Raw genomic sequence first — 72,089 nt, 5'->3', positions numbered from 1 at the left:
ATTATACTATTATTCTAGCAGATGTATATAGTTTTCATTAGACTGTTCTACCCATATCTTAAGCATTTGGTTCCATGATCCTCAACTGGGGGCAAGACTTGTTGCAAACAAATATCCCCTTTTTAATAAATTAATGCTAAGCCCTCTTTGCTCTTTGGGAATGTAGTTTTGTTCAGAAAGGAAATTGACCTTGTTTATTGCTTTCTTTCTTTTGCTGCCCCGAGTGGATTTTCATGCTTGTGAAAATGAGATACTGGCAGGGGCCAGATTAAAAGGAGGAGGATATTGGGCCCATTTCCTCCTCTGACTCTGCCAAACCAACTGCACTCTTATAAGTAACCGTCCTGCTCTTCCAGGCTTGAGCCTCTCCTGTGCAGAAAATTAAGACAGCATCTGAGGAGGTCTAGGACAAGGACAACCGTCCACCAGGGACCAAGCTAAGATTGGCAGACCAATTTTCACTTGTGAACAATGCCAGAATTCAACCCATACTTCTCCCATGGTGAAGCACTGTAGCATGTCATTAACCCACTGAGCCACTTAGCAGCTTCTCTCTGCTTGCTGTCTTGTGAATTAACATCTCAGCTGCCACCACACAAGACCCCGGGTTGATTTCTTTTAGGAGTGTGGCTGAATGAATAGCAGTTCTCTGTAACAAGTGATCAGGGCATAGCACTTTCAAATTTTCAACTGAAAGCAATAGCAATTTGCCATTCAGTCCTATCTTGTCATCATCATTAGGTTGGGAAATCGCAATCCTAAGGCTCCTTGCAATGTGCTGTCAACCTGATATCTTGTAATTTTAATATGTCTCTGGTTAATAATTAATTACTTTAACTCAGTAGGTGGGATCTGAATTTGGCTTCGAAAAAGAAATCCCTCTGAGCTGAAATATTCTTTGAGACTCCAACATCTTATGAAGTTCCCCCTCAATCAGCCTCCTTGCCTTCTTATTTAAATGATCTGCCATATAATAAAATCTGCATCAAAAGCTCCAAGCTTAAAATATACAACAAAAAGCTGCTTCTGGGTGAAGAGTTTGGATCTAAATCAAAACGTTTCTGTGTGCTGGCCATTATCACATGCAGTTAACTGCTGGGAAATACTGATGTTCAAAAGATATGGGGGGAAAAGGCATCTGCTTTCTCACGCTGGTGTATATTTGTCGTCTTGATAAAAACGCAAGGCAGCATATGCAGAACTTGTGCGGAAACGCCATTCACAGGTCATTCCTTTGTATTTGAATAATTTCTTTCCAGGTGCTGGAATGAATAGCAGACTCGGGGAGGGTTTGAGCACCTCCCTGTCTTAAGTTCTTCCATGACCATATTTTAGTGTCTCATTCATTTTTTGATCAAAGTAAACCACTTTGTCAGGTCTTCAGAATGAAGGTACTGTCCCTTGACTTTCCTGGATCATAAGCTATAATGTAGAAAGGTTTCTCACATTTTTGTCTGATGAATTACTGAAAATATAGCCAAGGTAAGAACTTACTAACTCTTTCTCTCAGCCCAGATATTTGGTCTACTACATTTAACAAGTGGAAGGATATGTGGGTAAATTAAACGATGCCTACCATAAATCAAGCCTGTGATAAATCTGAGTGATATTTCCACTTGCAGGTTCCAACTGTGCTCTGCATTCCCATAATATTAGGTGCACTGGCTGCTTGCTCTCATATATACCTGCCCAATGTTGAAATTCAGGAACTCTGAGCATTATTTTATTTCTATCAAGAAAAGCTTAAGACTTTTCAAAAGTTATTCTGGAACGATACAAAATCCTTAAAAAGTCTACAGCATATTGAAAACAGAAAAAAAGTCTATATGTAAATGCCTATGTGATATTATACCCAGAGATGGTCCCAAGGCTTAATCTCATATTCAGTTACAATTAAGTACTAGTGATGTGCTTGAGGATCCACGTTGAGGCGGACAGGCTATGACCAGCCTCTGAAAGTGCAAGTTCATTGGTAAACCAATGGTGTTTGTTATTTAGTAGAAGGTGGAACTATAGCTCATACCCCACAGCCTTCACTCGGACCCTAGGAAACTGCTTGTGATAGACCTGTGGTGAAGTGCATATGGTAACCAGCTGGCAAAAAGAGAATTTCAAAGTCTCAATACATATTTTTTTTCTTAAATTCGTCAATACCTCCCCTCAACCAAGTCTTCTCAAATCTCAAAGACCCTTCAGAGGTAGCCAAATTGTTCTTTTTCTGCAAGAGGCACTTTTATGACTACGTATATTCTTTTTTTTTTTTTTAATAAAGATATATTAAACATTAAAATATCTACATTAAACATTACATTAAAGTATCTTATGAACTCTGGTAAGAAACATGATTCATCATCATCCTAAAAATGCTGACATAAATATGACAGTAGTGATGATAAAAAAGATTAAGATGAAATTTCTTCTATAGAATTCCTTTACATATTTGATCTGTTGAGAAAAGATTAGAGATCAATTAGAATTACTCTGAGATTTAATTTATGACAATTTAACATTTTAATATCTTTGAACTTTAATTTTGTGAACAAAGTTTTAATTATACTGTTTGATCAATTTGCATTTATTGAACATCTACTATATAGCAAGTACTATACCAGGCTCCCACAAAAAGCTTAAAAGAAATGACCCCTGAAATCTTAACTCACATTAAAACATCCCACAAAGTAATTGACAAAGGCATAATATGGGGGGAAAAGTTTTCTACAATGGAATATTACTCAGCCATAAAAATAATGAAATAATGCCATTTTCAGTAACATGGACGGACTAGAATTTGTCACACGAAGTGAGGTAAGCCAGACAGACAAAGACAAAAAGTCATGTGATATTGCTTATATGTGGGGTCTAAAAAGAAGTGATACAAATGAACTAACTTACAAAACGGAAGTAGAACCACAGGCATAGACAACAAACTTTTGGTTACCACAGGAGAAAGTCGGGGGATAACTTAGGAGTTTGGGATTAACATATACACACTACTATTTAAAAAAAAATACTGCTAAGCATCTTTTGCAGCACAAATACTGCCAAGATAATAACAAGAGGATATAACACAAGAAAATTAAATGCCTTTTTAAGTGGAAAAATTCAGAGAACTCACAGTAGCATATAAACTCTACACAGGGCTATTATGTTTTCTCCTGCAACGTATAATTTTTACAATGTGTACAAACCCACAAGTGATAGTTTAAGGCAGAGAAGCTGCTTCCAAAATGAGAATAGTAAACTGAACTGAGATTTACTACTTTGGTAGTCATAATGCTGAGGTTAATGCTGCCTGGGATGAAAGGAGTGTGCTCAGTGAACCTTCCAGGATACCCAGGATGCAACGCGGCTTTTTACAAGAATGTGCACAGTGCCTCTGATGCTAGGAAAAGACAGACTCACACCACGTGCTTTACCTATTGGCGCTGACACATTTACTGTTTTCCCAAGCACTCCATATTTATAAATACAAATGGTTTACAAGAAGACTCTCAATTAAATAAAACATTTCCTATCTGGAAGAGTAAATACTACAAACAATCTGAAGCCTTAACTCAAATGGGGACAAGCAGAGGTTACTTGCTGCAGTAGCAGCTAGAATTCTGGGGAGAGGCTCCAGAGCAAAACAGGAATACATGAAGAAGGCAGGAAATAGTAGGAAGGCAAAGAAAGGGATGTGGAGAGGTACTGAAATTCCATGGATGAGGCTGTACTGTTAGCTCTTCCTACTTCCCTGTTCTCTGACAAAGCCCTGCATGTGATGCAAGGCCCAGCAGAGATTTGGTGCTGCCAGGCTGCTCCAGCCACTGTGGCCTCATCTTTTCTCTGCCATCACTGTGGCCCTCACCCAGATTCCTTTCTTGTCAAACTTGTATCCAATCACCCAAGCCCTGTGAGTCTATGACCTCTTGGTCAAACTGTCTGTTACCCAGGACACAAATAGATTGACGGTGTCAGATAACATGGTAATTTGGTGAGGGAGAAGACAGTTGGAGCACAGTAATGCCCCTTTCCCCCACCATATGCATCCTTTAAAGTATCAATAAATGTCCTTTATCCATCTATGTTTCTCTGTATCTCCAAGTCACCAGAGGGCAATTGAGTGTGATTCCTATCTTTTAAAAAATTCATTTCCTTTGATCTGTTCATTCTCTCTGGGAAGCTAATGGCTAGAACATTTGAGTCAATTCTCTTTGTCTTGGGGGAAGAGGAGTAACACAAAGCTGGGTGATGATAAAGTGGGCTGTATTGCTCGATGGGCATCACAAAGAATGTCGTGTGCGCTGAAGTTAGAGCTGTGACACTGCATGAAGCAATGGACATCCTGCAACCACATCTTAAATTCAAAACCATTTCTTCTGGAACTGATTAGTACCCAACTAATACATACACATAATAATACTCCCACATGCTTGATGCCTGCTGACTCTCTGAAAAACCTTGTTCACCCGTGTCTCAGCTGCCACCCTCCCCCACCCCTGGAAACTCTCGGGATCACTATGAACACACTGAAGGAGAAGCAGTGGCCTTTCACGAAGCTAGGACACGACCGTGAGACTAATGGAATGATGCAGGGTTCACCCCAGACACCCATACCACCACAGCCACTTTATCACACACCCAGACACAAAGATTTGGGTGAATGCTCTCAGTAAAAATTATGAGCTCATACGGTGGAGGTGGGGAGGGGAGGGAAGTTTACCTGTTCAAAAAATATTTTCTGAGAGGTTATTATGGGTCAGGCACTCTATTTTGAGTAAAGCAGCTATTTTACATAGAAATAAACCAATCTTCTTAAGAGGTTCAAGAACTGTTGTGCACGCTGGTTGGCGATTCCTGAAAGCTTTTGTAACATCACATCTTTCTCCTGCTTGTACCCACTTTATCTCTTTCCTTGAATCGGGGAGAGAGAAAGGAGTCAGAGAGGCAGAGACAGACATACAGAAAGGGAATCACCTTTGCATTCAGGGATTTGCTAACGTTTTCAGGTGAGGGCACAAGAACTCAGGAGGTGCACCGCTTCTCCAGCTCTTGTTATCTTCTTGCAAGTTCTGTACATTGGACTGGGCACGTGGATCTAACACGCAAGTCAGTACCCTTGTAACTTTCTATCATGTATGTTTAAAGAAACAAGAGGTCTGAGTAGGAAAACGGCAGGACCGGGCGAGTGCGGCTTGCGGTGGGACCTGAACTTGGGATTTCAGCCCGAAACCTCTGGCCAGGGCTTGCGCGGTTTCAAGACTCGGGACCGGACACCCGCCCCTTGCGCCGCCCACTGCACGCCTCCACTCGGGCCCAGCTCCCGCTCAGCTCCCTGCACACCCAGCCCTGCCTCCGGGGTCCACCTGGAGGCGCCGGAGCTGGGGCTTGATCTCCGGAATCAACCGCTCAGCCTGGGCGGTCCAGATCCCCTGGGCTGCGGCTCCTCCTGGAACCGTAGCTGCTCCCACTAACCTTTGGAAGAGAGAAAAAACTGTTCCAGACCTTTCTGTGTACCTCAAGTGTGGGAGGAAAGGACGTGAGCTTGTGTTAGAAGGTGTAGACATTGGGCTCCTCAAGGAGAGAGACTGATCCGGGAACTCTGAGCCCTGCAGCCCCCACTAGACCCCGGCCGCCGGCAGCCGTCCTTGGGGAAGTGGCCGCCAGGAGGGTCGGTGCGTCGGACCGGTAACATGGCCGAGGCAGCACTGGACGCCGAGCTCGCTATAGGTGCTCTTTCCCAGGATCTGATAGATGATTCATTTTTATACGTAATGTTTTACCCCACTCTATAGCTCCGACTGGTTAATGTTCAACCCCGGGGCTTCGAGGGGCAGCTTGGAGGGAGGCAGCCAGGGAAGACCCATTCAAGGAATTGGCCGCTTGGGAGGAAGGCGAAGAAGCCCCAGAGAGGGTGAGGGGGATGCGGTGTGGCGGGGTCGGGGGGCTCTCCTCCGGCCAGGGCCTCGCTAAGCCGCCTCCCAGAGGGCAGACAAGCAGGCGGATCCGCGGTCAGAGCCCAGCGCGCGTCCCTGGAAGCGCAGCCGGGAGGCCGCGCCCTGGCCGCCCGACCGCCCACGACGCCGCCGCCCAGGCCCTGAGCGGCGCGTGCAGGGGCGGCGGGCGCTTCGGCCCAGCGGGACTCTGAGGGCAAAGCTGCGGCTCCCGGGCCGCCTGGGTCCGACGCTCGCCCCGGGCGGCAGGCAGGCTAGGCACGCCGCGGGAGGCGGGGTGGGGGTGGGGGGCGGCGGCAGCTGCGGATTAGATTCCGGTTTTGTTGTCGGGAGGGAGCCGAGAAGAGTCCCCGGAGGTGCGTAGGTTGCCCTCTGGGCCGCCGCTTCTCCGGGTGCCTCTGAAAATACCGTCAGGGTCGTGCGAGGCGGCACGTCTGGCCACCGCCCTTCTCCCACGTCGCCGGCCAAAAAAGTGGAACATCAAGATAAAGCAGCTGTTGTGGTCAATAGCAAGTGGTGCCGGAGCCACAGTTCGGGCGGCAGGGAGGCCCAGGGTGATGCCGCCCCCCGGCGCGCGTTCGGGTGGAGCGGCGGCTCCGCGGGTCCCCCGCAGGGCTGGGCCGCGTGGCCCTGCAGAATCCAGGGGTCCAGAAGGCCCGGGCCAGCTGTCCAGGCTGGCACTCCGGGCGCGGGGCGCTTGAGGCAAGCAGGCTCCGGGCTGGGGAGGGGAGCTTCGCGCCGGGAGCTGCAGCCCTGAATTTGCAGACCGGAGTTTTTCGCCCCTGTCGGAGAATCTGACAACCAAGATCCTGCCGCATCAGATAAGAGTGGCTCCTGTGATTTCACGGGTTTTAGGCTGGGGTGGAGGCATTGAGGTTAGGAGAGCCCTGTGAATGAACATCCCCCGGAGGCCCAGCGCCCGCCTAAGAAGGGTTTTATTTTACTTTCTTTTGTTGGATATTATCTTATTTCCTAACAAAGTGACCTGTCCTCTGTCGCCCTGGGCTCTGGCAGTTGGCAAATCCCTTTCTGTGGCGCTGGGGACAGCCGGCAGGGTCTCCACCTCTGCCGTGCCCACATGCAGGGGTGTATCAGTCAGACTCACGGTCCATCCAACACGGGCGGCCGCGTGAAGTGACATTGGAGAAGGCTGTGCCAGTTCATCCGGGAGGACCGAGAAAGACGCCATCAAGTTGCATCTGGGTGCAGTAACCCCACCCAGATATCCGCCCAGAGAAGCAGGGTTGAGTGGGCTGGGTTGTTGATACTAACCAGAACGGAGAAAGGGCCCCCAAACCAGGTTACCATTAGTCGTGGTTCCAAGTCACGTTCCATATGCTGTTCCACCGACTTTTCAGGGACAGCACAAATGACTCCAGGTCTCATCTCCCCAAAGGAACGAAGATAAAGCTTCCTGCCCAGGACTGCCTGCAGGGGGGACTGCGGTAATAAATGTTGACCTGCAGCAAAAATCGATTGAGTGGGACCGAGGTGGTGGCAGTAACGATGGTTGGGGGAGTGGGGGGAGACCCGCGTGGAAGCGGGAGGGGCGAGGGAACCGACTCCGGCAGCTTGGGAACTAGACTTTTCTCACTTGAAGGGAAAAGGAGGTGCAGAAAGGGGCTGAAAGGCGAGCCAGGGTGGGTTGGGAAAGCGAGGTGAGGAGGGTCATTCTCCCTTCTGGGAGTCCTGGGAAAGGTCGACTACGTATATTCTTAAACTGTAATCAGACTGAAGTATTTGGGTTTTTTAATTTTTCTGTGTAAGGTTTAATGTTTGAGGCTATTAATTCATAGCTAGATTTCCAGACAATAAAATATACTATCAATAGGGCAGTGGTGTGTCTCCACTAGGGGCTCAAAATCAAAGCTCAAAGACTTCAGCTAAAAATATGGTTAGGGTGGAGAGGGAGGTGGGAGGGGGGATCGGGATGGGGAATACATGTAACTCCATGGCTGATTCATGTCAATGTATGACAAAACCCACTGCAATGTTGTGAAGTAATTAGCCTCCAACTAATAAAAAAAAAAAAAAAAAAAAAGATACTCCTCATACATCATAAAAAAAAAAAAGATGGTTGGGGGATGAGAGAAGTGATGAACTGGAGCTACCTTATATCAGTCTTTGAAAGCAGATTGTTAAATTCTCAGTACTCTCGTGAGCAAGTTGTTGCACAAAGCCATTACTAAAATTGTATAAACTTACAGTTAAATAATCTTAAAAGCAAAAGAAATGCATTCTTAAAATTCATCAATTCCTGATTTAACTACAATTTGCTATTATCTGTGCTGCGAAGTTACTTATAGGATTTATAACTATATAGTAAAAATAGAAACAGCAATGTGTGGATTTGCAGGTCTTTCCTGCTCTGACTTCAGTGATTATCACATTGGTGTCTTGTAGTTTGCATGATGTAGGCATTTACATCACAATAGTTGTCAAATGCTAAAATAAGAGCATGATCTATGAGGTTAGCTGCCTAGATCATGGAGCAACAAACTTTTCTGTAAAAGGCCAGATAGTATATATTAACAGCATGTAGAACTTTAAATATATACTTTATAGTTTATATGCAACTAGAGAATAATGACTGACCTTTAGGTTGATAATTATTGAAACACTTTTCTATGTGTATGTGTTTAAATATTCTATAATCAAACAGAAATAAAAGGAATGCAGACTCTAATGCTATAGTACAGTTAGGCTTCTTAAAATTCTCTCATCTTGAGAAAGGATTTTCTTTAACTAGAGGCAACTTTTTAAATAATGTTCAAACCAATTTGTTAGGCAGCCATAAAATATATGTCTAGTTCGTTAATTCTACTTTCTTCCAAAATTTTTTATACCTTATCCTCTTTCCTCCTTTCCCATGCTTACTCTCAGGTTATAACATTTAGAGCAATCAGAACAGATTTTCATTGGCATCTGTCCCCATATTCCCCACCTACTCTTCCTTCCATGTTTCTAAATACAGTTCCTCAACTTGTAGCCTAGATAATCAAACCCCTTATGTCTACTCAGAGACATTTTCCCATCAGTTTTCTCCTTTCTTTCTTATATTATCATCTTCCCTCTCTTCTTGATTACTCTTGTGCTATTATTTCTCTCATCTTAAACAAGAACTTCTCTTTTTTATATTTTTTAAATCGAAATATAGTTAATTTACAATATTGTGCTAGTTTTAGGTATAGCAAAGTGATTCAATTCTGTATATCCTTCAGATTATTTTGCATTACAGGTCATTACAAGATACTGAATATAGTATCCCCTACTAAGCAAAGTAAGTCAGGACAAAGACAAATATTATATGATAGCACTTTTATGTGGAATCTAAAAAGATAATGCAAATGAATCCGTGTATGAAACAGAAACAGATTCACAGACGTAGAAAACAAATTTATGGTTTGTTTTATGTTTATCAAAGGGGAAAGGGATGGGGGAGTGATCAACCAGGAGTTTGAGAATAACAGATAACAGACTACTGTGCATAAACAAGAACTTCTCTTAACCACACTTCCCCTGCCAGCTGCCATCACATTTCTTTGCTCCCCTTTATACTAAGACTCTTAAAAAGAGATGACTGTATGGGTTTCTCCAACTTCTATTAATATTTTACCAGTCTCCACTACTCCACCAAAAAAAAATGATATTATGGAGCTTACACATAACCTTCATTACAGCTAGATGAGTGGCTGGTTTGGGGTTCTCATGCCATTTAGTCTCACTGTATGACTTGACAGTGTTGATCACACCATCTTCCATGATTAGATGGTCTCATTTAGCTTATAAGTCACCACACAGTTTGCTTTCTCCTGCCACCTCACTCATTATTCTTTTCCCCGTCTCCTTTGCTGGCTTCTCCTTATCTCTTTGATTCTCATTGCTGTGGTCCTGAGTTCAAAATTTGATGTTCTGATTCTTTACTTACATTCACTCCCTTTAAGATCTCATCCAAATACTGGCTTAAATATCACCTACATGCTGACAGTATCCAAATTTATGTCTTTAATAGTCACCCAAATAAGAAAATGATTTAAAAAATAAATCTACATTTCATTGAAAATTTTATTATGTCTTTTCACAGCAAAATTAAGTTTCTCAGGTAAGAATTTAGTCATTCATTAAAGATTTGGGTGTATTTTCTGTGTACCTAGTGGCTGGAAGTCAGAGAAGGGAGATCAGAAAAAATTTAAATTATTGGGGAAGACATGATTACAGAAAAATTATATGTCTTAGGTATTTGACAAGCAACAGTCTATGTAGGAGAGCCTTACGGTGCCCTTAAAAATAGGAGTGTTAGAGCCTGAATTAGAGAAACAAGGACAAAATGAATCTCTAAAGTCATTTCATCTGTCATCTCTCAATTCCTCTGGAGAAACTTCTGATTGCAATAGTTTTCAATGACTCAAGGGTTAGAAGTTCAAATACTTTTCTTGTAATGTTATGTCACAGTTATAAGTGACATAATCATTCATTTAATTTTAAAGCTCTCTTCAAAGTCTTTACATTACATTTTGCTAGAGAGTCTTATTTATCCCATAGTCAACTACTGCAAAAAAATAAAATAATAATAAGATCTCACTGGGAAACATTTTTTCAATCTTAAATAGGTTAGGACTAAATCTGAATACAGGAGTTATTTGATAGTCTAAATGAAGAGTGGAGTTGATTGTTTCAAGGTACTATCTATAATTGAAAATGGAGGCTGATACTAATACTGAAACAATTTTAATAAAAGTTCTTCTACTTGTAAATTCTTTAGTGGGATATTTTCCCCTTACCATACATTTGTTATCTCTTTGGGATACTGGTCAGACAAGTTCTAAACAGGATACCCACATTTAACCACATATCATTAGATCTTATACACTGTAAGAGATTTGTTGGATACCAAGCCACTTAGCAAGCGTGTGGTCAGCCAAGCTGAATCACTGAAGATGCTGTTTGGTAAGCACCAGGCCATTGTGGTCTGGGGACGGTTATTTAGGCTTTGGCTCTCCATTCCTAATCTCTTGGAGAAGTGTTTACCTTCTCTGTTTACACTTCTAGTTCTACACCAAGTTGTGGCTTGCATTTTAGATTTTAGTGTCTTCTGGAAATCGGTTGGTTTATCTTTTTCAAGGTTTGCCTTGAGAGTCTGTGTTTCATTGCCAATTAGATAGCTTTCTTAAACTATAGTCTAAAGGGGAGAAAAAATTTCTAAAAACATTAACCATAATAAATAGGTTTTATAAAAGTTTTAAATTCCACTATAGTTAATCAGTTTGAACAAGACATTTAAGCTCTAAATAGCATTTTAAAGTAAACAGAGCTTCATACAAAGTGACAGTTAGAATTATATTTTCCGCTTCTGAGTGTGAGAAAATTAATGTACCAAAATAGTGCCTACTGTTTAAAGATGTCTTGCTCCAGACATATTTAACAACTGAGATTCGCAGTGGGTAGACCACTGAAGTGTCTCGTCATTAAATTATGCACTGTACATTAGAAACAGATGTACTCCTGGAAGTCTTGCATGACAACATTGTTTTGCAATTTCCCGATTAAGACATTGCTAAAACTGAAAATGGAACCGAACTAACAGGTCAGCTATCTTACTTTAATCATGGAGGAGAGCGGTTGGCTTTGAGAAGGCCTGGTGCCTTTCCTTGGCAGTTTGATATAAACTCTAAATGCTATTTCTTTACCTTGTTTTCCTCTAAAAGCTAAGGAATTAATGAAATTACTTATTTTAAATATTGCTTGACCTTAAAGTATTTAGATTTTAATAGGCCAATGTCACAACTACTTAATATATTGAGTCACAAAACAAATCTTACAAATCAAGTGGAAAAAAAAAACTGGGAAAAATGTTATAGTCATTCTTTCTAATCCATGGAAAAATAGCTATGTATCTCTCTGGAAATAAATTGTATTGAACAATATATAAAAGAAAGTGAAATTTCACTGAAGCATATTTATGTGGATGGACTTGGACAAAGTCAAAAGATAAGAATGGAGGGTCGTACTTCTCTGGTGGGTCAGTGGTAAAGAATCCACATGCCAATTCAGGAAACACAGGTTCAGGGTCTGGTCTGGGAAGATCCCACCTGCCAGAGATCAGTTAAGTCCATGAGCCACAACCACTGAGCCTGTGCCCGAGAGCCCTGATGCTGCAACTGCTGCATCCTGAGTGTCCAGGGCCCATGTTCTGCAACAAGAGGAGCTACCACAATGAGAACCCTGAACACCGCAATGAGAGAAAAGCCCGTCCAGCAGCGAAGACCCAGCACAGCCATATGTAAATCAATAGTAAGGTGTTCCCAAAATTAAAAAAAAAAGAAGGGTTATTATCTGGCACTAAGAGGTAAAACTGAAAATCACTGACTGGTTCTAGTCTAGGAAGTATTTTTGAAAAGAATAGATGTTAACTATAAAAATCTATCAATTTATATTCCAATGTGTGATATATTTTCCATGGAAATTAATTTAGGAAAAAACTTCAAATTCAGGTCATATATGTGGAAATTCTTTCTTTTAAACTTAACCGTCCTCGAAAGTGTTAGTAATTACAACTTATAAAAGAGTCAGAGTTTGCTGGACAAATAAATTGAGATCAGTTTTGGAAATTTTATTTTATGAAATGTTATACAATGGAGGCTTCTGTTTGAAGTGTCGTAAAATTAACAAACCAAATATTTTACAGAACTGGGGGAATAAAGGCTTCAAATTGTCTTTATCTGTGGTTGCCATTCTCGAATATGAAACAAGAACAGTAATTTTTCCCTATTTTTTTAAACTGTAGGCCACATATTTTTGACCATCATCTATTTATTCACATATGTATTTCTTCACTAAAAACGTTTTGTTTCAAAAAGTAAATCTACAGTTGTTCTATATCCACAGTTAATTTTCTTGTGTCCAGATACACACATTTTTATTCCAACAAGATAAACATTCCAATGAGATAAACATTTTCACTAAAAGGTTGCGACACTTCAAAGTGGCCACAGATGACTGATTCTTTCTTAGTTACTGCCTCATTGTAAATCTTTGAGCAAGAAAGAATTTCTTCGTACATTTCTCATTCCTTACAAATACAGGTTAGAATAGTGTGACTCTAGGGAAAATAGCCCCAATTCATATTTTTCTAACCTTAATTTTTAAATAATGTCCAATGAAAAAATTACCCATTCAGTTAGTTTTTAGTAAGTTTGTAGTTGTCTCAATTTTTTTGGATGACTGCAATTTCATTAGTTAAAGATACTGTTATATATGTAGTGAGGTTTTACGGGGATGGGAAAAATGCATAATGTTATGAAAGACAGACACATGTTCAAAATGTTGCCATTTGTTTTACATGAATTAGAAAATGATGACACGGCTCTGTTTTGAAATCATCAGTCTTCATGAATTATTTTATAAATAATATAGTTGAAATAAAACCTCAAACTTATTTTTTGACCACCTTTCCCCCTGTGATCTTTAAATCCAGGCATATATTTAGGAAAGTTAAATCCTTAAGTTTTAAAGTTATGTATACTTCATGCACCAAAAAGAAATTCGAAGGCTTTTTTTCCCCTCTTTTTTGGCTCCCTAAATCTTTTGAGTAGTTTATGTTTCTTTGTTATAGAGAGGGCTGTAAGTCCTTTTTTTTTCCCTGGTAGAAACTGGGAATTGTGCTTTGCTAAATGTAAACAATATCAAAAACTAAAGTATCTTCTGGATTTGGATTGGATCCCTAAGTCAATGCGATTCAGTAGCTTCTTATATTGGCAAACTATGCTCCCATCTACCAAAGATGAAAAATGGGTCAACAAGTAGCTTAAGGATTTTTGCCAGATATTTACATATGAATCAAAGGTGATGTCTCCTTAAATTGTACTTAATATAGGAAACAGTCTGTTTGATTTCAAACTTAAGTGGTATTTGATGTAGTCATTGCCTGTTCATGATTAAAATCTTACAGAAAGCCCACCAATGATGAGCAATCTAACATTTGCAGTCTCAGTTGTCAACTGTGCCAATTTCATGAAAATCATATTATCATAGTTGGATCCAGGCTAACCACAGAGAGCTCTTTCTCTATCCATAATTACATAATTAGATTATTTTTATCTTAAAGCTTACTTTAAGTAACATTTTCTCTATGGTATATTATTAAAGAATCATGCCTTCTTGAAGTCTCTTTGTAAGCCAAGAAACCCACATGTTACACATTATAGGGGGAAAAAAATAGCTTTCATGAGATTTCTGCCCAGCTTTGAATCAAGGTTCAGGAACTGTATTACAGTCTGCCAGTGACATTTTGGGAATGAAGAGAATACAGTTGCAGAGCAAACTTTACTAAAATAATTGATGAGACAAGATATTGGATGTTAAAAAAATGCTATTACTCTTAGTGCCAAACCTATCTTTCTCAAGAGTTAGACTTGGACATTTGAGATAAGATTTTAAAACTATGTTCTCTATATAGAAACTGCATCTGCTATCGTAGGCTGAGGGGAGGAGGCAGTCTTGATCTACAATAAGTCTATTTTGTTTTAATGTTTGGTTATTAATATATACAATATCGTTCATCCTCATTCTCAGTTTTATATAAGCCAAAGAGAGTGTAAATTCATCAATACTACACAAACCAGGCATACAGAGTTTGGTAACTGACTGTGAATTCTGGTAAATTGCTTATATTTCTCTAGAAATGTTGGTTTGCAGATCTCATGCTTGATACGCTAGAAATGTGTGACAAAGATATTACTCAAGATAAGGACACAAAGCCTAGGGAAATAGAAATATGTGAGATGATAACCCCACTCAACCAAATAGACAATGTTAGTTAAGTAGTGAATGTTTTTATTTCATTTATTTTATTTTCTATAGATTTATAAATGAAAAAAAGATGAGCTTAAGAAAGAAGGCTGCTCTGAATCAAATATGGAAGAATGTCCATTTCAAGTCTTAGCTGAATCTGAGTCTGAAATTGCTTATCAACTTTTTTTTTTGATTACAGAATGCTGCCTTATGCAGATGTGCAGTGAATCCTTGAACAGGAGAGTTATTTGTCCTCCCAGTCTTCCCTGTATCAAAACCCATTGACAACACAACTAAAAGTAAGTTATTAAACTTGTCCTTAATTCTGCCTATAGTGATACAGCTCTTTGAGATTTCTCACAAAGCTTTTCTCCAGGTTGGGATTCTACTCTGAGGAATTATAAACTGGAGTAAATTTCAGTTTCCTATATCTAAAGTTTAAGATCACTGTCGCATCTTTGTTGTATCCTGTGATGCACTGCATCACTGATACATCATTGGATATCTTCCCAACTGTATTAGAAACTTATGGTTTCCTTCTACCTTTAGTAAATTTTCTTTCACTGGCTTTGTTATTTTTCCATGATGGGGAAATTTGAGCATGGATATTTGAGTACACTATAAAGCATCCAGGGCAAACTGGATTTGGTTATGTCACAACCCACTCCAATGTTTTTGCCTGCAGAATTCTATGGACACAGGAGCCTGCCAGGCTACAGTCCATGGGAACGCAAAGAGTGGAACATGACTGAGCAACTAACACTTTCATTTTTCAACCCAAGAAGGTCTGTGGGTTCATGATGCAAATTCGCCTATCTCCATTCTAACAATATAGACCTATGTATCGATCATTAAAAAATAGTTCTCATCACTGAACTAAAATTATTAAAGACAATATGTATCCACTTTTAGATAGTTTACTACGCATTAGGGGGAAGTGTTGATTTAATGACACTTCTCCTCAGTTGTCTTGTATATTGTTGTTGTTGTCATTTAATCTCTCAGTTGTGTCCAACTCTTAGCGACCCAATGGACGTTAGCCCACCAGGCTCCTCTATACATGAGATTTCCCAGACAAGAATACTGGAGTGGGTTGCCATTTCCTTCTCCATGGAACCTTCCTGACCCAGGGATCAAATCTCCATCGCCTGCATTGGCAGGTGGATTCTTTACCACTGAGCCACGAGGAAGCCCTGTTTTGTATATGATAACTGAAAAGGCAGAAAGACAGGACACTGAAAGATGAACTCCCCAGGTTGGTAGGTGCCCAGTATGCTACTGCTGATCGGTGGAGCTATATCTCCAAAAAGAATGAAGGGATGCAGCCAAAGCAAAAACAACACCCAGTTGTGGATGGGACTGGTGATGAAAGAAAGGTCTGAGGCTGTAAGAGCAATATTGTATAGGAACCTGGAATGTTAGATCCATGAATCAAGGCAAGTTGGAAGTGGTGAAACAGGAGATGGCAAGAGTGAACATCAATACTTCAGGAATCAGTGAGCTAAAATGGACTGGAATGGGTGAATTTAACTCAGGTGACCATTAAATCTACTCCTGTGGGCCAGAATCCCTTAGAAGAGTGATAATCTCTAAGAGCAGAGGCACATGATGTGGTTGTACCAACATTACAGCTTAATGATTGGAAGGACAGCACAGGGATGGGGATCCCAAGTGGAGCCAGGTAATCAGGGTAAAGGAAGCAGAGATAAAAGCTCTGGAAGGCTGAAGTGGAATGAACAGTGAATGTGGGGCAGAATATGAGAGTGGAGGGGGCTGCATAATGAGAAAGTTCTGGAAAATTGCAGAAGGGTCACCTTGAGTCTTTGGTTAAGTACTGATCTACACAAACATTAGGGGAAACTCTGAAATTAGAGAAAGAACCTGGGAAAGGCCAGGAGTGACAAGTTTTTTGAGTTCACATAAGATGGAAGTAATTTCTGTTCTTGAAGTCAAAGTGGAAAGACCTCATGATACATCAGGTCTTAGCAGTGAAAGCAAGTGAAAGTAAGTTAGCCTTAAAATTCTCTGTGTGTGCCTGCTTCATCGCTTCAGTCATGTCCAACTCTTTGCAACCCTATGGACTGTAGCCTACCAGTCCATGGGATTCTGCAGACAAGAATACTGGAGTGGGTTGCCATGCCCTCCTCCAGGGGATGATCTTCCCAACCCAGGGATCAATCTTAGGTCTCCCCCATTGCAAGCAGTTCTTTACTGCCTGAGCTACCAGGGAAGCCACTTTCCTTTTTAACCTTTTTTAACATGTTTAAAAAGTTAAAAAGAAAGTTTTGAAAAATTAATATGACCCACATGTAACCTAACTGTCTGCCTGGTGAAAATACAGTGCTCTTTAAAGGTATATATATAAAAAAAAAAAAGTCCTTTATTGTACAATATGAAATACACAGTGTCCAGCATCTAGTCAAAAATTACTAGGCAATCAAAGGAACAGAAAAATACAGATTTTAATCAGGAGAAATATAATTTGATAGAAATAAATGCAGAAATAGCACATAAAGGAATTAACAAATGAAGAGTTTGGAAAGCTGGGACAACTTCCAGTTTATGGTCTACAGTATAGAAATCTTAGACATTTCACTTCATTTTCAGAAAAAGAAAAAGATGAACAAAGTAAAAATCAGCAATCATTTTTAGATATATGATATACATCAGAGAATTGAAGGTCACAGGGCAAACTACTGCCCCAACTGGAGACAGATTCATATACTGCAAGTCAAAGTGTTTTCTTCACTAGGAGCAAAAGTCTAAGAGCAGAAGTCTGTTAGAAATACTTAAACAGCAACTGCTGAATTGTTGGAAGTTCTGTTTGGATAAGCTTGAATGTTAAGAGACTCCAGGCAGGCCAGTCATACAAGTTGTCTCATGCTTATGAGAGTTTTACCCCCAATAGTCCCACTAGCTTTTGAGGATGAACATTAGAGAGAGATGTCCTCATGATTCCCACAGTGTGAGAAGAATGCAGCATTCTGAAATATTCCAAAAGCATCCTATTATCCTTAACAAAGAATACCCTCTAAAGTTACTATTTTACCAAAATCTGACTGACTTGTATTTTAATAAAGCCTATCTGACTTAGGAGAAGGGAAATATCAAACTCCAGCCCCATTTTACCTTTGATGTGGGGAAAGGGAAATAACCAACTTCAGAAACACCTCTTCATTTCTGTGTCACCCAAGGTGAGAAAACTAGAAAAATAGCAAATTAAATCCAAAGTAAGAACAAACGAATAATAAAAAATTAGGGTAGAAATCAGTGAAATTTAAAACAGAAATCAATAAAGGTGGCAAAACCAAAAGCTAGCTCTTGGAAAGTATCAACGAAGTTGATGAACCTCTAGTCAAATTAACTAAGAAAAATAGTGACCAGTGGTTGCCAGGGATTAGGGTGCTGGGAGTGAGGGATGAGCAGGTGGCACAAAGGCCTGGGAAGCTATCTGTATGTTACACTGTAATGGTGGAGACCTGACATTATGCACTTGTCAAAACCCATAGAAATATACACACAAAGAATGAAGGCTACTGAATGAAGGCTACTGTAATCTGTACACTTTAGCTAATGATAATGTGTATGTATAGGCTTATCAATTGCAAAAAATTTGCCACACTACTCTGAGATACTAAACATGGGGAAAACTGTCTAGTTTAGGGGAAATTGAGTATACATTGGAATTTTTGTACTTTCTGCTCACTTTTTTCTAGAAACTTACTGACTCTATATAGTGTGCTAATTTAAAAGGTAGCTGAGATAAACATTAGAACTTCTCTATAAAGGATATAAAAGAAAACCTGAACATGATGAGATCTTAGACACAATAATCATAATGAAGTTGTAAACAAAATTCAGATAGATTTTCTAGAGATTAAAAGTACAACATATACTTAAAAAAATACACTGAATGTTATTATAAGTATATAAGTCACAGGCAACCTCATTACATTTAAAGGCATGCTAATGAAAAGTATGTTAAAAAGTCATAGAAAAAGATGAAAATAAATTTCACTATTAGAGGGATATTATCAAGTATTATAACACATTAGTAACTGGAGTCCTAGAAGAAGAAAAAATAATGAGGCAGGAAAGAAATGTGATGAAATAGTCATGAAAAGTTTATAAATTTGATGACTGACAGACACATAAATTCAATAATTTAAATAATAACAAAAGCACAATGGTGGTAATGAAACCAACACTAAGGTTTATAATAAAATCACTGAAAACCAGAGACACTAAGAAAATCTTAAAAGAAGGTAGAGAAAAAAGACACATGACAAAGAGAAAAATATACATCAAAATGAAAGCAGACTTCAGAAACTATAAAACCAGAAGACAGTGGCATAAGATCTTTAAGATGCTAAATGAAAAATATTTCTTGACCTAGAATTATTGCATGTATCACAATATTCTTCAAACTTACAGGCAAAAATATGTTTCAGACCAAAAAAAAACTTGTGAGAATTAAGAAGATTCATACTAAAAGTAATACTTAAGGAAAATATTCAAACAGAAGTTAATTGGTACCAAACGTATATTTGAATCTGCAAAAAGAGTGAGAGTGCTGGAAATGGTAAATATTTGAATGCTGTTCAGTTGCTAAGTCATGTCTGACTCTGCAACCCCATGGTCTGCAGCCTGGCAGGCTCCTCTGTCGATGGAGATTCTCCAGGCAAGAATACTGGAGAGGGTTACCATTTCCTTCTCCAAAATATTTAAATAAACATTCAAATATTTAAAGAAGATATATGTTCTCACTTTAAAAAATTTCTGTAGCAGATCATTTCCTTGTCATTATTAACAAATATACTTGACATTTATTATTAAGAAGTAATAATGCATGGTTTCGTTTATAGAATTAGCAGAAATAAAACATATGACAACAATACAACCAAAGAGGAAAAGTGAATATGGAGTTACACTCTTATAAGATTTTTATACTGTATTTGAAGTGATAATAACATAATCTTAATTTAGACTGTGATAAGTTAAAGATGAATATGGTAAACTCTAAAGCGATTACTAATAAGAAAAAGGAACAAGGTGAGCTAACTAAGAGTAAAGATACAATAGAATCATATAATTAATCTCATAACATCATTAATATAAAAATGCAGAAATATTTGATAAGAGAAAGATGAGATGGAACAAATAGAAAATAGCTTTAACTTCAGTCTTATTGATAGCCACACTGAATATATTGTGTCATCCAATGCCAAAGTCACATTTAGGTATTAGGGACATATATGTTTAGGCCAAATTGAAATGTGGTATGAGTATAAAACATGCATTGGCTATCAAAAACTTAGTATGAGTTAATCTAATGTAAAATAGTCAGTAATATATTTTTACATTGATTGTTTAAATGAGAATATTTTTGGATATATTTGAATAAATAAAGCAAAGTATTGAAAGAGTATTTTAACCCTTTTTGGTGTGTCTACTAAATTTTTTAAAAATTACATATATGTGACTAATATTTGTGGCTCACATTTTATTTTCATTGGATAGCACTGGCCCAAATACCCCAATTAAAAGTCAATATTGTCAGATTGGATGAAAACCAAAACCTATATATACATGTTGTCTACAGGAAACCCACTTTAAGTATTAAAATATAAATGTTAAAGAATGGAAAAAGTTATAATATGAAAACACCACTTAGATGAAAGCTGGAGTGCTCATATTCTATCAAACCAAGTTGACCTCAGAACAAGGAAAAATGCCAGGACCAAGAGAGACGTTATATATTAATAAAGAGGCCAATTTATCAAGAAGCTATAATAATTCTAAATTCAGTAAGAGAAGTTTGAAATATGTGAATAAAAAATAACAGCAGACTGACATCTTAAGAAATGCTAAATCAAGCTAAAATGATTCATTCAGGCTGAAGAAATGATACCAAATTCAAATTGGATCCTCAGAAAGAAATGGTAAAAATAAGGGTAAATGGAAAACTGTATTTCTCTTTATATACTTTTACAGTAAAAAATGGAGTTCATTGAATTTATCATCTGTTTAGGCTCATTTATATATGTAGTTGTACTGTGTCTACAATTTACATGAAGTGGTCCAATTTTAACTCTATGTTGGTTAGGAAAAAACTAAATATGTGCACTGTAATCCATCAAGTTAAGAAAAAAAGAAAGGGAAAAAACTATAGTTATTAAGAAAGTAGGTAAAATAAAATTTTTTACGTATTCAAAAATCAGAAACAAATGAGAAAAGGGGGAACAGAGTAACAAAAAAAGGGGGATAAATGAAAAAACTGCATGGCAGATCTAAATTGAATCATATCAATAATTATATTAAACACTAAGAAACTAAACACCCAAATTAAAAACTGTCCAAATGAATAAAAGACCCAACAATAAGTCATATAACAGATACAGTTTAAGTAATAATACATAGAAAAGTGCTGCAATTCTAAGATAAGCACAGCCCTGTTAATAAGAGATTTACTTAGTAAATGGCTAATGAGGAGAAATATATTTAGCACGCCAAGAGTAAGAAAAGAAGGCTGTAGTGGCAGTGTTAATAATAGATAAAACTGACCTTAACACAAATTGTATTCCTAAAAATAGAGATTTCACAATGATAACTCATTTCATTAGGAAGACAAAATTATCATAACTATGTGCTTAAGAATAAAGTTTAAAAATATGAAGCAAAAATGAACAGGATTAAAGAAACAGATAATTGGAAAAATAAAGATTTTGATAGAGACTTTCTCCTCTTTAAGAAATTGATAGAGAAACTAGACTTTAAGCAATCAAAATCAATTCACCTTCAAAGAAGATAAAGTATCAAATAATTCAATATATATACATGGAGATATGTATATAAAAGCAAAAATAAAAATTTAATCCTTAAAAAGTTTTGGCTCTCTACATTTTATGCTTCATATCAGAAGATAAAACAATGTCTTTTATATAAAACAATGAGAACTAAGTTTACTTTCTTTTATTCTGATGTCTTTGTAAAAAGTTATTTTCTATTTTGATTAACCTTGAAAACAAACATTCAGCTATCAGGGCAAACAATGGCAAATATATGACATTTTATTAAGCCCTGTTCTAAACTAAGTCAACACCACCTTTGCTTCACCTTCTTACTTAGAAGTTAATGGCAAAAAAGTCAACGGCTAAAACTGACAGTAGTTTTTGAAAATGAAAATTATCAGAAAGCATCTCAAATTCAAAATCTTTCGGGCATGGGAAATATAATTTTGCTTTATGTCTCATAGTCTATGAGAATGTTTGCTTTTTACTGTTAAGTCTAGGATGTATCTAGTGGTTGCAATGCACCATAAGCTTTTTATATGGAAAACATGCTTCTTATACAGTGGTCAGTATGGTATGACATTTGAGTAGGCACAAAGTGAAAAAAAGATTTTTCTGAAAAACATCATCAACCCCTCACAAGACCAAAGATTGGCATAGTGGTGGAAGCAACCTGTGTTGTTCATTAGGTCTGACACCAATTTTGTATTAATTTGATTTCTTTTTCTCTTAGCCATGTGAGTGATATGCATGTGCCCCCTCCCTCACCTGATAGCTCAGTTGGCAAAGAATCTGCCTGCAATGCAGGAGACCTGGGTTCAATCCCTGGGTTGGGAAGATAAGATCCCCTGGGGAAGGGAAAGGCTACCCACTCCAGCAGTCCATGGTGGGCCACAGAGAATCGAACAGGGCTGAGCGACTTTCACTTTCTCCCTTACAACAATTTCCCCCTCCTTTTACAACTGGCACTTTTGGTTGGTGATATGTGTAGAGTTTTCCTGTTGCTGGTCCCAAATCTGGCATTATTTCTGACAGTCATTTTCTTTGGATAAAATCCAAATATTTTAGAAGATTGAAGTAAATTAATTGTGTTATCTATTTCAATAAAAGAGCCACCACAGCCAAGCCAACATAAACAGGCTATAACAGTGATGGCCAATTTAAAGGTTCATTAACAAATACCAGTAGTAGCACTATAATTTCCAACCTTTTATCACTCAAATATGAAACTACAGGCATTGAAGACACCAGAGAGAAAACTATGTCACACCACAGACTGTCGATCAGTTTTTTACTTATCATTATAAACTTCCAAAATGTAAGTTAAGTTCTCGCTGTCTTGCTAATTTTCAGATTTAATTGTGCCCCCAAAATGATGACAGTGTTTTAGTTGTTCTTTTTTGTGCTTCCTTTCCCATTTGTCTCCTCTGGCAAACACTTACTTTCTGATCATTTACCCTCCTTAACGAATCTCCTTGTTTAATTGTTTAAAATGATCTATATAGTTTTAAGTGAGTTTGGAGCCTCAATGTTTACTTCACTTGTTCACAGTGTGATGGCAGAAAGATGTAGAGGAAACAAAAATGACAGTGGTACCCTAGAATTGAGGTATGGTTTCTGCTCTCTCTTCTGGGCAGAAAAGAAGTCACAGTCACAGGTAAGTTGAACTCCACCTTACAAAAACACCTGGTTGTAACTTGTGTACAAGAAAAAGCTAAAAGTCAAAGTGACAAATTGGGAAAAACTATTCACAAAACCCTGTAGATTAATAATATTTATTATTCATCTGCTACAAATTTGTGAATGTTTTGCCTAGTTTTAATAATAACATTAATCATTTCTCTGCAAAAGACTTTTAACCTTTCAAGTGGCAATTTTAAAACTCTTAAGAAATGAAAATTGATTAAAATTTATAAAAAATTATAGAGGAAGAAATCTAAACATAAAGATAGGAATGACTTTTCACTCTTATCTGTGCCTTCATTTGTAATAATAGTACAATAAAAGAGCACACAGTTTTCACTCATCCTCTTAGTAATGAAAATTGAGGAATAGTGTTGGGTACTGTTGAGGGTGGATGAGACAGGAAAAGTAAGTGCGGATGGTGCTCAGGGCCGATGGGACATTTATGCACTCTCTCCTTTGACATTCAGCTGCAGGGAACTAGACATTGTAAAATTCAGTGAGATAGTCACGTTTATGAACTAATTGTTTGAAGTACAAATAAGTATAATATTTTTGATATGTATTTGGTATGTGCTGTGATAATTTTAAAAGTGAATCAACTCTGATATTCTAGTGTGAGGAAACAATCACATGTTTAGACAAAAACTTAACTACTAAGTTGATTCATAACATAATACCATATAGTAATGGAAAGTCAGATATAATCTAGATAGCCAAAAGCATGGCTTAAAAGAACCTGACAATCTTTATGATGACATGTCATGCAAACAGTGAAAGAGAATATCAGGCAATATTTATTAACACGAGAAAACATCTATATTGTGTTGGTTGTTAAAATCAGAGGCAAAATTGTTTATAATATAAGCACGATCTTGTCAAAAGATATGTATAATGTCATTACATACATATTCATGTAATTATATAAAATTATATAAAAATTTAGTTTTATATATTCATATTTAAGGTCAAAAGGAAATGATGGTCTCTATCATCACTTATATTCGTCCACTCAAACTGTTAAAACACCAGAGACTGGGTGGATTAAACAACAGAAATATATTTCTCACAGTTCTGGAGGCTGGAAGTCTGAGCTGAGGGTACTGGAAGGGTAGGTGTCTGGTGAGAAGTCTCTCTGGACTGCAGATGGCTACTTTCTCACTGTGTCTTCACATGGAGGAAAGAGAGAGCTCTTCTTATAAGGACACTAATTCCACCATGAGGGTCTTACCCCATCCCCCATGATCTCATCCTAACCTAATTCCCTGCCTATGTCCATACATTCAGATATCATCACCATGGGATTTAGGACTTTAATGTATAAATTTAGGGGATACACATACAGTGTAACTGAACACTTCACAGATGACTTATAATTTCTTCTTAAACAAAGCAATTAATCATATTCCATAGATTCTAAATAGGTTAATTTTTATATTAAACAGTATTAAAAACAGTTGAAACATTAAAATTCTAAATGGCAGGATGATGAATCTGGTTTCATTGTATGCTTCTGAGCATTTCACAAAGCTTCCCTTGATCACTTCTCTCATATTCAGTAACTTTTTGAGATCAGAATGACAATCATTAGGCATCCTATTTCTTAGTTATGCACATTAGTATTTCAAATAAGAGTCATAATTTAATCAGGGTGCATAGTTGCTACTAGGGCAAAATTGGGAAAGGAATAGTTTTAGATTCCTAATGTTTTACACACTATAGCAGTCCTGCTGTGTTTCCAGTAAAATACCTTGGAACATAGTCCATGACAAAAACAGATCAGGCTTTTCCTTCAAACGTTAATTACTCAAGTACGAAAGTGCCAGTGAGGAAATAGTGCCAACTACAGGGATCACATGGGGGCAAGAATGAGCCTGCCGGGAACCCCTTCTTAAAACTTTACAGCCCAGTTCTATTTTTCCTAATGTATGGCAAACAAAACCATGAAGAAAAAGAGTAAGGAAGAAAGAGTAGGAGAGGAAGGAAGCAAAGAAGGAAGAAGATGAGAAAGGAAGACAGGGAAGGGAAGAAGGAAAGACAGCAGGAAGGAGAGAAAAGAGGAAACAAGTGATACGAGGTTTGGCCCGCAATCCAAAAGTTAATCCTGTTAGGGGAAGAACTATATAAGCCAAATTTCACTGGTTGAAATTTTCACTTAATTCGTTACAAAATTGTATGAGAAGATGCTTTGGACTTACTTAGCTTTCTGGTTTGTTTTTGTTGGCTTAATAAACATACTTTGGAAAGAGAATGTACATTTGGAGCCCTAATATACCTCTACCCTCCCCAGGATACTCTACCCACTCCTGCCTCTAAGGAGGCAGAAGCCTTTGGTGCTGAAGCGCTGGCAGCACACTCGGGGCAGACAGTATCCTTAAAGACCACAGCCTGCTGGAAAGCAGAGTTGCTGCAAAAAGCAAGCTCCTAGTAGCTATCTCAAAACACTTTTCTTCTTTTTCTCCCTATTTTGGTCACCCTGGGAAACACTTTAAAAAAAAAAAATCAACTCTATTGAAATGTAATTTACATAAAATAAATATTACTCTTTTAAGTGTATAGCTTGGTGAATTTTGACAGATGTAATTATCCAGGTAGCTCCTGGAACAAACAAGATGTTATTTCCTTCACTCCAAAACTTTCCCTTATACCCCTTCCCAGTTATCTTTCCTATCTCCAACACCATTCTGTTACTCTGAATTAGATTTGTCTCTTAGGAACTTTCATATAAATAGACTGGACTGTTTTGTGCTTAGCGTTTTGTAATTAGAAAGTTTTTGAGATTCATTCATACTGTTGGACATATCACTAGTTTATTCCTCTATATTGTAGTAGATATAGTTTTACCGCTCTTTCCTGTATAGTCGATACATTTTCTATTTTTTGTCTAGTCTTACTGCTCAAGGCCTTTAGTCAAATAAGTGATAAGAACATCCTTGCCTTATCTCCAATTTCAGGGGGAAATCATTAATTCTTTCAGCACTAAATGCTTGGCACAGGGTTTTTAGACATGCTCTTTATTAGGCTGAGGAACTTACTTTCTATTTTTAGCTAGATAATTTTAACATATTGAGTGTTTAAGTGTTTTAATTTTTTCTTACATCTGTTGAACTGATCATATAATTTTTCTGTTCAAATAATGAATAAGGTGAACAAAATTGATTTTTATGAGCTATTATTCAACCTTGCAATTCTATTAGAAACTCCAGTTGCTCATTTTACATATTCTCAAGCTCAATTTGTTATTATGTTTTAAGGGAGTTTTGATCTATGTTTATAAAGAATATTAGTCTGCAGTTTGATTGCTTATAAATGTCTTTGTCTTGGTTTAACAGAGTAATACTGGCCCTGTAACATCAGTTAGGAAGTGTTTCTTTCACTTCTATTTTCCAAAACATTTTGTTTGGGATTATTGCTCTACTTCCTTAAAGTTGAGCAGAACTCATCAGAGAAATTATGTAGTCTAGAATTTTATTTGTAGGGAACTTTTAAAGTAAAATTCAAATATTCTTAGTAGTTAAAAACTAGGGTTTTACAAAGAATTTGGCATGTCATCTAGTCTGCCAAATGTACTTGCCTAAAGATTTCATAACATCCCTATTATCAGATTAATGTCTGTAGGTTCTGTAGTTATATTCTTTCTGTTTCATTCCTGATAGCTAAAATCTGTGACTTTTCCATTTTCTTCTTGATAAATCTAGCCAGACATTTTTCAGATTCATTTTTTTCCTTCAAATTACCGATTTATGTTTCTGTTAATTTTCTCTATGATCTGAGCCACCAAGGATGCTCTTATCTTTTAAAATGTTCTTCCTTATACTTAATTTGGGTTTACTTTATGCTTCATTTTTTAGCTTCTTAAGGTAGAACCTTAATCTATTATCTTAAGATAATAGATTCTATATGTTCAATATAAGAATATTAAATCTATACATTTTCCCGTAAGAAATATTTTAGCTGCACCACACAATTTTTATTATATTTTCATTTTCTAAAACTATTTTCCAATTTCCCTTGTGCTTTTCTTTTTCCTTTGACTCATGGGTTATTCTGCAACACTTTGCATCCTGCCAAATGATAGAGTATTCTTCTATATATCCTACTAATGTCCTTTTTCTGGTCCATAATATAAATTAGGTTCTCTCATTTCATTTAGTTGTCATGTCACCATGTCTTCTGACAGTTCCTTAGTCTTATTCAGACATTTGAAAAATGAAAAAAAAAAAAAAAGAGTACCAAAATTGGGCAGGTCATTTATTTTTGTAGAATATCTCTCAACTTTAATTCTTCTGGCGTTTTCTCACAATTACATTAAAATTAAATATTTTTTTGGTAAAAAAACACCACAGAATGGATGTTATGACCTGCTCAGCGCATCATATAAGAAACTCCATGTCTTTGATGTATCTTGTGACGAGTAGCATTCAATGTGATCACGTGGCTAAGGCGGCACCTCCACTGTAAGTGTGCCATTTCATAATGACGCGTATTGTGGGAGATGCTTCACACTGTGCAGACAGCTTCTCAATGTGCCTGTGTCACACTGATTTTAATATTTCTCAAAGGTTCTGCCTTGTGATGATTATTACTGAAAATGAATGATTTTCTATTTTCTTTACTCCTTCTATATTCAGTGATGAAAGTTTTACTGTAAGAAAGAGCTGGCCCTTGTGATTCTTCCCCTTTTTTGTTGACATATTCAATTATTTATATTAGTATGGACTCGTGGATATCTTATCTTCTTCTCGAGGTTATAAATCTAACTATCTTTATTATTTTACAGCTCAAAATTTCCCAGATTTGGCTATGAGAGCTCCTTCGGGTTGGGTTTTGTGTCTTCTTCAAAAATCTCCATCATCATTCTGGGAGCACTTTCTTACTTTCTGGCATCAAAATATCCCCGACTCATCTTACATTTTCCTTGCCCGATCCTGATGCCAAATGTTTCTCCAAGGATCTTGACTCCTCTAATTAGGAACAATATTCTCATTGTTACTTCAGTGGTATTGCTTCTAGGCCCTTTTGCTGGAGGAGGTAGGAAATATATATATATATATCAACTCATACACTCATATACATCTATGTTTCTACATTTATCTACTTGTCTGAGTACTAAAAACATACCATATGCTTTTCACCCTAGTCTAACACTACAGCATTCATGCTGGCCTTCCCTTTTCCCTCATTTGTATCAATAACTATTTTCTGAGAGTAGACGCCCAGGCTTTCATTATCCACCATATATTTACTTTTTGCTCAATCCTAGCACACACACAAAGTAATTTCATATCTACAAACTCATAACCTTGTGAAAAGCACATTTACAAACTGGAGTCTAATATTGTTCACACAGTTCTTTTTTGTCTTTAGCCTTACAGATACAGTCAATTTGTGTGTGTGTTTAAGACTTCTTTGGCTGGTTTTTTCTGCCCCAGTCTAATCAATGTGATTATATTTATCATTTTGTAATAGAGTCAAGTTTGTTACCTTTTGAATTTTATTTTGTATATACCGTATTCTGACAGGTTTTAATCGCTTGAGACTATGGGAAACATTATCACCATTCTAAGAGTCATAGCTCAAAATATACTCAACAAAGTGTCATTTCTTCCTCTTCTGTCATGTTTCATTTCCAGCTGGGCTCTGAGGGTGAACTGTCTCAAAGGTTTCAAAATTACATTTCCTGCGTATTAATATCTTTTGCACAGAAGATCATGCATACATATTTCTTAAATCCTATTTTTTCTTATTGTATACTAAGGAGAGTCTTTTGCACTTTGTTTTTTATTGCTTGCTAGTTTATTATGTTCAATATCAAAATAGTTAAATATTGGTATAAGAGCTCCAATAACATCCTTTTTCCTGAGTTCCCAGAGAAAACCCTTCTCGTTTCTGAATTTGTTTCAGTTGTCTGATTTACTCCTGATTGTGGCTCATGTTGTCTTGCTTCTTGCCATGCTCAGTACTTTTATGTTGGAGTCATGTCTGCACTGTTGTTTTCCTTGAAAGAGTCTGTCCTTTCATCTGGCAGCAGTTTAAGCTACTAGCAGATCTGCTTGATCTCTTTAAGGCCTCTTGTTAAGCTTTGTTATGGTTGGCCTAGAGTAGGCTTCACTCCAGATAGAGTTTAGCTCTAGTAGTAATGCATGACCCAGTGGATTATCACCAGGGACCCTCAGTGGCCTGATCAAATGTCTTTCTACTTTCTCTGATCTCTGGGATTGTTCAGCTTACAAGTTACGGACTATCCTTTGTTCAGCCTCACGAACTTGAACTCTATACATAGACTGATTAGTTCTCAGCAAAAATGCAAGAGTACCCCGAGCACGTTTCTGAAGCTTTTTCCCCTTGTACTTCTTTGTCTGCAACTTTGCTGTGCAATCTCAGCATGCTCCTCCATGGTTTCTGTATCCTCAACTCAGCAAGACCTGGAGGATTTGCTTGGACTCCCTCTTCCAGTGCCCATGATTCAATAACGCAGCCAAGCAGAACATGGGTCCTCATGTGCTAATCTTGTTTCCTTTCTCTCAAGGTTCCCTGTTTCTTCTGTCCATTGTACAATGACTGAAAACAATCGATGCCTATATCTTGTTCAGCTAAGTTTTTACCTCACTAAAGCAACTTTGGTTTCTGTTTTTACATCAGGCTTGAAGGCTGAAGTTTGCCCTTTCTGAGTCAGTGATAATCAGATTATAAGCAGCACCCACTAGCCAGCATGCCACCTTTGTGCATCGTGGGATTAGTTGTCCATTCTTTAAGATGCTTAGTCACCATTCACTAATTGTGACAATAAATAGTATGCCAGTCTCTGAGGACTGTGATATGAACAGTGCTTCTGTGGCCGTGAGATGTATAACCTAAACCTGCACAAGTAATGAATTTTGACTCTGAAAGGATTCTAGAAAGAGAGAAGAATTACTGATACCACATCCTGAGAATGTATTATGGAATTCTACTTGCAGAATAAAATGGGCACTGTGATCTTATGTTTTTGTTAGAGGCTATGATGACTTGAAAGAATTCTTAAAACAGATTAGAAATATTTTGACTACTAAAAGAAATAGGTATATAGGTCAAGAAATAAGACAAGCTAATAAATATAAACTTTGAGAGGAACGTTGTGAAAAACCAGTCAAATGGTTGGATGCTGGAAACTAAACTGCAGGGTGTGATGCAATGAAGACATTAGGGATTCCCAGGATGTATATAATTATACACACACACACAAACACACACACACACATTATAGGTGTATATATGTGTGTGTGTGTGTGTGTATACACCTGTATACACACAAAGATTATGTATATTATGTGTGTGCCTACAGAATCACACATAATAGTTAGTCCTTGAGTCATTTTTATTTATGAGAAATCAGTTTAAGTAAGCAACAGAAAGACTGCCTTAACTGGGAACAAAAGGCAAAAATTAGATCTGAAACTGTGGACAACCTGTCTCTCTTGATGCTCACTTGTTGACAAGTGAACTATGGGATTGAGACCTTTTTTAAAACCACTAGCAGATTAAATAATTCTCTGTCCTTAGCATCTTCTTGATTTACTGCCTAGGCATTTATATTATGGAAGTTCTCTAACTTCATCCACTAGTTTATTGACCCATCTAATAGCCATTATGATATATAGTGCCATGACAAATAAGACAAATAAAATGTGACCTTTGTCTTTGAGCATTTTATAATATTGCAGGAGGGATAGACAAAAGAAAAGTCATTTCAATGGAAGTGATAGCTTTCCAAAATGAACCGCATATGGAAGATGAAATTTTAAGGCGTATTAGTTGTGTAGAAGCATCCTCCCAAATCATTATAATCTACAGACCTCTCTCACTGCATATATGTCTCCATGCGACTACATGTATATATTTATATGCTCATTTAGAGCACAGTGTTTGTGAATCCTTGTAAATAATTAACATAAGGTGTATTAAAGTTTTTGCTTCAAATCATATATTCTCTAGCATCAAAGGTAGATATTTATTGCTCTGACAAATATAATTTCAGTAATTAATGTGTTTCATGTAACACTGTCATATCCATCAGGCTGTATTTGGTGAGAATAATGCAGTTGCAATTGCATGAGAGCTTATATCATCTACTGCTATCTTTTGGGCTTCCCTGGTGGTTCAGAAAGTAAAGAATCTACCTGCAGTGTGGGAGATCCAGATTGGATCTCTGGGTCAGAAAGATCCCAAAGAAAGGAATGGCTACCCACTTGCTAGTAGTAAAGAAACTGCCTGCCAATGCAGATGTTTAAGAGACACAGGTTCGATCCGTGTGTCAGGTAGATCCCCTGAAGAAGGGAATGGCAATCCACTCCAGTATTCTTGCCTAGAGAATCCCATGGACAGAGGAGCCTGGTGGGCTACAGTATGGGGGATCACAAAGAGTCAGACATGACTGAAGCAGCTTACCAAGCATGCATACTACTGGTTTTTGCAATGGAACTCAGTGAGCTTGCTACATTTCCAGTGAAATTTAGCAGACAGGTTGCTAAGCTGAATGAGGAGCATTAACATCTAGTGCATTTGTATGGAAATACAAAAAACCTCGAATAGCCAAAGTAATCTTGAGAAAGAAGAATGGAACTGGAGGAATCAACCTGCCTGACTTCAGACTCTACTACAAAGCCACAGTCATCAAGACAGTATGGTACTGGCACAAAGACAGAAATATAGATCAATGGAACAGAATAGAAAGCCCAGAGATAAATCCACGATCCTATGGACACCTTATCTTTGACAAAGAAGGCAAGGATATACAATGGAAAAAAGACAACCTCTTTAACAAGTGGTGCTGGGAAAACTGGTCAACCACTTGTAAAAGAATGAAACTAAAACACTTTCTAACACCATACACAAAAATAAACTCAAAATGGATTAAAGATCTAAATATAAGACCAGAAACTATAAAACTCCTAGAGGAGAACATAGGCAAAACCCTCTCCGACATAAATCTCAGCAAGATCCTCTATGACCCACCTCCCCGAATATTGGAAATAAAAGCAAAACTAAACAAATGGCACCTAATGAAACTTAAAACCTTCTGCACTACAAAGGAAACTATAAGTAAGGTGAAAAGACAGCCCTCAGATTGGGAGAAAATAATAGCAAATGAAGAAACAGATAAAGGATTAATCTCAAAAATATACAAGCAACTCCTGAAGCTCAATTCCAGAAAAATAAATGACCCAATCATAAAATGGGCCAAAGAACTAAACAGACATTTTTCCAAAGAAGACATACAGATGGCTAACAAACACATGAAAAGATGCTCAACATCACTCATTATCAGAGAAATGCAAATCAAAACCACAATGAGGTACCATTACACGCCAGTCAGGATGGCTGCTATCCAAAAGTCTACAAGCAATAAATGCTGGAGAGGGTGTGGAGAAAAGGGAACCCTCTTACACTGTTGGTGGGAATGCAAACTAGTACAGCCACTATGGAAAACAGTGTGGGGATTTCTTAAAAAACTGGAAATAGAACTGTCATATGACCCAGCAATCCCACTTCTGGGCATACACACTGAGGAATCCAGATCTGAAAGAGACACGTGCACCCCAATGTTCATCGCAGCACTGTTTATAATAGCCAGGACATGGAAGCAACCAAGATGCCCATCAGCAGATGAATGGATAAGGAAGCTGTGGTACATATACACCATGGAATATTACTCAGCCATTCAAAAGAATTCATTTGAATCAGTTCTAATGAGATGGATGAAACTGGAGCCCATTATACAGAGTGAAGTAAGCCAGGAAGATAAAGAACATTACAGTATACTAACACATATATACGGAATTTAGAAAGATGGTAACGATAACCCTATATGCAAAACAGAAAAAGAGACACAGAAGTACAGAACAGACTTTTGAACTCTGTGGGAGAACGTGAGGGTGGGATGTTTCGAAAGAACAGCATGTATATTATCTATGGTGAAACAGATCACCAGCCCAGGTGGGATGCATGAGTCAAGTGCTCGGGCCTGGTGCACTGGGAGGACCCAGAGGAGTCGGGTGGAGAGGGAGGTGGGAGGGGGTATCGGGATGGGGAATACGTGTAACTCTATGGCTGATTCGTGTCAACGTATGACAAAACCCACTGAAATGTTGTGAAGTAATTACCCTCCAACTAATAAAAAAAATAGATTAAAAAAAAAAAGATCCAGTGCAATACCTGATCCTAAGGATTTCCAAATGGATCACACCCATGGTCCCAGTGAGCAGCCAAACTGATGTCCTACTAGAAAAGATGAGACAGTACTTAACACTGAGAAATAGAAAGATAGATCTTGTGGCATATAATCAGTGGGGAAATCTTAGAGCTGTGTTAAAATATAATTTACTAAAAGGATAGTTTGCCCATTGTATTAGCTCTATTGTTGCTGGAACAAATTACTACAATCTTAGTGTCTTAAAACAACCACTGTATTACCTTACAGTTCTAAAGTTCAGACATCTGAAATAGTCTTGTGTGGTTAAAACCAAAGTCTCTACAGGCCTTTCTGAAGACTCTAGGGAAGTGTTTAGTTCCTTGCCTTTTCCAGTTTTCAGAGGCTTCCTCGGCTCAAGGTCTCTTTCTAATTTCAAAGTCAGCAATCTCATCATTCTGACCTTGGCTTTGGTTGTCATATTTTCTTCTCCTCCTGTTCTCTTCCCCTTATGCCTGTTTCACTTATAAGGACCTTTGGAATTACACCAGAGGCCACCTGGATAATCTTCCCATCTCAGTGACATCTGCAAAGTTTCTCCTGCCATGAAGGTATCATAGTCTCAGGGCCAGGACTTAGTCCATATACTTCTTTAGGGGGCCATGATTATGCCTACCACACCCAGACTGTCATTTTTTTTTTTTAATTTCACCATGTTATTAATTTTGGTAGGTTATATTAGTTAGCTGATAATATTAAAAAAGTAATTCTGAGTTGCTGACTTAAATTAGGCATAGGAAACAATTTGATATTCAAGGTAAATTTAACTAAGTGTAGAAAATCTCTTTGAGATGATACAATAGCTTTTCGTGTTGAATCTGTTACTAGAAATGCCTGGAAGCAAGGAGGCCTTGCATATTTAAAATATTTGATTTATATTTCTGTAAAAGAAGATGTCCAGTGTCTGCAAACCAGCTTGCTCTCTCTGTACTCCTGGTGCTTGTCTATCCGTTGGTTATTGCTGAGCATGGATACCACAGAGTACTTGGTCAAAACCTCCTTGTTGCTCTATTTGAGAACTTATTTGATTCTGCGTTATACTGGTGGCTGAGCAGAGAATCAAGTTTTCTGAGGACACATATTTTGGCTCTGAGAGTAGATTTTGGGGAAAAACAAACAAACAAAAAGCCTAAGCTACATCCTATCTGCTAAATACCTCCCAGGCATCAGAAAATGTACTTGTCAGTAGCCATTATACCTAACTGCAAGGGGGAATACTTAAGGCAAATAGTCTAGGGACCTGGTTTTTGTTGCGAAGATTTTTTGCAAAATTCCTATTTACCCTGGACCCTCCCTTACCTCTTACAAGCAGTCCCTCAGAGCTGAGAGGCTGTCTTCTGGGTTTACATCCTCAGAAATTCCTTCAAATAAAACATAATTCTAAAACAAACAAACAAAGAAACAAAACAGCCTGTGTGTTTTTCCTTTGCTGAAGCATTCCTGCCAGGGCAGTGTCCTCTTCTGACTTTGAACAGAAACCGAGTCCCTTGAATCACTGCTAACAGGGTGCTTATTTCTCTTCCTCTGCATCCCTCAGCACTGACTTGGAAGTTAGAGAAGGAAATGTGTGCTGTGTGCTGTGCAGAGATCCTCACATCATTGGATGGGATGAGACTTAGTGGTAGTGGGTGTTAGCTATATTGGGCACATGTTACTGACAACTGACTCTTATTTCCTGTTAATTATTATCTTATGGTGTCGTCTCATTAAGTAGCAGGATGATCGGATTTTGAATAAAGGAGATAACCATGCTTTAATTTTCGTTTTCGGGGGGGAATCCTAAAATTTGATTATATTATTATAAAATTTTATTATATTAAATAATTTACATGGATACATTTATTTAAATCTTCACCAGTTATTGAAAATCTGCTTACTCCAGGAGTCCCTGTGCTTATTAATATGTGATTAATATATGATTCAACCATTTAATAAATACTGCTTATTTATATTTTTATAGGGTCTAGAAGAGGCATCTTGTGAATGAAGAGAATAAAAATACATTTTGAAAATGATAAATACCCTAGATAATTTTTAAATTTTGTCTTCTGCTTCATATCAGCAGAGATAATAAAGTAGTTTGGTAGCAGTGAGTTAAGTGGTTATATATTTACTCCTTGGAAGGAAAGTTATAACCAACCTAGACAGCATATTAAAAAGCAGAGACATTACTTTGTCAACAAAGGTCCGTCTAGTCAAGGCTATGGTTTTCCCAGTAGTCATATATGGATGTGAGAGTTGGACTACAAAGAAAGCTGAGTACAGAAGAATTGATGTTTTTGAACTATGGTGTTGGAGAAGACTCTTGAGAGTCCCTTGGACTGCAAGGAGATCCAACCAGTCCATCCTGAAGGAGATCAGTTCTGGGTGTTCATTGCAAGGACTGATGTTGAAGCTGAAACTCCAATACTTTGGCCACCTGATGCGAAGAACTGACTCATTGGAAAAGACCCTGGTCCTGGGAAAGATTGAGGGCAGGAGGAGAAGGGGACGACAGAGGATGAGATGGTTGGATGGCATCACTGACTCAATGGACATGAGTTTGGGTAATCTCCGGGAGATGGTGATGGACAGGGCGGCCTGGTGTGCTGTGGTTCATGGGGTCACACAGAGTCAGACACAACTGAGAGACTGGAATGAAAGATAACTTCATGTAAAAAATTGGAAATTTCTGAAAATTAATTATCTTGTTAACTTTATTGTTGGTTTCAAAGGTAGCTTTAAAGATGTTAAGAATATAATGAAATGTTCAAGTGTCCTGTCTGTATGATGTGCACCCATCAGATGTTGAATTTGATGAGCATCTCCCAAGAAATATCTCCAATGAGTGGAGCCCAGATTATAATCCCTGGAACCTCTGATTATGTTTACATGCATGGAAACGGGATTTTGCAGATTCAGTTAGGTCAAGGACATTTAGATGAGGAGATTATCATAGATTATCCAGGGAGAGTCAGTATACTCACAAGTGTCCTTACAAATGGAAGGAATCAGAAGAGAGTCAGAGGGAAGGATGACTGTGGAGGAAAGCTTGAAGTGATGTGGTGTAGTCAGTCAATCAGTTCAGTCGCTCAGTCGTGTCCGACTCTGCGACCGCATGAATCGCAGCACACCGAGCCTCCCTGTCCATCATCAACTCCTGGAGTTTACACAAACTCATGTCCATCGAGTCGATGACTCCATCCAGCCATTTCATCTTCTGTCGTCCCCTTCTCCCCCTGCCCCCAATCCCTCCCAGCATCAGGGTCTTTGCCAGTGAGTCAACTCTTCGCATGAGGTGGCCAAAGTATTGGACTTTCAGCTTCAGCATCAATCCTTCCAATGAGCACCCAGGACTGCTCTCCTTTAGGATGGACTGGTTGGATTTCCTTGCAGTCCAAGGGACTCTCAAGAGTCTTCTCCAACACCACAGCTCAAAAGCAGCAATTCTTCTGCTCTCAGCTTTCTTATAGTCCAACTCTCACCTCCATACATGACTACTGGAAAAAACATAGCCTTGACTAGACGGACCTTTGTTGGCAAAGTAATATCTCTGCTTTTTAATATGCTGTCTAGGTTGGTCATAACTTTCCTTCCAAGGAGTAAGTGTCTTTCAATTTCATGGCTGCAATCACCATCTGCAGTGAATTTGGAGCCCCCCAAAATAAAGTCTGTCACTGTTTCCACTGTTTCCCCATCTATTTCCCACGAAGTGCTGCGACCAGATGCCATGATCTCAGTTTTCTGAATGTTGAGCTTTAAGCCAACTTTTTCACTCTCCTCTTTCACTTTCATCAAGAGGCTCTTTAGTTCTTCACTTTCTGCCATAAGGGTGGTGTTATCTGCATATCTGACGTTATTGGTATTTCTCCCGGCAACGTTGATTCCAGCTTGTGCTTCTTCCAGCCCAGCGTTTCTCATGATGTACTCTGCATATAAGTTAAATAAGCAGGGTGACAATATACAGCCTTGAGATACTCCTTTTCCTATTTGGAACCAGTCTGTTGTTCCATGTCCAGTTCTAACTATTGCTTCCTGACATGCATATAGGTTTCTCAAGAGGCAGGTCAGGTGGTCTGGTATTTCCATCTCTTTCAGAATTTTCCACAGTTTATTGTGATCCACACAGTCAAAGGCTTTGGCATAGTCAATAAAGCAGAAATAGATGTTTTTCTGGAACTCTCTTGCTTTTTCAGTGATCCAGCAGATGTTGGCAATTTGATCTCTGGTTCCTCTGCCTTTTCTAAAATCAGCTTGAACATCTGGAAGTTCACGGTTCATGTACTGCTGAAGCCTGGCTTGGAGAATTTTGAGCATAATGATGTGGTTTAAGAAGGGCTCAATTTTCTTTTGCTCATTTAAAGATGTAGAAAGGGGCCATGTGCCAAGGAATGTGGGCAGTCTCTAAAATCTGGAAAAGGCAAGGGAATGGATTACCCTCTATAGAGTCCAGAAAAAAAATGTAGTCTTTTGGACACTTCTGTTTAATCTCATAAGGGACTTTTGACTCCTGACCTTAAGAATTATAAGATATTAATTTTGCATTAGGCCACTAAGTTTGTAGGGATTTGTTATAGCAGCAATAGAAAACTATGCACATGAACCAGAGAATATTAGAATTATTACTATTGGTTTACATGCTACAAGCAGGTAAAATCATCTGTAGTTTAAAGTGAATTACAGAACTTTCAGATTGTTCCAAGAGAGAAAAAATGAAGAACTCTAAAAATTATTAGCTTTAATTAAAAAGAAAAAAGATATTCATGCAAGCCAAGTTTTGAAGCCAACTTAAATTTAGAAAGTTATGATTTTTTAAAAAATATTGAATAGTTGATTTATTATGTTATGTTAATTTCTCTTCTATATAGGAAAGTGGCTCAATTATCCAATATATTCTTTTTCATATTTTTTCCATTATAGCTTATTACAGGGTATTGGATATAGTTCCATGTGCTATATAGTAGGACACTGTTTATCCATCCTATATATACTAGCTTGCACCCACTAATTCCAATTAACTCTCAGTCTTTGGGAGTTTGACCCTCCCTTGGCCAACAGTTTGTTCTCTATATCTGTGTGTCTTTTCCGTTTTGTAGGTAAGTTCATTTGTGTCGTAGTTCAGATTCCACATCTAAGTGTTGTCATATGTATTTGTCTTTCTCTTTCTGACTTATTTTACTTAGTGTGATGATCTCTGGGCTCATCCATGTTGCTACAAATGGCATTATTTCATTTTGGATGGCTAAGTAAATACTCCATTGTATGTATTTGCCATACTTTCTTTATCCATTCATCTGTTGATAGACATTTAGGTTCTTTCCATGATTTGGCTATTGTAAACAGTGCCGCTATGGACATAGGGGAACATGGATCTTTTCAAATTACTGTTTTGTCTGGGTAAATGCCCAGAAGTGGGATTGCTGGATCATATGGTAATTTTATTTTTACTACTATTTTTATTTTTACTACTTTCTACAGTGTCTGCACCAATGTACATTCCCATCAACAGTATAGGAGGGCTCCCTTTTCTCCACTCTTTCTCGAGGGGTCTTCCTTGGTGGCTCAGATGGTAAAGAATCTGCCTGCAATGCACGAGACCAGGGTTCAATCCCTGGGTCAGAAAGATCTCCTTGAGAAGGAAATGGCAACCCACTCCAGTATTTTGCCTTGAGAATTCCATGGACAGAGGAGCCTGGGGAGTTACAGTCCATGGGGTCACAAAGAGTTGGACAGGACTGAAGAACTCCTTATTGCCCAATTCAGACTTAAATTGAAGAAAGTAGGGAAAACCACTAGACCATTCAGGTAGGACCTAAATCAAATCCCTTACAATTATACAGTGGAAGTGAGAAATATATTTAAGGGGCTAGATCTGATAGACAGAGTGCCTGATGAACTATGGACAGAGGTTCATGACATTATACAGGAGACAGAGATCAAGACCATCACCAAGAAAAAGAAATGCAAAAAAGCAAAATGGGTGTCTGAGGAAGCCTTGCAAATAGCTGTGAAAAGAAGAGAAGTGAAAAGCGAAGGAGAAAAGGAAAGATATCCCCATGTGAATGCAGAGTTCCAAGAAAAGCAAGGAGAGATAAGAAAGCGTTCTTCAGTGATCAGTGCAAAGAAATAGAGGAAAACAAGAGAATGGGAAAGACTAGAGATCTCTTCAAGAAAATTAGAGATACCAAGGGAAATTTTCATGCAAAGATGGGTACAGTAAAGGACAGAAATGGTATATGTCTAACAGAAGCAGAAGATATTAAGAAGAGGTTGCAAGAATACACAGAAAAACTATACGAAAAAGATCTTCATGATGGAGATAATCATGATGGTGTGATCACTCACCTAGAGCCAGACATCCTGGAATGAGAAGTCAAGTGGGCCTTAGGAAGCATCTCTAAGAAAAAAGCTAGTGGATGTGATGGAATTCCAGTTGAGCTATTTCAAATCCTGAAAGATGATGCTGTGAAAGTGCTGCACTCGATATGCCAGCAGATTTGGAAAACTCAGCAGTGGCCACAGGACTGGAAATGTCAGTTTTCATTCCAATCCCTAAAAAAGGCAATCCCAAAGAATGCTCAGACTACCACACAATTGCACTCATCTCAAATGCTAGTAAAGTAATGTTTAAAATTCTCCAAGCCAGGCTTCAGCAATACATGAACTGTGAACTTCCAGATATTCAAGCTGGTTTTAGAAAAGGCAGAGGAACCAGAGATCAAATTGCCAATATCCACTGGCAAGAGAGTTCCAGAAAAACACCTATTTCTGATTTATTGACTATGCCAAACATTTGACTGTGTAGATCACAATAAACTGGAAAATTCTGAAGGAGTTGGGCATACCAGACCACCTGACCTGCCTCTTGAGAAACCTGTATGCAGGTCAAGAAGCAACAGCTAGAACTGGACATGGAACAACAGACTGGTTCCAAATAGGAAAAAGAGTACGTCAAGGCTGTATATTGTCACTCTGCTCATTCAGCTTATATGCAGAGTACATCATGAGAAACTCTAGGCTGGATGATGCACAAGCTGGAATCAAGATTGCCGGGAGAAACATCAATAACGTCAGATATGCAGATAACACCACCCTTATGGCAGAAAGTGAAGAAGAACTAAAGAGCCTCTTGATGAAAGTGAAAGAGGAGAGTGAAAAAGTTGGCTTAAAGCTCAACATTCAGAAAATGAAGATCATGGCATCTGGTTTCATCACTTCATGGGAAATAGATGGGGAAACAGTGGAAACAGTGTCAGACTTTATTTTTGGGGCTTCAAAATCACTGCAGATAGTGACTGCAGCCATGAAATTAAAAGACGCTTACTCCTTGGAAAGAAAGTTATGACCAAACTAGAAAGCATTTAAAAAGCAGAGACATTACATTGCCAACAAAGGTCTGTCTCGTCAAGGCTATGGTTTTTCCAGTAGTCATGTATGGATGTGAGAGTTGGACTATAAAGAAAGCTGAGAGCAGAAGAATTGCTGCTTTTGAGCTGTGGTGTTAGATAAAGCTCTTGAGAGTCCCTTGGACTGCAAGGTGATCCAATAGGTCCATCCTAAAGGAAATCAGTCCTGAGTCTTCATTGGAAGGACTAATGTTGAAGCTGAAACTCCAGTACTTTGGCCACCTGATGTGAAGAGCTGACTCATTTGAAGACCCCGAAGTTGGGAAAGATGGAGGGCAGGAGGTGAAGGGCACGACAGAGTATGAGCTGGCTGAATGGCATCATCGACTCAATGGACTTGAGTTTGGGTGGACCTTGGGAGTTGGTGATGGACAGGGAGGCCTGGCGTGCTGCGGTTCGTGGGGTCACAGAGTCGGTCAGACATAACCGAGTGATTAAACTGAACTGAACTGTTGGGAAAAACCATACATTTGACTAGACGAACCTTTGTTGGCAAAGTAATGTCTCTGCTTTTTAATATGCTTATTAGGTTGGTCATAGCTTTTCTTCCAAGGAGTAAGCATCTTTTAATTTCATGGCTGCAATCACCATCTGCAGTGAATTTGGAGCCCCCCAAAATAAAGTCTCTCACTGTATCCATTGTTTCCCCAACTATTTGCCATGAAGTGATGGGACCAGATGCCATGATCTCAGTTTTCTGAATGTTGAGTTTTACACCAACATTTTCACTCTCCTCTTACACTTTCATCAAGAGGCTCTTTAGTTCTTCTTCAATTTCTGCAATAAGTGTGGTGTCGTCTGCATATCTGAGGTTATTGATATTTCTCCCAGCAATCTTGATTCCAGCTTGTGCTTCATCCAGCTCAGTGTTTCTCATGATGTACTCTGCATATAAGTTCAATAAATAGAGTGACTATATACAGCCTCGATGTACTCCTTTCCCAATTTGGAGCCAGTCTTTTGTTCCATGTCCAGGTCTAACTGTTGCTCCCTGAGCTGCATAGAGACATCTCAGGAGGCAGGTCAGGTGGTCTGGTATTCCCATCTCTTTAAGAGTTTTCCACAGTTTGTTGTGATCCAAATAGTCAAAGGCTTTGGTGCAGTCAGTAAAGCAGAAATAGATGTTTTTCTGGAACTCTTGTTTTTTCAATGATTCAGCAGATATTGGCAATTTGATCCCTGGTTCCTGTTCCTTTTATAAATCCAGATGGAACATCTGGAAGTTCAAGGTTCATGTAGTGTTAAAGCCTGGCTTGGAGAATTTTGAACATTTCTTTGCTAGCATAGGAGCTGAGTGCAGTTGTGTGGTTGTCAGCATTTTGTGGGATTGGAATGAAAACTAACCTTTTCCTGTCCTGTGGCCACTGCTGAGTTTTCCAAATTTGCTGGCATACTGAGTGCAGCACTTTCACAGCATCATCTTTTAGGATTTGAAATAGCTCAACTGGAATTCCATCACCTCCACTAGCTTTGTTCATAATGACGCTTCCTAAGGCCCACTTCACATCACACCCCAGGATGTCTGGCCCTAGGTGAGTGATCACACCATTCTGATTATCTGGGTCATGGAGCTGTTTTTGTATAGCCCTTCTGGCTATTGTTGACACCTCTTATTAATATCTTCTGTGTCTGCAGGTCCATGGAATTTTTGTCCTTTATTTTGTCCATCTTTGCACAAAACACTCCCTTGGTAGCTCTCATTTTCTTGAAGAGACCTATAGTCTTTCCCATTCAATTGTTTTCCTCTATTTCTTTGCACTGATCACTGAAGAAGGCTTTCTTATCTCTCCTTGCTATTCTTTGGAACTCTGCATTCAAATGGGGATATCTTTCCTTTTCTCCTTTGCCTTTTGCATCTCTTCTTTTCACAGCTATTTGTAAGGCCTCCTCAGACAACCATTTTGCTTTTTGCATTTCTTTTCCTTGGGGAAGTACTTGATCCCTGCCTCCTGTACAATGTCAAGAACCTCCATCCATAGTTCTTCAGGTACTCTTGTCTATCAGATCTAATTCCTTGCATCTATTTCTCACTTCCAATGTATAATTTTAAGGGATTTGATTTAGGTCATACCTGAATGTTCTAGAGGTTTTCCCTACTTTCTTTAATTTAAGTCTGAATTTGGAATTAAGTAGTTCATGATCTGAGCCACAGTAAGCTGCGGGTCTTGTTTTTGCTAACGAGAGCTTCTCCATCTCTGGCTGCAAAGAATGTAATCAGTCTGATTTCAGTTTTGACCACCTGGTGATGTCCATGTGTAGACTCTCCTCTTGTCTTGTTGGAAGAGGGTGTTTGTTATGACCAGTGTGTTCGCTTGACAAAACTCCACTAGCCTGCTTCATTTTGTACACCCAAGCCGAACTTGTCTGTTACTCTAGATATCTCTTGACTTCCTACTTTTGCACTCCAGTCCCCTATAATTAAAAGGACATCTTTTTTGGGTATTAGTTCCTGAAAGTCTTGTAGGTTTTCATAGAATTGTTTAACTTCAACTTCTTCAGCATTACTGGTTGGGGCGTAGACTTGGATTACCATGATACTGAATGGTTTGCCTTGGAAAGGAACAAAATCATTTTGTTGTTTTTGAGATTACATCCAAGTCCTGCATTTTGGACTTTCTTGTTGACTGTGATGGCTACTCCATTTCTTCTAAGGGATTCTTGCCCACAGTAGTAGGTATAATTGTCATCTGAGTTAAATTACCCCATTCCAGTCTGTTTTAGTTCACTGATTCCTAAAATGTCAGTGTTCACTCTTGCCATCTCCTGTTTGACCACTTCCAATTTGCCTTGATTCGTGGACCTAACATTCCAGGTTCCTATGCAGCATTACCCTTCACAGCATCGGACTTGACTTCCATCATGAGTCACATTGGCAACTGGGTGTTGTTTTTGCTGTGGCTCCATCTCTTCATTCTTCTGGAGTTATTTCTCCACTGATCTCTAGTAGCATACTGGGCGTCTACCAACTTGGGGAGTTCATCTTTCAGTGTCCTATCTTTTTGCCTTTTCATACTGTTCATGGGGTTCTCAAGGCAAGAATACTGAAGTGGTTTGCTATTCTCTTCTCCAGTGGGCCACGTTTTGTCAGAATTCTCCACCATGACCTGATTTTAAAGCAGCCAAAATCCTGCCATGGAATCCCCTATGTGAATTTAAATGGATATGAATTCTTTGTGTATATTTAGTTTCTTCAAATAAACTTAAGATTAAGTAACAACACACACAAAGTAGTTTTTCAACAAATAATTTGAGATTATATTTCTCTTTTGCATACATGTGTGCTCAGTCTAGTCCGACTCTTTGTGACCCCGTGGACTGTATCTCACCAGTCTCCTCTGTCTACGGGATTTTCCAGACAAGAATACTCAGGGGAATAATCATTCCTTTCTCCAGGGAATATTCCTGACCCAAGCATCGAATCTGCATCTCCTGAATCTCCTGCATTGGCAGGCAGATTTTTTACCACTCAGTCATCTGAGAAGCCCATATTTCCCTTTTGACTTATATATTCATTTTGATATACCAGAAGAGCTAGCATACTGCCTTTCTCAGAGTAGTAATTTAATAAATATACCTGAAAAAATGCTCACTATAAAATAATTACAACTTCTTTTTCTTTGTTAACAGATTGTCCTCCCCAATTCTAATATTGAAGTAATTCAAAAAAATTAAATGTTTTTTTTTTTTATTAGTTGGAGGCTAATTACTTCAGAACATTTCAGTGGGTTTTGTCATACATTGATATGAATCAGCCATAGAGTTACACGTATTCCCCACCAACACTAAGCAGAATCATTAAATTATCTATTCTTAATTTGATGAGGACACATTTTAAAATAATAAGACTGCATTTTGATTTTAAAATACTTCATTCAATACTTGGAAAATTGGGATATAACTCAAGTACAATTTTGGATTCTTTCAAAACAAATTGTGACAAATTAAAATTCTTTAAGACCCTCCAAGACCCTTCCTACAGAGCATAAAATCAGTTTACATTTAATTTTAGGCATAGTAGAATGTCAACTAGAAATATTTATGCTTCAAAGTAGTTGGAAAAACAACATGCCAAAATATATCCCACATTTAGATTATTTGAAACACTGAGATGTTAAGAACCTGGAGCTCCACATTGGTGGGATGGTGGTCCATGTGAATTCTTCCAGTCAAGTAGTTTTGAAGAGAATAAATAAGGGAACTACTCATAGAATAATTTTACTGGAATAAAAGAATGTTTGAAGAGCTACATCCCCATCCCTTCTCTGTGTTTTTTGTCTACTAATGCTTAAAAACTAATCAAAGCAGGAAAATTACCATGTTCCTCTTCACTTTCTCTTCCTCGTTTAGAACCATTCAGTCTATTTCTCCTAAAATACAGGAAAGTCATCCTTTCATGTGATGGTCAGTTTCTTGAGGGGGGAAGAATGCTGTCTATGCCTGTCTTAAAGTTTAATGCTTCTCCTCTGATCTTTGATGCTCTGACTTTCTGCCCAAGAAAGAGAGACAGATGGACATGGACACACACACAAGAAACAAAGTAGAAATGACTGAAGGGAGAAAGGAAGAAACTCAAGGGGAAAGCGGTGGCCACTACTGGTACAATACATTTTGAGGGATGTATCAACAAGGGCTGCACTGTAGTTGTGGCAGGAGACAGCAGACTGAGAACACACATAACTCTGTCCATGGGAAAGCATTTGGTCTGGATGGATTGCTTCAAGAATCTGGTGTCACAAAGAAAAATGACAATAACAACAAAGACGTGAGCTATGAAATTTCCATACGACAAGGGAAAATAAATACGATTCGAGATGAGTGTCTATAGCCAAGATTACAGCCAGTGTGCTGGCACTCATCTAGATGTGGCACGCAGACTACAAGTGGCAGAAATTTATTCTTTTCAGCTCTCAGAGTAACCAGGGGGAACCTGACATATAGCTGGAACCCATGAGCACTCAAGTTTGCCCTGATTCAAATGTCCCTTTTCTATGTGTTTGAAGAACGATACCAGAAAAAAACAAAAGAAATGATAATAAAATTATTCACTATCCCTGTAGTAAATAAAATGGCATGATTTTCATGAAAAAGAAGGAAAAGACGATTAAGTTTTTAATGTCTATATTTGTTTATGTTACCATCAATTCAAACATGAGGTTTCTGGATCAAGACAGATTGTTATTACTGACAGTAATACTTGTATCAGTTCACTACACAACAGTTTCTACCTTCTTCTGGGGTGATGCTATATGGACAAGCTGGCATGTTTGGGTGTCATATAACAGGAGAAAAGTCATGAAATTAAGAATCAGGAATTCAATACACATGCTGTCCAGTTAACATCCTTCCTTCCTGAGAAGAGAAATGATTTTCCCTTATGCAAACAAATTCTCCTAGGGTAGAGAAAGGGAAGTTCCCTTGTGGGAAGTAAGTAGTGGTCTCTAGATGAACTGTAAGTCTCCAGGTTTATATATCCTGGTATACACCCAAGGTTCCAGGTTTCCTTCCCTTTTGGAATGTAAATATATAGTTTGGGGAGGTAAAGTTCTCTTTATGGAAAGCACAATCACAGAAAACTAACCAAACTGATTACATGAATCACAGCCTTGTCTAAATCAATGAAACTATTAGCCATGCAGTGTAGGGCACCCAAGATGGACGGGTCATGGTGAAGAGTTCTGACAAAACGTGGTCCACTGAAGGAACGGAAAGCCACTGAAGACTGTTGCGTTGAGAACCGCATGAACAACATGAAAAGCCAAAACTATGACACTGAAAGATGAACTCCCCATTTTGCTCGGCGCCCAATATGCTACTGGAGAAGAGCGGAGTAATAGCCCCAGAAGGAATAAAGAGGATGAGCCAAAGTGGAAACAGCCAGGTGTGGATGTGTCTGGTGGTGAAAGTAAATTCTGATGCTGTAAAGAACAATATTGCAACAGAAACCTGGAATGTTAGGTCCACACATCCAGGTAAATTGGAAGTGGTCAAACAGGAGATGGCAAGAGAGAACAGTGAAATTTTAGGATTCAGTAAACGAAAATGGCCTGGAATGGGTGAAATTAACTCAGATGACCATTGTATCTAGTACTGTGGGCAAGACTCCCTTAGTAGAAACGGAGTAGCCCTCACAGTCAACAAAAGAGTCCAAAATGCAGGTCTTGGAGGTGATCTAAAAAATGACAGAATGACCCCTCTTTGTTTCCAATGCAAACCATTCAATATCACAGTAATCCAAGTCTGTGCCCCAACCACTAATGCCAAAGAAGCTGAAGTTGAACAGTTCTATGAAGACCTACAAGACTTTCTAGAACTAACACCAAAAAAAAAAAAAAAAAAAGATATCCTTTTCATCACAGGGAACTGAAATACAAAAGTAGGAAGTCAAGAGATACCTGGAGTAACAGGCAAGTTTGGCTTAGAGTACAAAATGAACCAGGCTAACAAAGTTTTGTCAAGAGAATGTACTGGTCATAACAAACACCCTCTTCCAACCACACAAGAGATGAATCTATATGTGGAGGTCACCAGATGGTCAATACCGAAATCCAATTGATTATATTCTTTCCATCCAAAGATGGAGAAGCTCTATACAGTCAGCAAAAATAAGACCAGGAGCTGACTGTGGCTCAGACCATGAACTCCTTATTGCCAAATTCAGACTGAAATTGAAGAAAGTAGGAAAACCACTAGAGCATTCAGGTATGACCTAAGTCAAATCCCTTACGATTATACAGTAGAAGCGACAAATAAATTTAAGGGATTAGATCTGAGAGAGAGAGAGTGCCTGAAGAACTATAAACAGAAGTTTGTAAGACTATATAGGAGATGGAACCATACCCAAGAAAAGAAATGCAAAAAGACAAAATGGTTGTCTGGGGTGGCCTTACAAATAGCTGAGAAAAGAAGAGAAGTGAAAGGCAAAGGAGAAAAGGAAAGATATCCCCAGGTGAATGCAGATTTCCACAGAGTAGCAAGGAGAAATAAGAAAGCCTTCCTCAGTGTTCAGTGCAAAGAAATAGAGGAAAACAATTGAATGGGAAAGACTATGGATCTCTTCATGAAAATTAGAGATACCAAGGGAATATTTCATGCAAAGAGGAGAACAAAAAAGGATAGAAATGGTATGGATCTAACAGAAGCAGAAGATATTAAGAGTAGATGGCAAGAATATACAGAAGAACTACACAAAAGAGATCTTAATGACCCAGATAATCACAATTGTGTGATCACTCACCTAGAGCCAGACATCCTGGAGTGTGAAGTCAAGTGGGCCTGAGGAAGAATCACTACAAACCAGGCTACTGGAGGTGATGGAATTCCAGCTGATCTATTTCAAATCCTAAAAGATGAGGCTGTTCAAGTGCTCAACTCAATATGCCAGCAAATTTGGAAAACTCAGCAGTGGCCACAGGACTGGAAAATGTCAATTTTCATTCCATCCCAAAGAAAAGCAATCCCCAAGGTGTTCAAACTACCACACAATTGCACTTATTTCACATGCCAGCAAGATAATGTTCAAAATTCTCCAAGCTAGGCTTCAACAATACATGAATCCAAAACTTCCAGATATTTTAGCTGTATTTAGAAAAGGCAGAGGAAACAGACATCAAAATGCCAACATCCACTTAATCTTAGACAAAGCAAGAGAATTCCAGATAACCATCTACTTCTGCTTCAGTGACTATGCAAATCCTTTCAGTTGTGGATCACAACAAACTGGAAAATGTTTTAAGAGATAGGAATACCAAACCACCTTACCTGCCTCCTGAGAAATCTGTATGCAGGTCAAGAAGCAAGATACAACCAGACATGGAACAATGGACTGGTTCCAAATTTAGAAAGGAGTACATCAAGACTGTATAATGTCACCCTGCTTATTTAACTTATATGCACAGTACATCATGTGAAATGTCAGGCGGCTGGATGAAGTACAAGCTGGAATCAAGATTGCCAGGAGAAATATCAATAACCTCAGATATGCTGATGACACTACCATTATGGCAGAAAGCAAAGAGGAGCTAAAGAGCCTCTTGACGAAGGTGAAAGAGGAAAGTGAAAAAACTGGCTTAAAACTCAACATTTAAAATAAATGGATTAAAAAAAAAAAAACCTCAACATTCAAAAAAATGAAGATCATAGCATCCAGTCCTATCACTTCATGGCAAGTAGATGGGGAAACAATGGAAACAGTGACAGACTTTCTTTTCTTGGGCCCCCAAATCACTGCAGATGGTACTGCAGCCATGAAATTAAAAGACGCTTGCTCCTTGGAAGAAAAGCCATGACCAACCTAGATGGTCTATTAAAATGCAGAAACATTACTTTGCCAACGAAAGTCTGTCTCGTCAAAGCTGTGATTTTTCCAGTAGTCATGTTTGGATGTGAGAGTTGGACAATAAAGAAGGCTGAGTGTCAAAGATGTGATGCTTTTGAACTTTGGTGTTCGAGAAGACTCTTGAGAGTCATTTGGACAGCAAGGATATCCAACCAATCAGTCCTAAAGGAAATCAGTCCTGAATATTCATTGGAAGATCTGATACTGAAGCTGAAGCTACAGTACTTTGGCCACCTGATGTGAAGAGCTGACTCACTGGAAAAGACCCTGATGCTGGGAAAGCTGAAGGCAGGAGGAGCAGGTGACAACAGAGGATGAGACGGTTGGATGACATCACTGACTCAATGGACATGAGTTTGAGCAAGTTCTGGGAGATGGTGAAGGACAGGGAAGGCTGGCTTGTTACTGTCTGAGAGGTCACAAAGCATCGGACACAACTCATTGATGAACAACAAAAGCTTTCTAGATTTCTCACTAGAATGCCTGAAAGAACTATGGACAGGTTTATAAGACTATATAGGAGGTGGTAATCAAAACTATGTATTTTCACACATCTTTAACTTCCATGGCTTGTTTATTAACTTTTGTTCCATTTATTCCTTGCGTAGAGGGCCCTAACCTTGCAGAAAGATGAAAATATTTACTTGTTGGCAAAGAAAGAGAAAGAAAAAGCTGAGGTAAAAAGATGGCAGAATACAATAAAAAGGGTGGGGGAGGGTTACAACAAGTAATCAAATTCTAGGAACTAACAAAAATGTTAGTCTGAGCTAGACAACCTACAGAACTCATTCAAAACTGCGTGAATCAAGGTAGACCTGTGGGATTAAAAATGAGAAGGCAGCTAAAATAATACAAAAGATGAAAGTAATGAGCTGAGGCACTGTGAAGACAGTCCTGAGGAACATGAACTTGTACGAGACGAAGACCATTGCAAGGATCCCAAGAGAGAATATCCATAGGACTAGAATCTAATCAAAGGAATCTGTAGTGTTACAAAAAGGAGAAAACTTTAAGATGAGCAGGAATGTCAAATATTATTTTAAGCAATTTAACAGAGGAAAAATATTGTTACGAAGTATAATAAATAAGAAGATATTGGCTAAAGATGTTCGTAGGAACACAAAATGTGTTCAGACTCTGTGAGGAATGATTGGATGGCACTGAAGGGGTGATACAAATTTAATTTTTGAAAGTATATAAGCTATTAAGAGACAGGAAAGAGTAAATAAATAACTGGAAAAAGAAACTGTGTTATGCTGACATGTTTGAAACTTCATAAATGTTGTTAACTATATAATTCATAGAGTAAGGGTCCTGAGAAGGGCTGGAGATGGCATAGACAGAAGCTATCAATGGACAGGCAGAAGAGTCCTTCTTTAATAATATAAAAAGAGGAAATGTCAGGCAGATATGCTCTTAGGTTCCAGGACAGAAATTTGAGAGACTTATCTTCTGATGCTTTGATTTTCTCCGTGAATTAGAAGGTGGGTGATGAGGGACGAAATGGAATCATAATAAGAGTGGGTAACTATTTCAACAGATGCTATAGAGAATTGAAGAGTGAAGAGTAAAGAAACAAGGACACTTGGCTAGGCAGCGATAAATGTTGAAACCATTGTGTGATTGTTTTTTTAAGCATCACTCAGAAACCCAGCAATGGGAATAAAGAAGATAAAATGTTGAGTGTTCAGGATTGGTGTGTCTCAGGGTGTCTGTGACAGATGGACAATGGGTAAACAGACATAAGGATATCGACAAGAAAAAAGGTTGACATTACACATTTTCATTAGGCAATTTTGTTCCCCAAAGGACATCTGATAATCTTGGAGACATTATTGATTGTCATAAGAATAGGCTATGGGTGAAATAGCAGTTATTTTAAATTATAGCTCTGATATAAACTTTAGTACAAAGAACTAGTGGTCACTGTTGGCAGAATTGCCAGAAGCCCAACTTTAGGCTTGCCCTGACATTCAAAAGGAATTCCTTAGCTAAAGTAGATCTAGGACCTTCCAAAATTGGTCTAGAAGTTCAGTAAGGAAGAAATAAACATGAACACACTTATCAATATGATTTTCCCACCCTCTGCGGGGCTCCCTTCTGGCTTCACTCTTTGTAGAAAGACTTGTACTTTTACAGAACTGTGGAGCTTTTGATGAATTTCTTCACCACCAAGGATCATGACTTTTTTTGTTGGTTTTTTTTTTTTTTTTTTTTTTCAGATTAAAAGCTCATCGATCATTTCTGTTGGATGAACCTCTCTGGTATACCATCTGAAGGGTATTAGGGAAAAAAATGTCATATTCCTCTAAAGACTGAAAAAGAAACATGATATTACTGATTCAACATGATAGCTGTTTCGAAGGCAGAATTAAAGGAACATAATTTCAGCAGCTTCCTCTTTTCCTCTAATCCCAGAGTTCATTGTTATTTTATACACTGAGGCACTTTGGAACCTCTCAGATGCTTTTAATCTGGCACTTCCTAGTTGGCAATTACTACTTCATCCTCGGTCTTTATGCTCTCAAGAATTTGAGCTCATAAAACAACATTGTTCTTATAATTGTGGAAAAACCACAGGAAAAGAAAAATTCCCTGTCTTGATCAAGCCCCACTTGTGAACATTTTTATATTTATTATACTTATTATACTTTAACATGTTTTAAATTTAAGGTGGAATTGCACTCTCTTTTTGAAAAAGGGGGAGAAATCAAGAAGTCATTCTCACTGAACTACACTGGGAACATACATTAAGGGGTGTAAAAAAATTAAAGCGACTCCCCATGTTGCAAAATGAAGTTTAAAAGGCGTCTGAACTAAAGCTAACATCGCATGCGGCCAATCCAATGCCCAGGCAGAATGGAGGGATGCTAACCATGCCTGCCTGCAGTGTCACAGGAGCCAATTCATGGGAGAAGAATGATGGGACTTAATTAAAGGTGGATGATGTCACTTGAAACAACTTTTGGACTGAGGTTAGGTCAGGGTTAAGTTAAATTCTATGAGGAGTCCCTCTATGCCATGTCAGTGGACAGTTCAAACAAAGTTGATAGAAGGGAGGTAAAAGCCAAGAAGTTAAAAGTCGCACAGTAAAATAAGTGTCAATGTGTAAAAAAAATGATGACAGTTTAAAGCATTTTGAATGCTGAAAATGTTTAAGCAGGAGCATCAGAAACAGGCTTACAAAAGCTGTTAGACCCCGGTAAGGGTGGAGCTTTTATAAGATATATCCAATGAATCCTGGCTCTTTGAAAAGGGCTCCATTTCAAATGAGTCACTTACATACTTTCCCGTGCACATCAAGAGCACCATCTTAAAAGGACCAAGGAACACTAGAAAAATCTCGTGGATAGTACACATTTTAATAGCATGTTAAGATTATGTAGGCAGGGTACACGGTTGAGAAATGTGAATTTGATCTACATAAGTAAATGATCTTTGTAAAATAATTTTAAGGAAGAAAAATTTACTCTTGGTACTATGAATTTTGCCTAAAATGTTTGACAAACAAGATATATCAATGTAATAGTCAAGAAATATGTATTGATTTCCCCATTGATAGACATTAATATAATGTCTGGAAATGTTTTAGAAAATGTAAAGATGAAATGGACATGACCATATCTTTAACAAGTAAGAGAAACAGGTATTAAACAAATGGTAACACTTAATTTAGGTAGGCATAGATATAAGAAGTCTATAACAGGTATAATCAATGTCATGAGGAATGATAGGTATAATCAATGTCATGAGGAAAAATGATAGATATGATCAACATCATGAGGAAAAATTATGGCCTCCTTCACCTAGGAATAGTAACAATTATATGATAGGTATAATCAATGTTGTGAGGGAAAAAAAAACAACAACCAGTATCCTTCACCTAATTTAGAATTATAAACATGGATTATAAGCCTACCCCAGTAAGACTGGTGCATCTAACCACATGAACCAGGTCTAATCACATGGTTCCTCTAACCACGTGGACCACACTCTTGTCTAACTTAATGAAACTATACACCGTGCCAAGTAGGATCACCCAAGATGGACGAGTCATGGTGAAGAGGTCTGACAGAATGTGGTCCACTGGAGAAGAGAATGGCAAACCACTTCAGTATTCTTGTCTTGAGAACCCCATGAACAGAATGAAAAGGCAAAAAATAGGGCGCTGAAAGACGAACTCCCCATTCGGTAGGTGTCCGATATGCTACTGGAGATCAGTGGAGAAATAACTCCAGAAAGAATGAAGAGACAGAGCCAAAGCAAAAACAATAGCCAGTTGTGGATGTGACTGGTGATGAAAGAAAGGTCTGGTGCTGTAAGAGCAATATTGCATAGGAACCTGGAATGTTAGGTCCATGAATCAAGAAAAATTGGAAGTGGCCAAGCAGGAGATGGCAAGAGTGAACGTCGACATTTTAGGAATCAGCAAATTAAAATGGACTGGAATGGGTGAATGTCACTCAGATGATCATTATAACTGCTACTGTGAGCAAGGATCCCTTAGAAGAAATGTAGTAGCCATCATAGTCAACAAAAGAGTCTGAAATGCAGTACTTGGATGCAATCTCAAAAAACAACAGAATGGCCTCTGTTTGTTTCCAAGGCAAACCATTCAATATCACGGTAATCCAAGTCTATGCCCCAAACCGTAATGCTGAAGAAACTGAACTTGAAGAGTTTCTTCAGCAGAAGAACAGAAGAAACTTGAACGCTTCTATGAAGACCTACAAGACCTTCCAGGACTAACACCCAGAAGGATGTCCTTTTCATTATAGGGGACTGGAATGCAAAAGCAGCAAGTCAAGAAACACCTGGAATAACAGACAAACTTGGCCTTGGAGTACAGAATGAAGCAGGGCAAAGGCTAATAGAGTTCTGCCAAGAGAATGCACTGGTCATAGAAAACACCCTCTTCCAAAAACATAAGAGAAGACTTTACAAATGGACATCACCAGGTGGTCAACATTGAAATCAGACTGATTATATTCTTTGCAGCCAAAGATAGAGAAGCTCTATACAGTCAGCAAGAACAAGACCGGGAGCTGACTGTGGCTCAGATGATGAACTCCTTATTGCCAAATTCAGGCTGAAATTGAATAAAGTACAGAAAACGACTAGACCATTCAAGTATGACCTAAATCAAATCCCTAATGATTATACAGTGGAAGTGAGAAATAGATTTAACGGACTAGATCTGATAGACGAGGGCCTGTGTTTCTCCACTTCCCCCTCCAGCCTGTGACCCTGGTGCTTCTTTTCATCACAGCCCCCACTGAATGCTCAGGGCACAGCTGGTAAGTGAATAGATCAGAGGCTCCATTCCTCCACTGAGAAGCTCGGATGCTAGTAGGAGGAGGTATAGGCCAGGTCAGGGGCAGGGGAATGTGTAGGAGTGCAAGGGCCACTCTCCTCGCCCCCGCACTGGACACATGACCCCTTTGATGGGAACCTCTCATACTGCACACCCAGCAGGGAAAGCACAGCACAGACCCTACCTCTGAGAGACTTCAGGACACCAGCATTCCGTGGGCCCCAGGAGGGAATGTGAGAGGATCCACAGGAAGCAGGGGCTTTGAGAGGGACCTTGAAGAGGACCCTCAGCCTCCTCTTGTCCACTTCAGCCGGGGGGTGTCTCATTCGCTTCTCAGGACTCCTCACCACAGCCAGTGCAGATGTCCTGACCTTGATTCCATACGAGGTCCAACAAGGTGGTCTTTGCCTCAGTCCAGGAGAAATGACGCATGTTTCTGTCACCGTTGCCACCCCAAGGTCCACCCCTCCCCTGACCCCACTGCCTATGCTCCCTTCCTCTGACGTATGTCAGTGTGTACTTGTGTGCACACGCAGAGAATCTGCTCCACATTGCCAAAATATCCTGGGGTCTCAGGACCTCTAGTTCCCACGGCAAACTACGTGGCAGGGAGACAGCGCTAGCCTAGGAGATCCTAACTCTCCCTTCATCTCAAGACTCTGCCCCTGCCGAGGCTGATTAGTAGTAACACACACACACACACACACACACACACACACACACTAAATAAAACTTCACAGGCTAAAACGTATTGACTGAAAATTTATAGAAGCAATAGATAAGTTTGGTACCTATTATCTGACTCAGTTGACCAAGTAGAAATTATTATTCTTAAATCTTACAAAGACAGAATCTATAGTCATGAAATGATGATTAGGATAAGAAAACTTGACATTTATTTTTTTAAACAACTGATATCAAGTCCAACACTCTAAGGAAATGTAAAGTCAGGATTTTCCAGCCAGGAGTCCTGGGGCTGACAAACGCCCCTCCCCGCCCCCACTGGGCCTGGAGCGAGTGCGCAGGCGCGAGAGGCTGCAGGTGCGAGTGCGCAGGCGCGAGCGGCCACAGGCGAGTGGGCGGAGGCACAGGGACGCCAGAGCTCCCGGACCGCTCCTGAGGGGAGGGAAGGTGGAGACTGGGTCGGTCCCCACTGCGAAAGGCCCCGGACCGGGGAGCAGCGCAGACACGAGTAAGTGCAGCTCTATCCGCAGCCCCTCACCGCGCGCCCCCGCCTGCCCAACGGCCAGCGGCCCCCGACTCCTCCAGCCTCGGGGAGCGCGAGCCTCGCTGGGTCCTCGGGTCCGGGGTCGCCGCCACCGGCCGCAGGGTGAGGACCCCGGGCCGGGGCCCAAGACGGTCGTGGAACTGTGGGCGCCCCGCGCGCTCGCAGCCCTCCCTAACTCGGCGCCCCTCGACCGCGGGGGGCGGCCTCTGGGTCTGTGGGCGCCGCCTGGACCCGGTCGCCGCGGGCTCGCGGGTTCGGGAAGGGGAGGTGCCTCCGAGGAGCCCGAAGTCGGGGCCGCGGGGTGCGCGTCGGGCGCGTTGGGTCCGCGGGTGTGAAGAGGTCTCTGCTCCCGGATGCGCGCCGGTGATGGGGGCGCCCAGCTCGGGATCCTGTTCGCTGGCCGCCAACAGCGGGTGTTCAGGTGGGACTCCGTGCTCTTTGCTAAAGCCTTCTGGAGGATAGGCTACAAAAGGTTATTAACGTTCACTTTCAGCGTTTTCAGGCTTTATTGACGGTCACTGACTCTAAGAGCGCGTCTTGGAGGGCAGTTTGTGACATACTAACATCTAAGCAAAGTTTGAAATAAAACTATTCCCGCCTTTGTATGTTTTGGGGTATGGTGAAGAGTTTTTCTTGATTCCGTTAGACTTTTCAAGCCTAACGACTTTTGGCGACTTTTGGCGGAGCTGCACTGCTCTTAAATGGTGACAGTATTGTCGCTAAGTCATGTCCCAACTCTTGGGACACCGTGGACTGACTGTAGCCCTTCAGGCTCCTCTGTCCGTGGAATTCTCCAGGCAGGAATACTTGAGTGCGTTGCCATTTGCTTCTCCAGGAGATCTTCCCAACCCAGGAATCGAAGCCGAGTCTCTGGCATTGTAGGCAGATTCTTTAGCAACTGAGCTACTAGGGAAGCTCCTAAGTTAAATGAGCATTTAAAAAATACTTCTTTGAGCAGTTACCATAGACGCTCAAATATTTGAGAATTTTAGTTATAGTAATGGGCGTGGTTTCTTTGGTTTTTTGTTTGGTTTTGGGTCTTTGGTTATTTTTTGTTGTTGGTTGGCTGGTTTTGGGATTTTTGGATTTCTTTGGGTCGGGGTAGAGTTTGCATCAGGAGGAGATGGTATCCAAATCAGGAGAAATGTTTATTTCATGGTGTTCTGGTATGCAGTGTTGCAGTTTAAAGTATCTAATCCTGGTTAAATCTCAGATTGGCTCCAGCAAATGGATATTTTTATTGAGAATAGTTTGGGTTTTGTTCTGTGGGTTTTTTATGTGCTTTTCTTTTTTAGTACAATCTGCTTATTTAGCATGCTTCAAATCATAATAGATTGTAGTTAACACTGGTGGTTGATGCAAGGAACAATGCTTTGTAACACAGAGATGGGTTGTCTTTTTCTACAGAAATTTGTTCTTGAGTCAGTAAATTTCCACGTAAAACTCTCAGGAGTGACTTTTGCTATAGCACTTTGGTCTCTGTAATGAGGAATAAAGCATATCATTTCACTGTTGAAGATAATGGCATATACTATAAAGATAGGCATCGGGTACATAAAAGGAATTCGAGCCTTGAGTTTGGTGAATTAGTGTCCTCAATGAAACGGCTTGTCTCTTCGAAGAGAAGGAGAGCGATAACCACATGGTGATGACCAGGGTTCTTTCCCTACCTTGAACACCAAGAGGAACGGGAGGAGACAGAGTGATTTTCAGAAGAACTGACGTTCATTTATCAACCACGTACCCTCGTTCCTTGCTGTTTCTTAATTCCCAGAGAAATTAAAAAACGTGGTTCCTAACCAGGATATTTGAATGGGAAAGGTCCTTTCAGTTCCCAGGCAGGTAACTGAATCCGTTGTATAAGCGTTCATCTGCCTGTACCTTGGAAGTAACACTGAGAAAATCGTCTTCTCTAATGGATGAAGTGGGCAGAATAGGAGGGTGGTGGAGCTTTTTGGGGCAAGTTTTCCAAAAGTTGGAGCAAAAGTAAATCAGTCTCTTCAAAGGAACAGACTCATTAGATACCAGCATTTGGGCCTTAAGGTCTTTTGCAACATCATGTAGCTTGTTAGTAAAAATACTCCAGACCAGAGAAAAATCCACGTGGTCAAATGCTTATTGGATGAAAAGTAATGAATGAAAAAGAACATGCTGAAGATTTTTAATATCTGGTATTTGACCCAGATCAGTTGACTGAGTACAAATAAAGGTCAGTCAAGAAATCTTCCAGAGAGAGAATTTAGTCATTCAGCTGTGATGTGGACAAGAAACCTGCTATTTATTTGTTAAAAATTAATCCCAACTAAAATACTTTGTTAATTAGCAATAAATATGGATAAACTGCAAGTAGTTTACTATGCTGTGTTTTCAAAGCAGGATCAAGGAATTAAAAGTTACTGAAGTTTTCTCTGGAAAGTACTTTCTCAACATTATTTTTCAAATATTGTAATTCTGATTGCAGTGTGTATGAATCTCAGAGTAAAATCTGTTGAGGAATTGATATTCTCTGAGGTCAAATGACTGATTCAGAAGAGCAGGGTTAAATTGGAGGGTAAAAGTGTCAATAACACAAATTGATATCTGTCATTTTAAATGTACTAGATTGAGGGCCATTTAAGTGGATCGTATAATTAGCATAATTGTGCGTATAATGGTTTATGCTAAATTACCACACAACTCCCCAAATTTCAGCAGCACAGCACTATGGTTCCCACATCACAGCCCTGGGTGGGTATTCACTTTGGGGAGACTGCACTCCTTCAGATGGTCATTCAGGAACCCAGACTCCTCCCATCCTATACCGTCTCCCTTCCCTTAGACCTCATCCCCATCTGCATCCATCAGCAGAAGGGGTCAAGAATATGGAGAAATGCATATGGAAGTTTCTGATGAGCCAGCTCTGGAAGGATCCAGGTCAGTTTCTCTGCTGCTGTTTTGGCCACAGTCCATTTCTGTGGCCACAAGAGAGACTGGGGATTCTTCCAACTGTTCTCCCCAGGAAGGGAGAACAATTAAAGTTGTCAGCAACTTTATGAATGTCAGTCATTCATTTCGATTTAATTCGTTTTCAAATCTTTATTGGCTGTTTGCCATACACCAAGCGCTGTGCAGAGTGTGACCTGAGAATTGGTTGAGCAGCATCTTGATCTTGGAGGAGTTGTGAATCCTCAGGAGAGAAGACAGAGTATGAAGTGCCTGCCATCCTAGGAGAAAGGGATTAAGAGAACCTGCTTTGAAAGTTCAGGGAATGATTCTAGATTTGAAAGCTGCCTGGAAATGATTGATTTGGATTCCACTTTCAGAGATGAACAAGATATGATTGTGAAAGAAGCTGGCATCAGGAGCCGTAGAAACAGGTCCTGCGATACAGGGTATCATAAAGAATATCATGTCGTCATTGTTCAGTTGCTAAGTTGTGTCGGTCTCTTTGCGACTCCATGGAACTAAGAAGAGATATATCATTTTACAGCTAAAGCAGCTGAAGCCTAGAGTAGGAAGGTGACCATCCAGGTCAGGTAAAGGGGTTGAAGATCAGGTTTCAAGCTGAGAAAGAGTCCACGGGGACTCAGTCTGAGCAGTTCCAACACTGAAAGGAGACCACTAATGTTCTGGGAAGGCTGGCATCTGGCCTCAGTGTGGGATTTGAGACAGAGAGTGGGCCCAGGGGGAACTGAGCCTCCGCAGTGGGCAGAGGAGGCCACCCCATCTCCGAAAAGTGCCACTGACCTCAGAGTGGGTGGAATGAGCAGTGAATTCTAGTCCACCTGAGAAAGCAGTCCAATCTGAATAACTCTGAGTTTAGGTTTATCTTACAAACTTCTTAAGAAAGAACTTGGACAAGGCCAAGTCAAGTGCAGCCTCTTGAATTCCACACCCAGTATTCATTGGTGGAAGTGCTTAAACCCTCCAAGTGATTCCAGTATTTTAATTTTACTCTGTATTTAATTCCAACAGTCCTATGATTACTTAATGAGCAAATAACTGGAATCAAAAAGAGTGTGAATGTATTTTTAATGTGAGGACAGGTGAAGTGAAGCAGTCTGGAAGAGGGAACCAATAAAAAGGGATCTTGGTAAATAAATAAAGACATCGTTTAGAAATGGAGAGGTATTTGGAAGGAAATTAGTGCCTGACACCATACTCTGCTCTTTGCATGTTTAGGAGCTAGTTTCTGATGTTATTTTCACCACAGATCTCCCTGTGGTGAATTGTATTTGACCTCCACACTGTTTATCTCCTGGACACATTGTGAAATTTTGAGAAGAAGCAGGTATTAGAATTTGTCTTGAGAGCAGCTATAAACATTTCCTGGAACCCCTCTAGGGTAGAAGAAAAAGGAAAGGAAAATGGAAACAAGGGATAAAGACAGCTAATAATGTTGGAGATACCACTGGGATTTGTGGTCTCTTTTTGAAATGGCTTCCCTGGTGGTTGAGACAGGAAAGAATCCACCTGCAATGCAGAAGTCCTGGGTTCGATCCCTGGGTTGGAAAGATCCCCTGGAGAAGGGAACGACTACCCACTCCAATATTCTGGCCTGGAGAATTCCATGGACAGAGGAGCCTGGTGGGCTACAGTCCATGGGGTCACAAAGAGTCGGACACAACGGAGCACTTTCAATTCACTTTTTGAAACTAAATAGAAGAAGTCAGAACGTGACTGTTTCTTGATCATGGTTTGTTTTCATTTTTGTCTTTTTTTTCTTACTCCTTCATCAGTTATTCCAGTTGATAGAACATTATGTCATCTTCAGTTTCAGTGTGAGTGCTTGTCTTGCTTCCATTTGTATTATTCATGCAAACGTTGATTGAACTGATGACCCCAAGTCATCAAGGAAACATTAAATACACTGATGAATACATTTCTTAATTTTAGAAAAAATTAATGAGTGAAGGTTAAAATACTCTTCTTAAATTTGTCATTTAAAAAATTCTCATATGCATACCTCATTGCCTAATACTGCCAGAAAAATGAGGAATTCCTATGTGTTAATGAGCCTGTATATTTTTTACAGGTATGACTATTACCGAGTGTAACAGCCCAGTTTGCTGGCCATGTCCTGTCTCCAGGAAAGTTGTAGCTGCTGTTGTTTCAGGTAGTCCCTTGGGTACCAGAGGTGAGTTTATGAAGCTATACGACCTTTTACACTTATTTAAAAAAATTGAAGTGTCGTTGATTTACAGTGTTGTATGTCAGCTGTACAGGTAAGTAATTCAGTTGTGTGTGTGTGTGTGTGTGTGTGTGTGTGTGTGTGTGTGTATTCTTTTCCATTACCGTTTATTACAAGGTATTGAGTAAGTTCTCTGTGCGATACAGTGGGTTCTTATTGTTTATTTTATATATAATATGCCTTGCGTGATTCACGCTGGTCAGACAACGTGATTATGTTCACTTCTGATATAATCTTTTTAGGTACAGCCTTAAAGTCTTTGATAAGATATTTTAAAATAATTTTAGCATGTGTGTGTTCTAATTCCAGTGGTAGTTATTAGAGATATGATTTTGCATGAAGTATTTCTCTTTTTGTTCTTGACCAATTAAAAAAATTGTTTTTTTTTTTTCTGATTGGTTTGCTAGATATTTGTGACTACATTAAAAATGTTAACTTTTGTCTCATCTTAAAATACGATCTGAATTAGCAATGAATATTGTGCTATACATAAGGGCTGTGACATAAATCTAGTTTCTAACTTCATAAACACATAATCTAGAAGGGAACACAGACACATATGTAACAACTGCATTTGTTTACTGAGTGAAATAGTGAGATGGATAAAGTTCTAGTAAGCCTTGAACAGCCAAATCAGCTTCAGAAATAGATGTGCAGTTATTTTAAAATATTTTAAACATTTTCCAGCTACATGCAGAAAATAGTGTGAAAGAGGTATGGTTCTTACTATAAGCAATTTAGCATTTTGACATTCTGAGCATCCTCATCATGAAATTAAGTCCAGAAGGAGTTTTCCCACATCTCTTGAAATGGTCCTTGTTCGTCCACAACATTTCCCATAATAACAGAGGTGCTTCCAAGGGCAGGAAACGTCAACGTTATTAAAGTTTCACAAAGCAAAGTCACTTTTAAGAATATGATGTCCCCAAACTGACAAAGGTCTTGAAAAATAATTTCAAGGGAGGCATAAATTATTTTCTGCTTGTCAAAGGGCAGAAATATTTAGGTTGAGCTAATGAATGGTAGAGTTTTAGAGTGGAGAATATCCTTAAAATATTACATAGATTTATACTGTCAGTAGATGCTACCTACATGAGGTTATTTGTATTTAAACAAATTTTAAAATTAAAACTGCAGTTTCTCAGTTGGATTTGCCATATTTTAAAGATGTTTATTAGCTACATGTGGCTAGTGAATACTGCATTGGCTAGTACAGATACAAAACATTTTCATTATCATAAAAAATTCTATTGAGCAATACTAAATATATACCCAGATATTCATAGAGGAGGCAACCAAGTCTCAAGGAAGTAATAAAACTTCCAGAGGTCACACAGCTGTGTTTTTAAAGAAACGCAGAATGATGCAAAGCAAGTAATAACAGAGGCATTAAAGAAACCCAGGAGGTTTCTGGAACAGATAAAGTAGAGTTTAACAGTGCAGGCTTAGTTGTTAGCAGGGTTGAAGCTCATGATCATTAGGACGACCTACCTGATTGAATTTGGACAGTTAAAATTTTATGCAGTGAATTAAAAGCAGAAAAATATTTCAATTTCAATCAAAGGCTGCCAGCTCCATATTTTTAGCCTGTGCTGTGCTTCCAGATTATGTTTATCACTTTAGTATACAGGGCACCACTCAAACCAAACCCGAAGTTTGGTTTGCCTGGCCCCAAGAAATGAAACAATCTTGAGGGGTTATGGCTATATTTGAAAAGGTTGATTTTTCAATGCATCATGCAGACTGGCCCTGTTTTAAAAGGGACTCCTGCCACCACATAGTCGAAATGTGAACTCTTTTCTCTCTTGGCAAAAGTCAAAGATAGGCCCTGCCTTTTTATTATTTCATTAAAATCCAAGTATTATTTTTCCATTTTCTACCTTGTTTTCATCACAGTGTGATCAACTGTAGTCAAGAAAGGAAAGGTTAGATTTATCAATCGAAGTGTGATAAAGGCCCTCTAAATAATTGAACCCTCAGGAGAAACAATCCTCATGTATTCTTTTTCTGTTGCTTCAATATCTTCATAAAAAGTCATTTCAGTATGTTTGGTCCTGTAGCAGAGATTCTGTGAAGTGCTTATCTTCCTCGGAGGTCCAGAAAGCCTGTGAGTGTGTGGATAAAGGTGGGTCTTAGAGAGAGAGAGGGAGGATGGAGAGAGACTTGATGCTGAGAGAGGACAATGTTCTAAAACCTCCTTGGGTTGAAGGTAGGGGAGCAGAAATACCCATGAGTAATCTAGAGTAAAAGTTAAATAATCAAGGAGATGAATACTCTGAAGGAACATGGTAACTTCCCTCCTAGAAATAAAAGTTACCCTTATTAATTCTCTTCCTTTTGCCCCAGAAAAGCATTAGTTAGGTCTAGAGAGGGGTATTATTGCCAGAAATGGAAAAGGCAGTTTGAAGAGACTAGCCTGGAGCAGAGAGAGCAAGAAAGCTGAGCCAGTAGATGGAAAGCAGACTTCATGGAAGTCTCCAGCTCAAGTTCTGGGAACACCAAGTTCAAGTCCAAAAGGGCCCACATGGGAACTGAGGAAGACTGGCAGAGAGGGCAAAGTTACACTGAAGGTACAGTATTTATTATGGGATTGAACTCCTGAAAGGCCTTCCAGTAGCTTCCGATCTGTTCAAGAATCCTTCATGTCCTGCTGCTTCCCAGTGAGTGGCTCACAGCTTCAAGACCTCTTCTCCAGGCTAAAGAACTATTTGTAATATACCCTGCCTGTATTTTTTACTTTGGCAACCCGGACAAGGAAAGTTGAACAATTTTCAGATTCTAGAGCTTTTGCCCCAGCCCTGGAAATGCTGCAGACAGCCAATCTCAGCTAAAGGGAGCCACTTAGCCCAGGGTCACATCACCCCTTCGTACAATGCCCTTCATCCAATGACAGGTGTAAGAATATAAAAGTTAAGACATCCTCCTGAATTGGGACATCCCCCTGAAGGGGTCATCTCATTTTAAGAACTCTCCCCCAAAGGGTCACCTGAGGTTTCCTGAGGCTGCAACACAACTTTACTTCTACCTTTGCCCAATCTGATGTCCTTTTCTTCCATACGTTGTTGATGCCAAGAGTTGTCCCTAATTAATCTCTTAGACACTAATCACTGTCTCAGGGTTAGCTCTGAACATGGTGGCATTTGTTTATGATTTGGAGTGCATACCTAGACTTTAAAGTGCAGCAGTGCCCAATTGCACAAATATGTCTTTCTATTTCTCTCTCTCATCTCTGTTTTCATTTTCTCGCTGCTAGATTAGTCAGGGGACTCCCAAGTTCTTCATTGTGTCATCCTGGTACCAAGATTCTCCTGGAAATTATAAAGTTATTCACCTTCTACATCAAGTACTTCTTATTTTTTCCCTAGAAACATAAATCATCCTTAAAAGGAATTAGAGTGTCAAATCTTAAATATATTTTAGTTTCTCCACCACTTTATACATTAAATGCTTTTTCCTGGAGACTGCTTCTGACATTGGCGTTCACTGTGCTCTCAAACTGCCTAATTTGGAAGCTACTCCTGTTTCCAAATGCTGCCTTCTGCTGGTCTCCTGAAGTTCTGAAGTCTGCCCTGCCTCCACTATTAGGTATAGTTCAGTAGTTGTCTACCTCAAGGTAATAGGGTATCTTTTGGAAGCTTTATTCTTTTTCCATTTACACAACACACACACACGTATATGATTACATATATTATATAATTCTAATACTTAAGCGTCTATGTGACCACAGCTTTATCTGCAGCCCACAGGTTTTGCTACAGTATATTTTCATTCAGTTCAGTTCAGATGCTCAGTCATATCTGACTCTTTGCGACCCCATGAACTGCAGCATGCAAGGCCTCCCTGTCCATCACCAAGTCCCAGAGTCCACCCCAACCCATATCTGTTGTGTTGGTGATGCCATCCAACTGTCTCATCCTCCATCGTCCCCTTCTCCTCCTGCCCTCAATCTTTCCCAGCATCAGGGTCTTTTCAAATGAGTCAGTTCTTCACATCAGGTGGCCAAAGTATTGGAGTTTCAGCTTCAACATCAGTCCTTCCAATGAACACCCAGGACTGGTGTCGTTTAGGATGGACTGGTTGGAGCTCCTTGCAGTCCAAGGGACTCTCAAGAGTCCTCTCCAACACCACAGTTCAAAAGCATCAATTCTTTGGTGCTCAACTTTATAGTCCAACTCTCACTTCCATACATGACCACTGGAAAAACCATAACCTTGACTAGACGGACCTTTGTGGCCAAAGTAATGTCTCTACTTTTTAATACGCTGCCTGGGTTGGCCATAACTTTCCTTCCAAGGAGTAAGTGTCTTTTAATTTCATGGCTGCAGTCACCACCTGCAGTGATTTTGGAGCCCAGAAAAATAAAGTCAGCCACTGTTTCCACTGTTTCCCCATCTATTTGCCATGAAGTGATGGGACCAGATGCCATGATCTTCGTTTTCTGAATGTTGAGCTTTAAGCCAACTTTTTCACTCTCCTCTTTCACTTTTATCCAGAGGCTCTTTAGTTCTTCTTCACTTTCTGCCATAAGGGTGGTGTCATCTGCATATCTGAGGTTATTGATATTTCTCCAGGCCGTCTTGATTTCAGCTTGTGCTTTCTCCAGCCCAGCGTTTCTCATGATGTACACTGCATGTAAGTTAAATGAGCAGGGTGACAATAGACAACCTTGACGTACTCCTTTTCCTAATTCTGGAACCAGTCTGTTGTTCCATGTTCAATTCTAACTGTTGCTTCCTGACCTGCATACAGGTTTCTCAAGAGGCAGGTCAGGTAGTCTGGTATTCCTATCTCCTTCAGAATTTTCCACAGTTTATTGTGATCCACACAGTCAAAGGCTTTGGCATAGTCAATAAAGCAGAAATAGATGCTTTTCTGGACCTCTCTTGCTTTTTCGATGATCCAGCGGATGTTGGCAATTTGATCTCTGGCTCCTCTGCCTTTTCTCAAACCAGCTTGAGCATCTGGAAGTTCACGGATCAGGTATTGCTGAAGCCTGGTTTGGAGAACTTTGAGCATTACTTTACTAGTGTGTGAGATGAGTGCAATTGTGCGGTAGTTTGAGCATTCTTTGGGATTGGAATGAAAACTGACCTTTTCCAGTCCTGTGGCCACTGCTGAGTTTTCCAAATTTGCTGACATATTGAGTGCAGCACTTTTACAGCATCATCTTTCAGGATTTGAAATAGCTCAACTTGAATTCCATCACCTCCACTAGCCTTGTTCGTAGTGATGCTTACTAAGGCCCACCTGATTTCATATTCCAGGATGTCTGGCTCTAGGTCAGTGTTTCATTATCATTCAATTAATGAAATTCTAATTCCTATTATGACTTTATCTTTGACATCCATATTTATCAGAAGTATGTTTTGGTTTTTTTTTTTTTAATTTAATTTGTTTATTCAGCTGCACCTGGTCTTAGTTGTGGCTTTCAGGATCTTCAGTCTTCATTGTAGCATGCAAGGTCGTTTAGTTGTGGCATGAAAACTCTTTGTTTGTGGGAACCAGTTCCCTGACTCGAGATGGAATTCAGGCTCCCTGCATTGGGAGTATGGAGTCTTAGTCACTGGACCACCATGGAAATCCAGAAGTGTGTTTTTAATGTCCAAATATTTGATAAAATATTGGTTATACATTTTAAAATTTCTTGATTATTCTGAGTCTTGTTTTATACCCAGCATTCAGTCAACTTAAAAATGTGCCATGTACACCTCAAAATTTGTATGTAAATGTGCATTTCATTCTTGTTAATGCAGTGTTTTATGCAAATGTAGGCCAAAGAGTTTTTCAATTAATTTATTTTAATTGGATATAGTTACATTAAGGATATTGTGATGGTTTTTGCCATAGGTCAACATGAAATGGCCACAGGTATACATGTGTCCCCCCCAATTCTGAACCTCCTCTCCCATTTCCCACCCCACTGTATTCCTCTGGGTTTTCTCAGAGCACCGACTTTAGGTGCCCTGGTTCATGCATCAAATTTGCACAGGTCATCTATTTTACATATGGTAATGTACATGTTTCAATGCTCTTCTCTCAAATCATCCCACTCTCATCTTTTCCCCCTGAGTCCAAAAGTCTGTTCTTTACATCTGTGTCATCTTTGCTGCCATGCATGTAGGATTGTTGGTACCATCTTTCTAAGTTCTCTCTATATGCATTAATATAGAGTATTTGTCTTTCTATTTCTGGCTTACTTCACTCTGTATAATAGGCTCCAGGTTCATCCACCTCATTAGAACTGACTCAGATGCATTCCTTTTTATAGCTGAGTAATATTTCATTGTGTGCATATAGCACAACTTTCCTATCCATTCATCTGCTGGTGGACATCTAGGTTGCTTCCTTGTCTAGCTTTGTAAATAGTGCTGCAGTGAATGTTGGGGTACATATGTCTCTTTCAATTCTGGTTTCCTCGGGGTGTATAGGCCAAAGACTTTAACAATGGTATTCAGATCTTCTGTAGTTTACTGATTTGTTGTTGTTCTGAATTATTGATCTAGGTAATTTAGATTTTATTTCTAGTTAGTTTTCAGAATTTCCCTTCATATATTGCCTCGAAGTTTAGTTTTATGACATGTTCCTTGTAGAGTAATGGTTGGTTTTATTATCCTGTCTTATCTCCAGTGATACTTTTTGCTTTCAAATCTCCCATTATTTTTTTTTTTTCAGTTTTGCTTATTGTTTTTATGACATAAGTTTTGCATCCTTTAACTTGCAGTCTGACTATGGTGTCTTGTAAGGGGCATAGAATTAAGATTTTTGTTTGTTTCAAAAAATCTCTGCCCTTTAATGTGACTATTTACAGTTAACGTATCTTATTATAGACCTTTTACTCCTTGTTTTCTGCTTGTCCTTCCTTTTTATGTTCCTCTGGCTCTTCCTTTTAAATTCATCAAACTCCATTTTCCCTTTATTAGCTCACAATGCTTATATAGGTAGCAGTTACACATGCACCGTGACTTATTAGCTCCTTTACTGCTTCTCAAGCAGTGCTGAGACCTTAAATTTATTTTATTACTTTTTCCTCTTCCTCTTGTTTTAATGCATTCTAATTTTTATATATTTCATTATTACTCTTATGTGCAGTTAGATTTTATTCAGATTTATTCACTTACGCTTCCTTTCTGTTCTATTTAATTCCTTTGTCAAGTCCTTATTTTCCTCTATGATAATTTTCCTTCTGCCTGCGGGTCTCCCTTTCAGTTGGTTCTGATGAGAACATATTCTCTAAATTTTGTTTGTTTGCAGATTTCCTTATTTCATCTTCCAAACAACATTTTCTCTGCCTCTAGAATTCTCAGTGAGCAGTTATTTTCTTTAGCACGTTCCATTATTTTCTAGTATTAATCATTTTTGTTGAGAAGTAAGCAGTAATCTTAATCTCATGCGTTGTTGAAAGGTCAACTGTTGTTTTTCCTCTGGTTACTTCTAAGGTGTTCTGTTTTTCTTTGCTATTTGTAAATTGTACTCTGGTGGTGTTAGATATGGTTTCTTTATATTTACTCTTGTTGCGTTTTTTAGTGCTTGTTGAATTTATGGCTTGATATATTCTTTTTAGTTTTTGAGAACTCTCAGCTATTATTTCTAAATATTGTTCTCGCCCGAATCTCTCTCTTCTTTTCCCTTTGGACTCCAATGTAAACATATGATGAAAATGTTTACTGTGGCCCATATGTTTCAAATGCTCTTTTCTGTACTTTTTTATCCTTTTTGTTTTCCACGTTTAGTCTTCCTATTTTTACTGCTACTCTGTCTTCCAGTTCATTTATCTTTCTTCACCTGTGTTCGGCCCACTACTGAGTTTAATTTTGAATTCTGTCAGTTCAACTTTAATCAGTTTCTAGTTGTCTAGTTAAATTCTCTACCTTGTCATCTATTTTCCTGAACTTGGTAATATTTATCAAAATATATTTGAACTTTAATATCTAGGTCATCCATGATTCTGATTCTGTTTTTTATTCTAATTCTCCTTTTCTTGGGAGTCTTGGTGGTTCTTTGATGAACACCAGACTTGGGATATGACAAGTTGTAGAGAATCATAATGACATTCCAGTTGACCTTTGAACAACCTGGATTTAGATTGCACAGATCCACTTATATATGGATTTTTTCCCAACAACTGCAGCACTGCATGATCCGTGGTTGGTTGAATCCTCAGATGCAGAACCATAGATAGGAAGGGCCGCCTATCAAGTGATATGTGAATTTTTGACTGCATAGGGAGTCGGTGTCTCTAAGTCTTGTATTGTTGAACGGTCAACTGTCCTTTTTTCAAGAGAGAATTTCCTATTCCCAGGTAAGGAGCAGAAGGAAAGATCAGCTTATTGATCTTCAGTCATTGCACAAGCTTCATACTCGTTTTCCTTCTTTATAGATGTTTCCATCAAGGTAGCTGTTTCATCAACCTTCCTAACACACATTCACGTGGACACAGATACATATAGAAACCTCCAGTGTCCTAATTCATATCATTAGCTTTCCACCGGGCCACTATTCTTTGGTGGGTTCTGAACCTCAGTTTTATCTCCTCAGCATTACAAGACTCCTGAGTCTTTGCTTTTGACTTCAGTTAGCTTTTGTTTGACTTCTTAACATCTTGCCTTGTCTACCTACGTGGAAAATGTGATAACGTCAAGGGACCACTGTTGCTGAATTGAGCTCGAGTCTCTGAATCTTTCCCATCTCTGGGATTTTGATCCTTAAAATTCTAGCTGCCTTGTTAATTCTAAAGTCCAACCCTGCTCTCTCCTCAGTCCTCCAATATTGTCCTAAGATCTACTGGCTTTTCTGCCTCTTAGGAGCCATATTTGGTTTCTCATGCTTTTGATTTTCATCAATAATTTCTAAATGACTGGATTAGATAAAGCATGTGCAGAATACTGTTCTTACTTCTATGAGTTTCTTTTCTATTTTATTTTTCTATGTCATGGCTACCTCATTAGCTTTATAATGCTCACAGTCAAATGTTGCTTATGATTTATCTGACCTTTCTAGTATGGTTTCCTAAGGTAAACTGATATAGTTGGAAGCAGAAGTCCTTACCTACTATTGAAAAATTCTGTTTTAGCTTTCTATGAGTTCTTTCATTTATTTTCTTTTGTCCCATCTTCCATCACTTTTTCCTACCAGAAATTCCGATTCTCACAGTTAATTTTAAAATTAAAAATTATAATTAAGCTAATATGTTAACAGTCAAGGGATTAATTTTGCTTTGAAGAAGAACACAGATTGATGAATGGAATATGGAGAATTTCTTAAGACCTTTGTCATTTCTAAGCATGGGAATCAGCCATCTGCACCATGATAAATTAGTCAGATATGTAAGGAAGCACTCATTATAAAATCAGCATTACTCAGTAACAATCTCAAAAGTTGCTTCACTTTCCTACTCATGTTACCAATTCCCACATGTTCAATAGGAGCTTAGAATCATGAGATAGGCCATTTTCCATGTCCTATCTTAGTAACTATAATTATTGGGAAAACAAAACTATAAATAAGGATTTGCTATGAATATATTCAAACCTTTTGTTCCTAAACATCTTCTAGAAGAAGACTGAAAAGTTTGACATAGAAACACCTCTTGATAAGTAAGAAACAGTAAAATTTCTCATAATAGTTCTTTTCTGATCCCATTATGTGATTCTCAGGTTCACACAAAATTATTTTTATATGAACTTCACAAATCTTATTTTTACTATTAAATCAGTGGCCCCACTCTTTTGAAACATGGGGCAAAATAGTTGAAATTGGAACAATTTTCCAAAACCCAGGGCATATGACATATGTACCTATAGAACGCAATATTTCTGTCTGGTTCTGCGGTAGAATTTTTCATACCTGCCAGTCTAAGTTGACTATTGTTTTTACAGTGCGTTAGTAGAAATCAAACGGTAAATTCAGTCAAACAGTCATTTCATACATCAAAAAGAAAAATCAGTCAACACAACTGTCTGACTGAAATAAAGGAAGAAAACAATTCAAGGCAAACAGTTGTCCTAGGAGACTTGTATAAATGCAGTAGCGGTGTCATGTGCAGAATTAACCTTTCCCCACCTTTAACTGGAGAACATTCTGCCAGCCAATTCAGTCAGCTCAGATAAGCCTGAATTTTAATATTCCAGTCTCATCACTCTCAGTTGATGGTGACTGCGCTTCCTTCTCCTTCCCCTGTCACTCAGTGGAGAACGTCAGAGCAGGAGGACAGTGATATCGGCATACTGTAATGGCCTGCCCTGGACTCTACAGCTTCAAAGTTCTTAAGCTGACTCAGTGATCTTACAGAGTCTGGTGCAGAAGGAATATGTGAATTAAATTACAGACCGTTGACTGCCTTCTAGCACTATCATCCCTTATTTCTGGTTCTAATATATCACTAAATACTCAAGAAGAAATTTTTGAGTGTTTAGCAGAAATATGGCTCCAAAGCAGACACATTGAAAAGAAACATTGTCATCTATGATTGGTTTTAAAGTTGACTTGTCTTTTACTCATAAACAGATTTAGTGTGAATTCAGTTTTGCTAAACGTTAGAGAATCTTTTGGAGGGACGTGCCAACTCTTTTGAGTTTTTTTGCACTCTGACTTTTAAAGCAAGGTTATTTTTCAAAAAGTTTAAGGGTTACTTGAATACTATAAAGATTATTTGTATTTTTGAGTTGCCAGTTCTCTAGAACAAATTTGTGTGCTTGAAGTTCTTAACTGTAGTACCTAGATGGCACGTGGAAAGCAAGCAAAAGAGATGACTTTTCTGCTTTGAGAGACCTCTGCCTATCTTTGTAAGTAACAGGACTCATTCCTCATGAAACAATGTTCAGAAAGGAAGGAAAGGTAGTTTTCTTAGTTGAAGCTTATGATACTGAAGAGGACTCTAAGAATAGCTTCATAAAGAGGATCTGCGTAAAACAGAAGTAACCCTAGGAAACATGTATTTTCTGATGGACTCTTATCTTTGTGATGGTGAAAAGAGGATATGGCAAGGAAGTGACACTAATACTGGCGTGTTACATCAAGCTGTCTCCTGGGATACAGGGGTAAGCACGTGGGACAATAAAAGCACTTGAGAAAGAGTCAGCTGTCAGCCATCCATCACCTAGTTTGTGAGCATACTTGTGCCTCTCCTCCTCCTTTCCTTTTGACCATTTTACTTTTCTCAGCATATTTAAAAGAAGGCAAGGTGAAAAGAGTGGGTTAACTGTCAGATCAGTCTCATTTTCTGTTTTATAGTAC

The 72,089-nt window shown here is 38.9% G+C and overlaps 1 long non-coding RNA gene across 1 annotated transcript; it reads left to right on the top strand.

The window, feature by feature from the left end:
• Window positions 1-14,915: 14,915 nt before the first annotated feature.
• Window positions 14,916-51,472, top strand: LOC136152892 (uncharacterized). The gene is made up of 3 exons (XR_010660283.1): window positions 14,916-15,022; window positions 23,066-23,171; window positions 51,368-51,472. It is a non-coding gene; the product is annotated as an uncharacterized lncRNA (long non-coding RNA).
• The last annotated feature ends 20,617 nt before the right edge of the window (window positions 51,473-72,089 follow it).

The sequence above is a fragment of the Muntiacus reevesi genome, chromosome 22, assembly GCF_963930625.1.
Source record: "Muntiacus reevesi chromosome 22, mMunRee1.1, whole genome shotgun sequence".
NCBI classification, from domain to species: domain Eukaryota; kingdom Metazoa; phylum Chordata; class Mammalia; order Artiodactyla; family Cervidae; genus Muntiacus; species Muntiacus reevesi.
The sequence above is the reverse complement of the archived record's forward strand: the minus strand, read 5'-3'. Positions and strand labels throughout refer to the sequence as shown.